This window comes from Puccinia triticina, chromosome 11A (assembly GCF_026914185.1).
Source record: "Puccinia triticina chromosome 11A, complete sequence".
In the NCBI taxonomy this organism is placed as follows: Eukaryota; Fungi; Basidiomycota; class Pucciniomycetes; order Pucciniales; family Pucciniaceae; genus Puccinia; species Puccinia triticina.
In genome coordinates, this window is record NC_070568.1 from 2,733,443 (window position 1) to 2,804,051 (window position 70,609).

The 70,609-nt window shown below is 46.0% G+C and overlaps 8 protein-coding genes across 8 annotated transcripts in view; 5 read left to right on the forward strand and 3 right to left on the reverse strand.

Moving 5' to 3' along the window:
* The window catches only part of PtA15_11A264 (uncharacterized protein), a gene marked incomplete at both ends in the record, with an annotated part of 7,634 nt that extends 7,291 nt beyond the window's left edge, over nucleotides 1-343 (forward strand). Inside the window, one exon of the mRNA XM_053161154.1 lies at nucleotides 238-343. Coding sequence (XP_053025129.1) covers nucleotides 238-343 — 106 coding nt within the window. The remainder of the gene's footprint in view (nucleotides 1-237) is intronic.
* A 269-nt stretch (nucleotides 344-612) lies between these two features.
* On the reverse strand, nucleotides 613-1,763 carry PtA15_11A265 (uncharacterized protein; the record flags this gene model as incomplete). The annotated part of the gene is made up of 4 exons (XM_053161155.1): nucleotides 613-1,343; nucleotides 1,425-1,454; nucleotides 1,528-1,606; nucleotides 1,671-1,763. 4 exons carry the CDS (start codon nucleotides 1,761-1,763, stop codon nucleotides 613-615), a joined length of 933 nt encoding a protein of 310 aa, XP_053025130.1.
* Nucleotides 1,764-37,435: 35,672 nt separating this feature from the next.
* On the reverse strand, nucleotides 37,436-38,119 carry PtA15_11A266 (uncharacterized protein; the record flags this gene model as incomplete). The annotated part of the gene is made up of 3 exons (XM_053161156.1): nucleotides 37,436-37,703; nucleotides 37,813-37,871; nucleotides 37,961-38,119. 3 exons carry the CDS (start codon nucleotides 38,117-38,119, stop codon nucleotides 37,436-37,438), a joined length of 486 nt encoding a protein of 161 aa, XP_053025131.1.
* A 718-nt stretch (nucleotides 38,120-38,837) lies between these two features.
* PtA15_11A267 (uncharacterized protein) lies at nucleotides 38,838-39,053 on the forward strand (the record flags this gene model as incomplete). The annotated part of the gene is made up of 1 exon (XM_053161157.1): nucleotides 38,838-39,053. The coding sequence occupies one exon, from the start codon at nucleotides 38,838-38,840 to the stop codon at nucleotides 39,051-39,053; it is 216 nt and encodes a 71-aa protein (XP_053025132.1).
* A 605-nt stretch (nucleotides 39,054-39,658) lies between these two features.
* Nucleotides 39,659-40,251, forward strand: PtA15_11A268 (uncharacterized protein; the record flags this gene model as incomplete). The annotated part of the gene is made up of 2 exons (XM_053161158.1): nucleotides 39,659-39,863; nucleotides 39,929-40,251. 2 exons carry the CDS (start codon nucleotides 39,659-39,661, stop codon nucleotides 40,249-40,251), a joined length of 528 nt encoding a protein of 175 aa, XP_053025133.1.
* An 8,446-nt stretch (nucleotides 40,252-48,697) lies between these two features.
* Nucleotides 48,698-49,923, reverse strand: PtA15_11A269 (uncharacterized protein; the record flags this gene model as incomplete). Its single annotated transcript, XM_053161159.1, has 4 exons — nucleotides 48,698-49,016; nucleotides 49,084-49,169; nucleotides 49,241-49,551; nucleotides 49,617-49,923. The coding sequence occupies 4 exons, from the start codon at nucleotides 49,921-49,923 to the stop codon at nucleotides 48,698-48,700; spliced, it is 1,023 nt and encodes a 340-aa protein (XP_053025134.1).
* A 47-nt stretch (nucleotides 49,924-49,970) lies between these two features.
* Nucleotides 49,971-51,490, forward strand: PtA15_11A270 (uncharacterized protein; the record flags this gene model as incomplete). Its single annotated transcript, XM_053161161.1, has 10 exons — nucleotides 49,971-50,028; nucleotides 50,094-50,114; nucleotides 50,172-50,235; nucleotides 50,293-50,491; nucleotides 50,555-50,812; nucleotides 50,874-50,939; nucleotides 51,008-51,041; nucleotides 51,103-51,140; nucleotides 51,202-51,308; nucleotides 51,367-51,490. 10 exons carry the CDS (start codon nucleotides 49,971-49,973, stop codon nucleotides 51,488-51,490), a joined length of 969 nt encoding a protein of 322 aa, XP_053025135.1.
* A 17,582-nt stretch (nucleotides 51,491-69,072) lies between these two features.
* On the forward strand, nucleotides 69,073-69,378 carry PtA15_11A271 (uncharacterized protein; the record flags this gene model as incomplete). Its single annotated transcript, XM_053161162.1, has 2 exons — nucleotides 69,073-69,109; nucleotides 69,206-69,378. The coding sequence occupies 2 exons, from the start codon at nucleotides 69,073-69,075 to the stop codon at nucleotides 69,376-69,378; spliced, it is 210 nt and encodes a 69-aa protein (XP_053025136.1).
* Between the last annotated feature and the right edge of the window lie 1,231 nt (nucleotides 69,379-70,609).

Genomic DNA, 70,609 nt, shown 5'->3' on the forward strand with positions numbered 1-70,609 from the left:
GCAAAAGAAAATGTGAAATTTACGAGCCATATAAAAATTTGCAAGTGATAAATTGCAAAGCGCCAAACATGGAGAAACAAAAAATAAAAAAGAGACCACGGATACCCAATAGCCAAACCCTGCCATCCCTAACCAAATTTAGCTTTACAAAGCCTTGACTCCCTGGAGGCTTTTTGTTTGCGACCTCCCACTTGTTCCGATCCAGATGTCGCACTGACACTCTCTTGGGGCTCACAGGCAGCACCCCTGGGCTTTGTTTGAGCCATGGAAACCTCAGTGGCCTCCAAAGATGCCCCATCAAGTACCTTCTTATCTGCCGCCGCCTCGATTTGCTGATCTTTGACTGTTGATACAGCTGGCCTCAACGGTTGCTTGGACTTTCTTGAAGTGGAGTACCCGGTCCACTTTGTCCAGCGTGGTCGAGATGATTGAGTGGTCATCGTGGAAGAGCTTGGACAACATCGGCGTGACTTTGAAGTCGTCCCTCAACCCTAGGGAGCGCAGTAGCCGGGTATGCCGGATCCGGGAGATCGTGGTCCCATTGGCTTTGGTCGATTGGCCATCCTCGTACTCAATCAAGACCTGGAACCCGGAATTGCAGTTGTATCCTTGCTATTCGTTCTGGCATATCTGATGGATCCTCAGCACTCCGCTACGGAACTGGACGTCCGAGCGCGCGCCCTGGAGCCACCATGGCCATCGTCTATTCTTCGAGGTAGCTTGGACAGCCTCCCAGGGTACTGAGATCGGGGCAAAGACGATTTTATTCGCTAGTGCCCGTAAGACCAGACGCACCTTTCGCCGCATCTGGACCTGGGCATTCTGGTTCTGGGCAACAGATGTGCGCAGGTCAGCGGGGGTGGAGATACAGACGGGATCCGCGGGCCGTTGGTCATACTTGAAGACCACCGTAAACGGGAACGGGACAACATCGGCGCGGCCAAAGAAGGTGGTCACGCCGACAAGATCGGCCGCATTATGCGGCTTCCAGAAACAGTTGGGCCCGGTGAACTTGCTCCGGATAACGCTCTGTATTGCGAGCGCTTTTGGGTCTGCCCGGTGGCCCGCTTGGCCTGCAGCTCGGCCGTACCTCTCTGCACCAAGCCCCTCGAATAGTCGCACATTCTCAACCAGTCGTTCCCCATGAGTTCCGTCAAAATTGACCAGACAAGGCGCTCCCGGAACCTCTTCCCACCATCGCAAGCGCTTCCCTTTGGCCATCCGGTACTCGGGCATGCCCAAAATCCTAAACCCATTGGAGTAAGATATCGTCACAAGAACAGAACACACATTGAGACTCACAGCACACAAAGACTCTCGTCCCAAACTCGCCGGATCACTTCCTTCCGGAAATCAAAATTGGCCGAAAACAAGCTCTTGTCAATCTGGAGGTCTCGGTTAAAGGAGCTGATGAGTCGCTGTACCCTCTTGGAATGGATGTTGAGTAGATAAATCTGGAAGAACACATAGAGAAATAGTCAGTCAGTGGATGGTGTCAGCAATGTGCTCGATGTTTGGAGTGCGCACAAGCGTCGTCCAGATCAGAAGTGTTGATCCAAACAGCAGTTCCTGGAAATGGATGATTGCCGAGCCCGCGCCGACGACGCTGCACAATAGAAGGAGGCGATGGTCAGCAAAAAGCCAGATGTGATATGGGCGAGGCTGCAGACCTGAGCAAAAGACAGAACTTGGTGTTTGTCGAGACACAGCTCGCCATTTGCATAGACATTTGGATGGAACATTTTCAAGAGGAATTTCACCATCGGGGCTGGTGGTGATCAAATCAATCAGAGAATTTGAGTGTTTGCAGTTACTCCACTATTGCGATTGGGATGAGGGAGTTATGAAGGCAGACGGCAATAGAAGGCGGAAGGACATACTTTCAAGTGGGTGGAAATCCAACGTGATCAAGGCGTTGAGGCGTGTAAATTTTGTGTGTCATGGTGAGTTGGAATACTTTTCCGGGCAAATACAGCATTGTAAAATAAAGGCTTGTAACCTGTATCCTGTAAAAATACATTTTGGGGTTCGGATGAAGAAATTCCAAAGGATGTGTCACAAGGTTTGTGAAAAATGCAGTGTAATATTATGTAAATGCTATCTACATAGTATATTTGCATAGTATGTTTTACAATGAATAATTTACAAGGGCCAAAACAAGTCCGAAAGCACCGGAAAAATACACATTACCGCATACATCCCATAAAATCCCAATGCATCCCTTTCACAAGGATTATGCCTTGTGAAATAAGTTTTGTAAAATTCACGGACCCGGTTGTTTACGGCAGCTGAGGCGGTAGCAGAGGTGGAAGCTTCTGGAGTTTGACGAGTACCGGCCATGGCAATCTTTTCTTAGTTGCGCTTGAGATCAAAGGTTGAAACAGCCAAGACTGTAAATCTGTTAAGTTTGACACAACTAAGATATTTATTTCTTTTGTTAGAACTAATGCGGATTGCATAATAAAGATAAAGGAAATAACAAAACAAGGATAACTAATGTACCTAAGAGCAGATTTGCTTGGGTACTAGTGAATGAAGAAACTGGCTGCTGTGCAGCTGCGGAATTGAATGATCTGCTGGTGAAGACTGTAGTCTTCATCAGTGAAAGCGCTCCCTTATAGCGGAGAGCAAGGTAAGATTTCTCTTACTTTAGCTTGATGAGCCTGAAGCAATAGTATTGCCAATACGTGCTGCGAGAGTACCGAAGCTGCTAATGTCAATTTCTGGTAGCATATTTGACTTATCAGTTCAGTACCTGGGCGGCTAAGGGCGCAACAGTGATGGACTTACCTCTGTTTGCGGAGTTACAGATCCTATCACAAAGGCTGGAACCTAAACGGTCTGGTTGGGCGTTGGGTGGAAGTGTGCTGTAACATTAGACAGAAAGTCTAGTCAGCTACACTTCTCCTACCTGTGGCAATCCCAATCAGCAAGCTTACCTTGTAGGTTGCTTGGCGTGTTTGGGTTGCTTGGGCTCTGCGTTGGGTGATGATGTGGCTAAAAGGAAAGGGGCAGAGGAATTAGCTTTTGCTTGTTCCATCCACCTGGGAGCTACATGCATATTGCATGTGCCTGAGAGTCGCGCCGGCTTACCTTGGTCCCTGGTAGGGTTAGGTTTAATAGCCTTGCGCTTCCATTGATTTGGGGTTGACCCTGAATCCTGACATTTTTGAACTGGAATCAGGTCATCACAACACCTCGAGGGGGGGATATCTAAGATGTAGATACAGGTTTCTCAAAATCCATCCCACTTTCAATATGATTAAAGAAATTATACTCGGGGTGGGGGGTAAATGTTGAGCAAGAAATGAGGACAGAAAACACAGCCTTGAAGACCAGCTTGCACAAAGCTGCAGTGTGGATATGGCAGGATTTGCTTTTATGTTACTATTTATGCACTATATTAGACAATCAAGAGACTCAAAGGAAAAGGAAGACACACTCTGATACCTCATCCTTTGCATTAAGATGTATGTTTTTTGGGTGCATCTTTTTTTGAGAGTGTGTGTCAAAGAGACAGAGAGGTGTCATAGACATTGGGTAACCAAGATTAAAGGAAAAAAAAACAATAGTGTTTTTGTGTGTGCTTGTGTGTTTAAAGGAAATAGAACAACAATGATGATTCGAGACAAGAATAGTAACAACAACAAGGATACAAAAAAACCTGATATTCAGGGAGCAGCAACAAGAGAAGATACAATTCCCAACCCAGACAGAGAGAGAGAACAAAGAAGAGGATTAATTGTGAAAAGTTGGATGCTGATTTTCAAGATTGTGGAGGTTATGGTCGAGCTGGATATGGTTGGAGTCAAAGCCGAGAGGAGAAGCGAGGGAGCTAGACCTTCCGCTAAACCTGCGCATTTTGCCAAGGGCTTTCTTGGAGCATTTGACGGGAGTGATGATGCTGTCGTTGAAAGGGTTGTTGTTGCTGTTGTTGTTTGTATGGGGATTGATGGCATGAGGAGCAGGAGGAGGAGGGGCTGGTCGTGGGAATTTGGGGGCTGGAGAACAGGAGGAGGAAGACTGGACGTAGAACTCATCATCAGCGGATGAGTGCAAGTTCCTGTGGGGAACACAGTAGCCAATGGGTTGTTGTTGGACAGGGTCGGCGCGCAGCCTGGGCGACTTGAAGAAAAAAGGGGTTCGCATGCTTTCTTCCGCTCAATGGCCAGGGTATGTACCTGCGCCGTATCATGGCAGCAAGTCTTGAATGAATTCTTCTTGCTCTATTGGTGTGTCCAATTCCGCGCATGTACTTGGAAGGCTGTATGCATGTTGTGTGGTGCACGACGCGAAGTTGAGTCACGAGTGACCAATGGCCAACACGACTTGCAAGTCGGATGGATACAAATGAAATTTGGAAGAATTTGGACGGAACTTGGCTGCTTTTGACAACCAGAAATTCTGTTCCCAATGGCAAAAAGCGCCGGCGCTATTGGAAGGAAGACCCTGATGCTATCCAGACAGACTGGAAGACGGCGGTCTCACAAAGAGTCCTTGTTCCTTCTGTGGCGTTCTCCCTTCACACCCAGGCGTGACTTGGAGGCGCATCAATCTCCAAAAATTTGAACCCATGACAAGTGGAGGGTGCGTTGGGTATTTAAATGAGTGGAAAATAGAGGTTTCCCCCCCAGGGGATCCGGTTTCGTCCTACCCCCTCCCTGGAGCGCGCTAATGATCATTTGATTAGGCCCCCCTTGAAATTCAATTTGACCGGCCCACTTTTGCTTGTTGCTGTGGCACAAGCTGGAGGGTCAATCTGAGGTGGCCTACGGGGTATTTGGGGATTATTTTCAACTTGTTATGTGATTTTTACTAATGATTACAGGCAAAAACCATGATCTTATCTTCTGTGTTTCTGTGATTTTAATAAACTTGGATAAAATTAATATAATTAAATTTAAGAGGGGCCTGCTAAATCAGGGGTGTTGAATCCCTCAAAGGCATCGTGAAAAAGCAGAGGATTTAGGTACCTGAAACACACTGGGGCCTGTGAACAGGGGTGGTTTAAATCCCAGCAAAGAATGGCGTAGAATCTCAAGAGAAGGGGCTTAAACTTACTAGTAAAAAGCCCTTAGGGTCTTGAGGTTCTGCAGGATAGAAACTGGGCAGTTGGAAGCACTTGAAGAAGGTGATTCTGAATGCTGGATGGAAACTGTGCAGTTTCTGGCGAAAAAATGAGGCTAAAGATAACTACTAAGGGTCTTACCAGGCTGGAAACAGGCTATTGAGCACATGTTGAAGGCGGGTAAAATATAATAGTGTAAATAAGCATGGAGAATCTCCTTTTGGGCGGAGAAAGAGCCCTTTTTATAGCCAAGGCAGGCCTCCAGGGGCGCCCAGGGGACATGGGGACACTTTCTGAGGCAAATTGGCTGCGCAGGAGGGCGCTGATGGTCGTGGAACCTTGTGACTTGGATACAAGGGTTGCCAAGGACCAATTGCATAGGTTCTGCGTAATTTTATACCATCTTTACCACGTCATAGGGGCTGGTTGGGGGGTTGTGTGACACTTATTTCCGTGGAAATGTGCCACAGAATGCACTAGAACTGGATTCTGGGGAGTTGTACACGTGTAAGCAGTGATTAATACATGTCCTGGAGGCGCTCATTGAATGCTCCAGCTCATTTGACCCATTCTACATATTTACTACATGTGTAGGTCATGTGTGCTGAGGCGTAGGAGGAAGCTAGGGCGCCTTCTATGCTCTCCTGCACACGCTACAAGGGGTATTCTGGTCTGGTAAGACGTGTAAGGTGTCCATATTTGATGACGTGGTAATTATACCTCATCTAGCTGTAAATTACATGTGTGTGGTACGTGTAACACATGTAATATTCCTATTGGGGCGTGTTCTGGCCCATTCTTGGTTACTGGTAACCCAGGCGCTTTGGTTGCGGGCTGGTTTATGCATTATGCACATGTGTACACCACGCGTGGGGGCTTGAGCTCCAGGCAACAGGGGTCTTGAGCGTAACAAAGCCTGCGGCACCGCCAAGCCGTAGGTGCAAGTGGGGCTTACAACTAACAACAACATTCTTGCGTGAGAGAATCTCAAAAATAACCGTAGGGTACCTTTATTACAAATTATAAAATATTCAACTCACTCCCCAATATCCTTAATCTATTCAAGCTGAGCGCTGCCATCTTAGCTCCAATCCTACATAGGTAGCTTCTCACCATTTTCTTTTGTTATTTTTCTATCTTTTTCTAAAAACAGTGTCTTTTGAATCTCTTGTCGGCCCTTTAAGGTTTTCTCTTCTGCCTAATTAAATCCCAATTTGGCATTTGGTGATTGGAGATTAATGCCATACCCCTCTAATTGAGAAATGCACGTGAAAGAATGAATTATGTACATGACTGAGAGAGGGACCAAGCAAAACAATAAAGAGATTGATGAATAAAACAAAGAGATTGACAACAACAAACAACAGAGATCAACAAGCAAGAAAACACCAGAGGTTGACAAACAAAGATGCAGATTGTTTCAAGAAGCTTCTCAGTTGAGCTCCATCCTTGTTTGGCCCTCCATTATCGGCGTTGGAAAGCAATTGTATGATTTTCGTTTGTCAGGAAAGCTATGAGGAATGTCTTTGGAGTAAGATTCATTTTGGCAATCAGACAACATACAGCCTGAATTTTTGAAAGTTCTGTCCAATTCATCTTCTTGTGATTGAATTTTACCATTGCAAATTTGTGGTGTTTTTTGGATGATTGGGGTAGTTGATTTTGGATGATCAGAGGGGTTGTGTGTATGCGTTTGGTTGTATGTGACAGGTTTAGAGAGAGAGAGGATGGTTGAAAAAAAGAAGTGCGGTTGAGAGAAAAGTCCAAACGGTTGGAAAAAAGAGGGTGACTTTGAAAAAAAGAAACACAGGAAAAAGCCATGGCCTTGTGAGTAAGCCGCCAAGAATCTGAAAGTTTGTCTATTTTTTTTGCGCATGAGGGGGATGGATTGCCAAGAATTTGAGTAGACAGTTTAGTTAAGAGAAATACAAGCTTCAAATCATGAAGACCAAAAAAGAACTGGTCAAAAAGTGCGGTCTGCAGGTGGTGATGACATTGGCCACCACCCAAATTTGCAGATTCTCTCAGGCCAACATGTGCTTTTTAGTCGGAAGTCCTCTCCCTGCGGGAGAGATCTTGATGCTATGCATCTCTCCCAGGCCAAATGGGGGCGCCCCCCCCCCCCCTGGCCACAGCAGGGACAAGGGCTTATGTTAAGTTTGCAGGGCTCTACTGTTGTCAGGTGCGCCTGGCTACAGAGCACGCGGTGTGAGAACTCCTTTGGGATGGGTTGGCAGTACTTTGAGGGGGAAATAACAATATGATATTCCAGCTAAGTAATACTACTGTTACGGGTGGTTTGAAAGACCTGCCCCTCTGTTATACTACAGAATTCTGACAACAAATTTATTTATTGTTGTGGCGTGACTTTTATGACGGAGAAAACTTGTATGTAGTAGTCTCTATCAGACCTAGATCAGTTTTAACAAGTACAAGATGCGTATACAACCTCTATATGGCAAGATGGGCAAAGAATATAATCAAGTGAGAATATGTTTTGTTGGGTTTTTAATGGTTTCAGCAGAGGGAAGTGATGATAAAGTGTGGTATGAGATTTCTATGTTAATGTATGATGACTGTGTCTTCCGTGATGATGGCAAAATGATGACTGGTGACCACTGAGCTGGGGTGCCTGGGTGATGCTGGAAAAATGGTGGGAGGAGGGCCTCCTTATATATTCTTTTCTGAGTTATTTTTGCTGGTGAGGGCTGCACTCGAGGCATTTCTGCTGGTGGTGACCCTGTGGATTGCACTGCCTTCTGCAAGGGGTGCATAACTTAAACTGATGTTCCGCATGACAATGTGTGATTTGTACTTTTTAAGGCAAAGGCCGCATAGGTTGGTTGCACTGCCAAAGTGGAGGCTTTCTGACCGCATGCATCAATGTAAGGTCCGCGCAAATCTGTTGAGTTGTTAAGTGGAGGCCTAGTCAATGCAGTCTTCAACGCGCAGGTTGCGTGAGGTGATCTGTAGCTAATAGTGGAGGCCTGCCTAACTAGTAAATCTAACTATACTCTTCTGTATATGCATGCCTTTTATGATTTATATGACTTTCCACCTGGGTATGGCCTGTACTAAACCTATAATTGTAACTAACTTCTATACTAAAAGAGCTAGCTGGGTAGTTGAAGTGAGTGACTAGGGTTAAGTTTGTATGTAGAATCTATTTCTCTAGTAATATTCTATCATATGCAAGTATTTTAGGCTGTGAGTTGAGGTTTTGGCAGTTTTTTTGCGCGCAACAGATCTGGATCACCACATCCCCCCCCAAATTAATGCTGTCCACAGCATTCCTAAGCAAGCAACAAAACTGTTGAGTCCTTCCCGCTAAGAAATTTCTAGTCCACTGATGTTGTTGTAAGTCCTTGACAATTTTGTACAAGTTTCCGTGCCTTCTTTCCTGTTCCTTGTGTTTTTCCAATTGGCTATTTGTGTTGCATTGAGTCAACTCCAAATTGGTATTGTATCTTCTGATCTAAACATCCTTTCTTTATCTCAAAATCTAGTATATGTATGTCCTATGTAAACCTATTCCCCCCTGCCACTCCCAAATCAAAGGATCCTAACGCCCTTTGAGTATACTCTGTACTCCTGTCGTTGACCCAAAGAAAAGGGATGTGGTTGATGATTCCCGACAAAAGTATAATGTACATCCCCCAGTTGATGAGTTAAACCCGTTTGATTAACTTCCCTCCAACTGGCTTCCCGTATTCCTATGTATTTCTAAATAACTCTTTCCTTCCGTCACATCGTACTCCTTTTAAGGCCTAACTATACTTCTATTTTCTCTACTAAAAGAAAGGGTGATGTTGTCCAATATTACACCCGTTTAAAATTCTTCCCTATTTTTCCACGTCCTTCCATTTGATAATACACTTAGTCCAGAAAATCAAGCTAGGATAGTCTGTATAAAACACAATTTCCTTCTTCTTCATCCATTTTCTAAAATTTCCTATCCAGTCCTGAACTCGCTTTGTTCGCCAAAATCTTCTCCATATTCCTCACTATTGCTAGTACTAGAACTACTACCTGTATCTTTGTTTTTACCCTCCTCATCCAATTCATCCTCATTACTCGTGCTGCTAATACTGCCGGTATGTTCATGTGTGCCTTCTTCATCCTCTTCCTTGTCTTCTTCTGTAATAGGTGCTGCCCGGACATAATAACACTGGATATGGTTGGCAGCGTACCGGCGACTTAGCCTGGTTCCATCCAGTTCTTCCAGTTTGTATGGACCATTGTTAATTTGGTGTATTACCCTATATGGACCATTCCACCTGTTCTTGAAAAGTAGGCCCCATTGATTTTCCAATGATTTGTTATAAACTAACACCAAATCTCCTGGCTTTAAAGGTGCTCTCATGCGATGAGCCAATCTCCAGTCCCAGTACTTCACAGATTGCTTTCTAGCTTGGTACAACCTTTCCGTTGCTTCAATAATGTTCTCTTCTCTTTGTGCCAGTTGTTCTGCTCTTGCTGCTAACAAATCACTAGTTGTTCTGACTTTGTCCCATTCTACCGTTAAGTAACTCCTTAGTTCTATATCAATAGGCAAGACCGCTGGCTGTCCAAACTGGAGTTCAAATGGCGTGAAGCCGGTTGTCCTCTTTGTTGATATTTGATCCGCCAAGGTGACCAGGGGCAAATACTCTTTCCACTTGCTTCCATTTTCCCCGCATAATTTAATAAGTGCATCTTTAATCTCTTTGTGCCCCCTTTCAATCATTCCTTGAGCCTCCAGGTAATAGGGTGTTACTGTTCTTAGTTTTGTTCCTACTTTCTTCATTGCGCTTTGAAGTTCCTTTTTAAATTCAGTGCCTCCATCTACAGTCACCTCTTTTGGAACTCCATACCAACAAATCCATTCTGAGACAAACCAGTTGGCTATAGTTTTTGATTTTAGATTAGTCAATCCTGTAGTCTCTGCTCATCCCAAAAAGTCATCCCTGGCGATTATGATATATTTCCATTTTCCTGCTTTAACATGTACTGCATCCATGCTGACCCGCTCAAACAAGGTTGATGTGGATGTTGCTTGACCAATTTCCTTGGGAATATTTTTGCTTCTCTTTTGACATGGCTCACACGATTGAACCCAATTTCGTATCATCTTCTTCATCTTTTCCCACCAAAATCGTAATTTTATCCGTTTATATGTTTCCGCAATCCCTCTATGACCAAGTTCCTTGTGTAATGCTCTCATCACCCGTTGTTGATTTTTAGGATTTGATATCACGACTTGTGCATGCGGTAATGCTCTTTTCTTTAATTGATTCTCTTCAAGAAAGTAGTTATGTGACCGCCGCTTAATTTTCTGAAACTCCTGGTCTGAACAGTTTGAGGGTCGTCGTAAGTCCTGCAGATATAAAGCTATCTTCTCCAGATACCGCACTGACTGTTGTCTACATCTGCAACTTTTATAAACAACACATTTAGAGGCTTAACACCCAGTCCTGGGTGTGGTTTAACCCATTCTTCATCCTCGTCAAAATCTTTCCCTTCCTCTTCATCATCCAATGGGCATCTTGACAGACTGTCAGGCATTGTGAAAGTTTTTCCCGGCTTGTGGACTAAATCAAAAGAAAAGAGTTGAATGAATGCTACCCATCTTGTCATTGGTGCGCAGTGCAAGCTTGGTGTGTTGATCATTTCTATTAATGCTTTTGCGTCCACTTGTAACTCAAAATGTTGCCCCCATAATGTTTATTGAAGGTTCTTTAGGATTTTGGTTACTCCACATAATTCCAGTTTTGATTGAGCATATCCTGATTCTGTCCTTGAAAATCCCACCAATTTGTATAACACGGGTCGATCTTTGCTGTCTTTGTCTTTTTGCATAAGCACTGCCCCAGCTGCAACGTAGCTTGAGTCTACCATCAGAGTGATTTTTCCCGCATCCTTCTCATAGTTTAGTTTGTGCAATACTATTTCTTCTCCAATTATTTCTTTTAAACGTTGGAAGGTTTCTTCACATTCTTTTGTCCATTCATATTCTACATCCAGTCGTGTCAACCTCCTCAGTGGTGCTGCCAGCGCAGAAAAATTTTGGATGAACATCCTAACGTAAACAAATATTCCCAGAAAGCTTCGGACGTCCTTCTTATTTACCGGCCTTGGCCAACTTTGGATTTTGTTAACCTTCTTCTTCGCCACCAGTCGGCCATCATGTGACACCACATGACCAACTATATCTAAAGCAGGTACACAGCAAGCAAATTTTTCTCCAGAAATTGTGAGACCAGCTTTCTCGATACGAAACAAGACCCTTTCCAAAGTGACTGCGTATTCCCATACAAACTTCCTAATTCCTGGATTCTCCGCAATTGTTTCATTATTGTACGTGGATTGTGGCCCCTTGATCCCTCCATTGTCAATAAATATACCCACATTCTCCGGTATCTCTTCTTGTAATATCCATGTCATTTGAGCTTGGTAAACAGCAACTGAATTAGTAGTGCCTTGGGGTAATCGTGTCAACTGGAGCCTCCCTAGTACTGTTTCAAAAGTAGTAAGAGGTCTTGACACTGGTGCGAGTTATCTTTCATCATATCCTCTCATGATATCCCCCAGTCCATAACACGCTCTCCCAGAAAAGGATTCAACAAATTCCTCAATTTTTGGAGGTAATCCTGCGTCCTTAATAGTCACCTTATTCAATGGCTGAAGGTCGTGTACAATCCGGAGTTTTCCATTGGATTTTGTAACACAAAAGACTGGACTTGAGTAACTTGATGTTGACTGCTTGTAAAGGCCTGTCGCAATTCTTTTCCTGACTAGATTTACAAACTCTGGTAGGATAGGTTTAGGTACTGGGATGGGCTTTTTCTGCCAGGGTTCATGCGCTACCACCGGTATTTGATATGGCTGCCCATAGCTATGTTTCAGGATACTCTGTTCCTCCTTGCAAAAAGCTATTGATTTTTCTCGTATAACAATGATGAGTTTGAATAATTTAATTTCCTCTTCCATGAGCCATTTAGCTGGGCCAAAGTCTACCACTTTCAATCTTTCTTCTGTGATTCGTGCCGTGGGGGCAAATTCTGGTGGGTGTGGTGTCAGCGGTGTTTTGTAAGGATCCCTTGAAAGCGGAGGTCTTTGTAATGGGGGGTTGATATCTTGGGGCATAGGCTGATTTACTGGCCTAATTTTCTTGTCTATTGTTTTATATTTGGCAGCGTGCGCTGATAATTCTGCCATGGTGTGTATGGTATATCAATTTTTGATGAAAGTTTTTGTAGTTATAGTCTTGATTCAGCTGAAAGGCTGGTTTGCAGTTTTTGGTCATACAGTACCATAAAAAAATCCCAACCCCATGGTCTTCTTCTTTTTCTTTTCCTGCTTTCATAAAAAAAAAAGCTACAACCTAACTTGCCCCGCGCGCCCGGGTCGCTCTTGTTTGCAGCTTTCACAGAGATGAGATGTCAAGCGAGCTGCGTCAGCCCGTCGAGCGCCCGCTGCGTAAGCCCGCTCCGGTCTCCTCAAGCTGCTCCAATCTCTTTCCACCACTGTGCCCTACATGCCACTCCCTCCGCCGGCCAAAACTGCGAAGCCGAGGCTCTCTAGTACTTGCATCGCTTCCAGCTTTCCGTTGCTGTTTTTGGTAGGTGTTGACGCTGTGCTCGCCTTGTTTCTCATGTTACTAATGTTACTTTCCTTTGTTCTTTCTCAGGCTCCGATTGGTTTAGCTAATGTCGATTGTATTCTTGCATGTCATATGAATTAACGGCCTCAATAATCATGCGACTTCTCCAGTTCCTCGGTGAGTTCCTCCTGGTTCTGCTGCTACTCGGCAGAGCTACATGCTGATGTCTTGATTCTGAACCACCATACGACATGGCACAAACGGTTAACGGCCCCTCCACTCGTCCTTCTACCTCATTTGAACCGTTCCCTTTCTCGAATTCACTTGGTCCTGTACCGTCACGCCTTCTGGGCCCAAACGGTCGGCTCCACCGCATGTTGATTCAACCCATCCTCCTGTGCAACTGCGCCTCCGACTTCCGCTACCAGTGTGCCCAACCCGACTAGCTGTTGCCACTCCCTGCTGTCCAGCTGGACATAAAAAGGCAAACCCTGGTCTGCTAGTCTTTCTTTCTCCATCCTGCTATCGCTCCATAAGATGGCTGACTATCCTGAACAATATATCATCTCATCTGATGACTCCGCGTCGACCGTCTCTCTTGACGCTCCTCATGTCGCGGACACTCCATCCCCAGTATCTGATGATGATGATCCATATTCTTACCATAACATTTTTATGGCCTTGTCCGACGAGGCCAGTGACGAAGATATCCGCTCTGATGATGATGATCAAGGTTTGTTATGATCTTATCTTTGTACCTGTTGTGTTAGTTGTTGAGTTTTGCATTTCCATACTCAGACCTCGATGTCCTGGCCGCCCCTGCCGCGATTAACAATCACTTCGAAAATCTTGACTCGGACATGATAAACTCTAGTGACCAGGATGCCAAAGAATCTGATAGCGGCGCTTCCAAACAATCTGACATCCCGGGTAGGTTTCCTATCTTAGACTATCCCCTGATATGCATGCGTTGCTTATCTATAATCTGCTATATCCCTTCTTTAATTTGACATCAGTTCCTCCCCTCAACGAGACGCGCGACTCCTCCCCGGATGTCCAACCTTATCAAACTTATCCGGGGTCTCCCCGCGGGTTCCCGCGTTATAATTATGCATATTTCACTGTAGAGACGCTGGTAGATCCCCGCCTCCGTTACAACCCTTTTCGTTTATTTCCGCGACATCAGCTTCCCACCTTCCCCCCGGCGAGACCCCCCATGTTACCTCGCCAAATGTTTGAGGCTTCCTTCCGTGATTTAACTATATGCCTTGAAAATCTTTTAACTCGCACTGCCCAAGGACATACCGTCTATAATGAACTCAACTCTGTCGAGTTCATTCTGAACGCTGCAAATGACTGGTATTATGTATACCAAGCATTTGAGTTTTTTTTTTTTTTTTTTCAAGTGGAATGTTGACTTTGGTTTTACCTTTTCTTTTACTTCTTTTATAGACATGGTGTTGATAATTAAAAAAACTTGTTCCACATCCTGCTAGAAATCTTGTAGAAGCAAAAAAAAAAAAAAAAACTATCAGCTCTTTCTACATATAAATGTTAGTGTTTAGCAAAAAAAAAAAAAAAAAAAAAAAACCCTGCCAGCATTGTACTGGTCTTATACCTTCCCAATTTTTGGTTCATTGATTAACTTATATAGAACAGAACGTCAAAAAAAAATATAATTGCGGATCACTTCTTAATGTACAGTGACGTTAGTATACAAGTGATGTCCCATACCTTTGGGAGCTAAAAAAATTCTGGTATAGTAATCCTGAAAAAGTTGAAAGAGATATAAGAAATGAATGGTTAGGTGAATTTGGGTGCATTTTTCAGATGAAAACCCGCGCTCTGCCATACAAGACATTAACTTGGTATCAAGAACTCTTTAGCACATGCTTTTTATACCACTTCTTTGCGCCCCCACCATACAACTTGTATCGGATAGCCAAGCTGACCGCCCCGTATCTTGATCTCCAGGGACCAAACATCAAGTATTGTGCTCCACCTTTTGATGTCAAAATTTGCAGGAAATCAAAAGGATCTAACCCGCCTCCGGGCAATTCCTTCAACCAGGCAGGTAGTCTGTTAAAGACCCTTTGCTGCCCGTACCACGTGAAAACCTCCTTGAATCAGGGGTTTATCCGTGTTTCTGCTATATAACCGCCCCAAGCGTCCTCTTCCGGGTCCAGATTTGTTCCCCACTCCACTGAGTTAATCTGATGATAAGTGTTCCAAGAGTTTTCATCCAGCTGTGCTGCTCCAAGCTCCAATGCCCAATTCACTGGTTCTGGTAATGTTATGTTCCACATATCCCCGTCCATTATTTCAAAGGGGAGCGATGACTGATATTGCTCCATTCAACTTTGCATAGATACCTCCTCATTTTTGGGTTCCTCTGCCTCCCAGTTTGATACTTGTAACGCACAAACTTGTCTTAACTTGGGCGGCTCCTTGTACCATCCGGGCGCGTTTGGTAAACATATGGGGATGCAAAGTCTTTGTTGTTCTGAGTCCATAAAACTTAAGATTTCGCCCTTTTGGTTGGAGAGCTCCAGTCTGATGTTATGATCCGCTAGAAAAGGCCTTCCTAACACGGTATGCACCAAACCTTTGACAATAAAGAAGTTTGCCAAGTGCACATATCCTGGAAATACAGTTACAGGTATATTCTCCGCAATCCCAATGATTGGTGTGAAATGCCCTCTTATTCCTCGTAATCGCATAAATACTTCCGTAGTTAAAAGACCTAGCTGGTCTGCAAGATGGTCAGGAATGATATTCATCTCTGCACCAGTATCAATTGAAGTTCTGATTTTCCGGTTGTTAATAGACATGTCCACCATGCCGACGGGACAAGCATACGTGAGCCTTGAGTCTTTTTCATCCCCTTCCATTTCCAAACTTGTGGAACCATTAAATTTGACATTGTTTACCCCCTTCTCTGCTGGGTCCTGGTCTGCTTGACCTTCACTAAGCATTTTGAGAAAGTGAGGGGCAATCTTCAAAATCTCCTCCAGTGTAAGCGTGTACGTCTGACGAAAGAATTTGTTTCAGATCAACCTGTCCATTTGTAGTTCTGGTTGCTCTCTTGGGTTTTCTGGCCGGAGGTTCTTTGTCTTTGCCAATGGTTCTGTGACTTGTTTAGACCTCACAGGGATAATGACACTCTCATCCTCATTTTCCTCCAGCCATGATCCAGGAAAGCTTTTCCGCCTACTGGGTTCTTTTTGAGCTTCTTGCGTTTTGGATTTGGGTTGACTTTCCCTCTCTGCATCCTTGTTTTTGACAGGCTGGCTTCCAGAAGTCCCATTCTTTTCCTGTAGTCGCTGTGATTTCCGAAGGCCAAATCCTAAATTATTCTCCAGATCGTCCTCCCCCACATTAAACTGTGGTGGAAACCATGATCCCCATTCTTTGACTTCCGCTATTGCTGAGGTTGATACCTTCTCTCCCTTACCTGTCTCTGAAGAAGGTTTCTTCTGTTCTTCCTCGAACCGCCTGACCAAATCCCTCACTGAGGAGTCTTTATCCATTATTATTGGCTGGTTGTTGGGATAGTAGTATGTTCCTTGGTATTTGTATACATTCCGTACTTTCAGGTCTTGCGGAAGGTATTCACACTGAGTTACCAAGTGTTTTTCTTTACAATAAAAACACTCTAAAGGACCCAATCTTGCCCTCCCTTCGGGAAGTCCTGGTGATGATGGTCTGCCAAAATGTGGAGGAGCTTGCCGCTTCTGATTGTCCAATGCTATGGTTAACTTTGTAATCTTATCCTCCAGTTCTTCTCTGGAGGAGGGGGGCTCCTGTATTTTTACCGTCTTTCTTGCATTTTCTTTGGGAACCAATGCCTCATCGTCGCCGTCAAAATCCACAATAACCAGTGCTAGTTCCACATAGTGCTTAAGAGTCTTTAGATTTGGAACAATATTCCTCCCATCTTTTGTTGTATGCAGCTCCTTTGCGTGAGCTAACTCCTTTGTAACTTCCTTCTTTAGCTCAGTGGAAAGTGCCTTCCATAAGGGGTCCCCGCTTTCCAAGTTCAGGTTTCTATATTCCATCCTTGTAAAGTAGTCCATGATCTCTTCGTAAGTGCCAATGAATTTCTTATACTCTTGTCGGGTACTGATTCCGCCATTTGCTTGAGCCATCTGCACCAGTGTTGGTATTGCGTCCTCCTTATAGCGTCTTAATGGAGTAGCCCGACCCCATTTCCTGATCATTTCCTTCTTGAGGAGTTCCCAGTCACCACTCTCATGTCCTTCCATCTGTTCAATGGTTTTGCTGATTTTTTGGTTATGAATTATCAATGGTAGCTGGACTGCAACATCTATCCCTCCTGCCTTTTGTAGAAAAGCCACCTTCTCTACCCGCTTGATAAATAATTTGACCTCGGTACCATCGAATTGTAAGTTGGTCTTTTGAGTGTCCAGTACCACTCCTTTCTGCTCGTTTGGAAGACTGATATCTACTCTTTGTCTGGACTGCTCAATTGCTGGGGACTGAGCAACCAAATTCAAAACAGAGTTGAATCCTTCCCCAATGGTAGTGTCCAATCCTGGGGTTCCCCTAGTGTACGGTGTTGAAGTTGCAAATTGCAATGCTGTTGGTCTGTGTACCGGTGTCTCCGGTAAAGGTACATTTTGTGGGGCTCTGTCCTGTCCAAGAAGAGTCTGTACCAGATCTCTTAACTCAGCTACCGAATTTTCCATCCTCGAAATCTGCTCCCGTTGCTCTTGAATTATATTTGACTGATCCATAGTTGATTCTTTGTGATTAGACATGTTGATACTCTGCTTCTGATCCTGTTCAATCTTCTCCACGACCTCCTCGAGTGATTTGATTTTCTTGTTCCGTGAGACTGCCGTTGAACCAAATCCTTCTCTGTTTGCTTTCTGTGTTCCTTCTGTCGCCAATGGCGGACTGGTCGCAATGCTGCTCGCTTGAATGTGCCAAAGGGGAATCTTCCTGATTCTGATCCCCGATTTGAGTTGTTTCCGTTCGGGTTTTTTTAATCTGTTTCTGATCTTTCTGAAGGTTGTCGGCCACTGTTGGGACACCAGATGTGAGAACTCCTTTGGGATGGGTTGGCAGTCCTTTGAGGGGGAAATAACAATATGATATTCCAGCTAAGTAATACTACTGTTACGGGTGGTTTGAAAGACCTGCCCCTCTGTTATACTACAGAATTCTGACAACAAATTTATTTATTGTTGTGGCGTGACTTTTATGACGGAGAAAACTTGTATGTAGTAGTCTCTATCAGACCTAGATCAGTTTTAACAAGTACAAGATGCGTATACAACCTCTATATGGCAAGATGGGCAAAGAATATAATCAAGTGAGAATATTTTTTGTTGGGTTTTTAATGGTTTCAGCAGAGGGAAGTGATGATAAAGTGTGGTATGAGATTTCTATGTTAATGTATGATGACTGTGTCTTCCGTGATGATGGCAAAATGATGACTGGTGACCACTGAGCTGGGGTGCCTGGGTGATGCTGGAAAAATGGTGGGAGGAGGGCCTCCTTATATATTCTTTTCTGAGTTATTTTTGCTGGTGAGGGCTGCACTCGAGGCATTTCTGCTGGTGGTGACCCTGTGGATTGCACTGCCTTCTGCAAGGGGTGCATAACTTAAACTGATGTTCCGCATGACAATGTGTGATTTGTACTTTTTAAGGCAAAGGCCGCATAGGTTGGTTGCACTGCCAAAGTGGAGGCTTTCTGACCGCATGCATCAATGTAAGGTCCGCGCAACTCTGTTGAGTTGTTAAGTGGAGGCCTAGTCAATGCAGTCTCCAACGTGCAGGTTGCGTGAGGTGATCTGTAGCTAATAGTGGAGGCCTGCCTAACTAGTAAATGTGAGCCTGAGTCTCTATAGTGACAGCAGGACACAAGAAATGGGGGACAACAGTTTGATTTCTTGGGATAAAGAAAATACAACTGTAAGAGAAAAAGAGAGAGAGAGAGAAAGAAACCAAGCAGGCTAAGATAGAAGAGAAGTACTAGGTTATTCTAGTGGGAATGCACGTCCACTGGCAATGCTACTCTTCAGAAGAGTGCTGCTAATCTGTGCTAGAAGTGCTACAGCTTCCTCTCAGGAGGGTATCTGGATTAGATAAGTTTAATCCAGCCACAGTTTTTTAGACTTCTCTCTGGACAGTCAAGGTTCTTAATGGGAAACCTGAGGGACAGCCCTGCAACCTAGATTTTGAAGCAAAGGCCAAGTGATTATAAGGGACAGCCCTGTGATCAAGATAGAGGCAAAGGCCTGTAGAATTGAAGGGACAGCCCTGTGATCAAGATAGAGGCAAAGGCCTGTAGAATTGGAGGGACAGCCCTGTGATCAAGGAGGAGGCAAAGCAAGAAGAAAAGGCAGATCAAGCAAGACACAGAGTTGTACCTCTGAGATAATCAAGGTTCAGTGAAAGAGGTTACTTACTGTCAATATCCTAGGCGCCTGTGACGGTAGGTATACTGGGAGTAGAGTAGGCTCTTTGGTGGTGATCCTGGGGTTATCTGGGTGGTGGTTCTGGTGTGCTGAAGTCTGTGGATCCTCCAGCTGCATGGGGGATCCTGACTTCGAAAATTTTCAAAGTTGGATGACATAATCACACATGTACATGTGGTTGGGAGTGCTCAGGCGCGACTACACGGCTCTGCTGCGCATGTGTGTCACAAACCACAAACTCTATGAAGGAGTAGAGATATTGTAAAGTGATCAGTGAACGCTAGGGTCAAAATTGCATGAAGAATCAGAATCTGAAGCCAAAACAACCTTATGTTGTAAGGTTAAAAAGATATGAGCACATTTAGGTATAAAATGGAGATAAAAGGCAGTTTTAGGTCAACTGTGTTGACTCTAAGGCTGACATTCCCTACCACCAAAGAGGTTTGATTTCCATAAGAAATAAAACCAAGAAGGTAGAAACTTTCACACTCCTGGGCCTCCTTACAGGATGTATGCATCTTCACTTGAGATGTTCAGCAGAAATTATCCCAAGTCTGGGGCTGATGGGTCTCTGCTTGGGTTTCACATTCAACTGCATGTGTTCCAAAGTTGAAGTCAATCAGGGGATCATAATTGGAAAGATTCTCCTGTTCCATGGCTAGGCTCATGTGGTTGTTTCTATGATTGTCTTCTTCATCATCCAACTCAGATTCTTCCTTTTGATTGGAGTCTACTTCTTTGTCTTTCTTATTCTTGGAGTCATCATCAGAATACGTACCTACATTATGTAACTCACTTCTTGTTCTGGGACATTCTCTAGAAAAGTGACCTGTTTGTTTGCAAAAATGGCAAATGAGTTTTTCTTTTTCTGGATCTGGGACAGGGTTCCTTCTTGCAAAAGAGTCAATTGGATTTTTAGCTTTATCAACTGCTGAGGTGTTTTTCCAATTGTTTCTATTTGGATTGGTATAGTTGTTGGCTACAGGTTTATTGCTTTTCATAACTCTGTCTATGACTTCCTCAACAATTATAACCATGTCTTCAAAGTTCATCTCAGTAGCATCTTTCTTGTATCTGCTCTTAACAGCATGCTCAAGGTTGCCAGGACACTGTTTCAAGATCTTCTCACAGATGAGATAATCACTGAGTTCAGGCTGATAAGCTCTGAGCCTTTCTCTTTGGGTTCCAAACCATTTGTGGACTTTTCTACCATCATAATCAAAGTGGTCATTCTCAAATTCTTCTTGCATTCTCCATTTCCAGTTTTCAGTACCAAACTTATTTCTAATGGCATTTTTCCACCATGCCCAAGATTTGTTCCCATATTTATCTCTGAGTCCAAGGTACCAATTTCTAGCAGTGTCAGTAAGAAGAATGGTCAACCTGCTGATTATCATGCTGTCCAACATTAAGTAATCTCTGACAAAAATATCTGTGTTCTTAATCCATAACTCATGGTTGTATGGCAATTCTCCTGAGAACTTCTCCCAGTCACTATTCTTTGGTATGCCTTTCCACAACTCTTTCCTCATGTCAGAATCAATTGATCCATGATCAATATAAGGGAATTCATCATTGGTAATTAGATTATCATCATTGCTAGCTGACTTGGAGGAATTGACTCTAGCAGATTTGTGGGGGTCAGGTAGAGGAGTATTGTCCATGGCATGTGGAGGTTTGTGAGAATCATATTGGGAAGGATTTCTCTGATTGCTTTGATTGTGATTACTCTCACTCTGCACATTAAGTAATGGGTTATTATAATTAAGATGAGGAGGACAATCCCTATTAGCAGGTGCAATGAAACTTTCTAACTTGGTATTGGTTTGATATACCACAGAAGAAATATCACTAAATCTTCTCATACTTTGCTCAAACCTGTTATGACCATTAGCTTGAAGATCACTCATTTTGTTTTCTAAAGAAGAAAGCTTGTGATGCATTTTGTCTTCCATATCATCTAAGTTCTTACTAAGTGTGTCCATGTTGGAGTGGCATTGGGCTTCATTGACTAGAATAAGGTCTTTTACTCCTTCCAGTTTCTCTTGGACACCTTCCAGCTTCTCCTCAATGAGTTTTCTCAATTGTTCTAACTCATTTGTGTTCCCAGGTGGTCTTTCTTTGGCACAGTCTCCCACTTGGTTCAGAAATTGATCAAGCAATTGGGGCATAAATTCCTCTCTAAAGAAGTCTATGATTGAAAAATTCAGTACTTCTTTGAAGTTATGGACGCAAGATTCTAACAAGTTACCTGGGATGGTTTCAAAATTTTCAGATAACTCAGACAGGAATTTAGAGAAGAGTACTTTTAATTTTCCTTCTAGCAACAAGGGGCCATTATTGGATAAGTTATCATTCAAGGTATTTAGAAATAATTCTCTACTAGAGGGCCTACAGGGATTTTCTAGGTCTAAACTTAAACCAATGGGAGAGGCTGAACTTAATGAGGAGTGCTTCTGCCTCTGCCTCTCTTGTTGTCCCTCCCTGTAGTTTGAGTGAGTCTCATATAGAAATCCCCTACATTGAGGATTTGATTGGTGTCCGCCATGGGAAGATTCCTGTTTCTCCCGGATCCTCTCAAGCCGCGCGAAGGGGCTTGGGTCTGTCTGCCCGCGTGCAGCACTTCGGCGTGCGGATAAGAAGGTTGATGTTGTTGGTAGTTCGCGTCCTGGCGCTTGTAGGGATGTTGTCGCGACGCTAGGTTCGCATCGAGCTGTGTAGAAGCTGGATGGCATCTTGCTATTTGCTGTTGCAGCGGCGGCGGGAGCGCGCGCTGAAGCGGCCGGTCGGAGGAGTGGGTAGGATCCCGGTAATCTACTCAGTACGCTCGGTGTTAAAAATCCGGCGGCTCTGGCGTCGGTGTAGCCATCAAGGGCGGGTGGCTGGGGTGCGGAGCTATAGCTAGGCTGGGATGGGTCTGAGCTATTTGCTCTGGTTTGTTTGGCGGCTTGGTGCCGGTGGTCCTGTAGAAGAGGGACCTGTCTAAGCTTTCCAGCTTGTCCCGAGGGAGCCATTGCTGGCAGAGTCGACTGACTTCGTCCCTCCTGACTATCTATACTATCTTGTCTTGGGCCGTTGCGGCCTAGGACAGGAGCATTCACATGGACTGGATGTTCAGTGATTCCCGGGCTCTGATGAAGAGGTTGAACTGGACGTTGAAAAGGTGGACTAGACTCGTCACCTCCTACTCCTCTCGAATGACTTCCATCGACCCGGAAGAACTCTCCATGCGTGGGGCCGGAGCGAGCGGAAGGAGGGATGGGCTTGGGGAGGCTTTTGTTTGTAAGCTTTTGTGAGGGGTGGCTGTAGAACTGGTCACGAATAAACGGCTGAGCAGCTCCTTGTAGCTTGCTCTTGGGCAGTTCTCCGCTGCACTCGCCGTCTCTTGCTCCACCTGACGAGGGATGGGAGTGAATTGATTCGACTCCATGGCCATGGACGTGGCTCTCGAGTTGTACAGGGCTAATGAGATTACCGTTTCTTGCGGGAGGGGTTTCCCTTCCGCAAAGACCAATAGATCCTTGTTGACCATAAGCAAGGCTGTCTCTACATCTTCGAAGCCTCTCTTCGGCGGCAGGGCTAAGTTTGTAACGGAGGTGTTGCTTGGTTGAGATATCTCGGCCATCTCTGAGGAGCGGAGGCATATCAATCAGCTCAGATGTTTTCTTCCTCTGCGCTGTCCTGCGGCGTTTGACAACTTTTTGCGGTCTATATCGGCAATTATAGATAAGAAGCCGAGGAATCTTTCGAGCGTATTTAGATTTTTTTATCTCTTCTTGTTTCGAAGATATAGACAATGCAATGGGGAATAAGTCCGACAAAAGGGTAAATAGCGGTGCGGAGGAGTCGCAATTCTGCACTTTCACAAGTACACAGGGTGTAAATTTTTTTTTTTCAAGGGTTCAGTTAGGAAATTTATCAATGTAAAAGCAATTTTGGATGATTTTAGAAGAATTTTAGCGTTAGTAGGATATGTAGAAAAATTTTTTAAGGTGATTTTTTCGAATTTTAAGAGTTTTTAGTTTGATTTAGTCAGGATGATCAGTCCTTTGGCTTTATAGCAGTCTAGAATTATGAAAAGGTGAGTAATTTTCCCGATGAGGCCCCCAATTGTGAGCCTGAGTCTCTATAGTGACAGCAGGACACAAGAAATGGGGGACAACAGTTTGATTTCTTGGGATAAAGAAAATACAACTGTAAGAGAAAAAGAGAGAGAGAGAGAAAGAAACCAAGCAGGCTAAGATAGAAGAGAAGTACTAGGTTATTCTAGTGGGAATGCACGTCCACTGGCAATGCTACTCTTCAGAAGAGTGCTGCTAATCTGTGCTAGAAGTGCTACAGCTTCCTCTCAGGAGGGTATCTGGATTAGATAAGTTTAATCCAGCCACAGTTTTTTAGACTTCTCTCTGGACAGTCAAGGTTCTTAATGGGAAACCTGAGGGACAGCCCTGCAACCTAGATTTTGAAGCAAAGGCCAAGTGATTATAAGGGACAGCCCTGTGATCAAGATAGAGGCAAAGGCCTGTAGAATTGAAGGGACAGCCCTGTGATCAAGATAGAGGCAAAGGCCTGTAGAATTGGAGGGACAGCCCTGTGATCAAGGAGGAGGCAAAGCAAGAAGAAAAGGCAGATCAAGCAAGACACAGAGTTGTACCTCTGAGATAATCAAGGTTCAGTGAAAGAGGTTACTTACTGTCAATATCCTAGGCGCCTGTGACGGTAGGTATACTGGGAGTAGAGTAGGCTCTTTGGTGGTGATCCTGGGGTTATCTGGGTGGTGGTTCTGGTGTGCTGAAGTCTGTGGATCCTCCAGCTGCATGGGGGATCCTGACTTCGAAAATTTTCAAAGTTGGATGACATAATCACACATGTACATGTGGTTGGGAGTGCTCAGGCGCGACTACACGGCTCTGCTGCGCATGTGTGTCACAAACCACAAACTCTATGAAGGAGTAGAGATATTGTAAAGTGATCAGTGAACGCTAGGGTCAAAATTGCATGAAGAATCAGAATCTGAAGCCAAAACAACCTTATGTTGTAAGGTTAAAAAGATATGAGCACATTTAGGTATAAAATGGAGATAAAAGGCAGTTTTAGGTCAACTGTGTTGACTCTAAGGCTGACAGTAAATCTAACTATACTCTTCTGTATATGCATGCCTTTTATGATTTATATGACTTTCCACCTGGGTATGGCCTGTACTAAACCTATAATTGTAACTAACTTCTATACTAAAAGAGCTAGCTGGGTAGTTGAAGTGAGTGACTAGGGTTAAGTTTGTATGTAAAATCTATTTCTCTAGTAATATTCTATCATATGCAAGTATTTTAGGCTGTGAGTTGAGGTTTTGGCAGTTTTGTTGCGCGCAAAAGATCTGGATCACCACAGCGGGCTTGGATGCGCCACACAAGAATATTACTATCTTCTAAACTATACACAAAATCTCAGTTTTGTCACTGAAACTGGGGTAAAAGCATATGTGCTTATGTATATAAGCATACAGGTGCATTCACACGGGATGTGGTGCACCTGTTAAACTTTGAAGTCAATTTACACAAGGAAGGAATGACAATTAAGGGTACCTTCAAGTGAGGTACCCTAGGTTGAATTGGGCTTAGATTCAGAATATGGAATAATATTCCAGGTTTTTATATGTGTATTATAAGTAATAGCAGTAATAATGTCTCTTTCTTATGTAATGATATTTCATGTTTGCTTTTGATATTATGTCACGGTGGCTCTGACATAGTAGCCAGCTGACAAATTGCAACTGGGACCCAAACAATCTTTGGGTTTGAATCTCATTTCACTCCCTCTTCCTTTTTTTGTACTTTTTCAGCTGTCCAATCTCATGAAATTTAACGTACATGTCAATTAAATATGTGATGTGATTCAAAAAAAGTTAAAACTAGGCGGCATCGAGCTCGCCAGGGCGCCGCCAGCCAAAGGTGCCATCCTTTGGGCGCTCAGCTGTGTAGCCAAGCTACATGTGCCGGGCTACTTTGTATGCCTATTCAGATTTCATACAAGATGAGTAGGAGCCATTGAGCCCTGTATTATACAGGGTACTCAACGGCCCCCATTACGTGCCGGGGCTAGTCCCAATGTTAGTGTGCTGATCAGTTCAGTTGTCTTTTGTTCTCTTCTCAGCCAAAGAGGTGTTTCTTTTTTAGTCAGTTGGCACGTCTCTTTAGTGCACTCTTGTTCACTTGTATGACATGTTTTGTTGTGTTGTTGTGCTCTCGGCTCCTATATGTAGGAGTCTCTCTTGTAAAGACTTTGTCCCCTTTTCTCTCTCTTGTCAGTCATCCAGAAATCTATTTTGATTTCCTAGGCATATTCTTGAGTCCTGTACGCACACCAGTACAGTGGTAGAAGAGTTAAAAATTTCAAAAACTTTTTACAAAAACCAACCATCCCAAGATTCTATCCCCTTTTGCAAAGCACACAACGGTGTACCCCTAAAAAAAATTCTCTTCTTTTTGTTCTTCATACTCGTGACCAAGTAGGACCATCAGCAAGCTTGTTAAATCTTTATTCAACCTACCCCTCATATTCACCAATTAGAGTTAGTTTGAGATCTCTTCTTTGCCGTTTAAAGTCTGAATCTGTCACCTACCTATCAGCAAGAGCGTAAAGACCGCGGGTTATTGTCTTGAGTCTGAGAGTCTTGGCCAAGTCAGTTTCTTGAGGAAACTTGACCTCTGGTGCAGCCTAGGCAGAGCAGAGTCCTCTGCGGATTGACGTTGCTGGAGAAGCATCAGCAGAGGTCAGCTTACTGACTATCTCTTGCATTTTTTGTCTGTATAGTCACCATGGGCTTACTTTGTTCAGGCCGCAACTCGCCCACTGGGAAGGAAACCTTGGGAGGAGGCTCAAACGCAGCCTTCCCGCCGCCGGCGAATGGCCTGAAATATACAAAGCAGGAGATTGAAGCTATGGGCAAAGATCAATGTCAGTGGTTGAATTGTCATGCAGAGCTAGTGGACTATAGTACTTACGATCTTGTGGATGATGACGCTGTAGGTTCATCATTGGCTTCTTCAGCCCGAGATGACGAAAACATGAGACTGAGTCTTACCAATGCGTTTGAACAGATGCTGATCAACAGCAAACCAAGTGTGGGGGGCTCTAAAACAGCGGCTGATCCCCCTGCTGTGACCTCCAAGAGCGGGGTTAAGCCAACGGACCCTCTGGTTGCTTCACCTAAGGGCTCCAGATGATCTGCAACAGTCAAGCCAATCAAACCTGATGTGGTCGCACCCCCCAAGAAAAAACACTTTGAGTTGGAGGCCGGCAAGATCCTGCGAGGATGGCAGGATAAGTAATTGCCAAAGTTTGGCGCCACGGTCAATGAGAATCCAACGCAGTGGTTGGGAATGATGGTGATGGTCCTCAAGTACCAAAAGGCTCACCTGGCTATCTGGCATTTGTGCGCCGTTCAGCGCCTCACGGGGCAAGCTTGGCAAGACTTTTACAACCCGGCGCTCTCGTCGCGACCAGAGGACTGGGCTGGTTTCAAGGCCTGGTTAATCAAGTTGTCCCCGATTGGTATCACTAACATTTTGGTGGCAAGAGAGCTTGAGAAGCTCAAGCAGGAGCCGAACGAGACGGCCCAGGTCTTCCACAAGCGCTTTTGGGTTTGGCAAACCAAAGCAAAGTCAACCGAGTTTGGCTACAACGAGATCTCCTCCTTTGTCCGAGGTCTCACTCCCGGTCTCAGTGCAAAGGTGCAAGAGATCATGGCCGCGGCGGCCATCGACGGGAAGCCCATGAAGATGGATCGTGTGTTGCTCACCGCGGTGGGACACAACAACTTGTATCAACAAGCCAAGGCGGTTTTGTCAATGTTGAACGGTTCCGGCAAGCGTCGGGCCAATGGTGAGGCAGGGAGAGCCGGCAAGAAGAAAGTGACGAAGTGCCACAATTGTAAGCAGGCCGGCAACATCGCGGCGAAGTTTCCCGACCCAAATACAGACACCCAGAAAGCCTGGGAAGCCGCCAAACATGAAAAATGTAAGAAAAAAAAGTGTAGTTGGTGAGGAAAAGTCTCTCCCACCGACTGTTGTTTGTAGTTCTTCTCTCATGTTGCTTAATTTAGTGATAAGTGTGTCAAACTCACCAGAGCCTCGAAGGGAACAGTTCCCCCTTGAGATTAGTCCCAGTTAAGCTGGTCCTCAAGAGGAGAACCACAGTGAGTTGCTTCGGACGAGTGCCAAGCATGTGAGTGCACCTGTAAGTTTTGTTGATCACCCAGGCATGGGGACAACCAAGTCGGATGAGCCTTTAGCTAACACCACCAACGTCGTAAGTGATTTTATATGTGGCGAGGGTTGTCATTTGGCGCAGACCGTCGACAATGTACCTACAAGTGTGAAGGCTGAGTTCCATCACCAGGTTGAGGGCCATTTGGCCAGGGTCCTCATCAACACCGGCGCTGGCTTGTTGTATTTTGCAGAAAATTTTGTTTTGGACCATGCGTTGCTGATCTACCGTTTGCCTACATCCTTCAAGGTTACCGGAGCCTTTCGGGATTGGATCTCGGACAACCGGTTAGCTATAGTACTTTTTAGTTTGGAAAGTTTAACTTTCGCAGTGGAGTGTAGGGTAGCGCTGTTGGCGAGCTACGACGTAATACTTGGCCGGGATTGGATAGCCACAAGCGTTATTGCGACGGACTGGGATTTGAACCTATGGCACCTGAAAGGTCATAACGGTGAAACTGTTCAGTTTAGCTTAGCTTCCTCATCATTGTGCTGTATGCTCACTCACGAGTTAGTGGTGATGTTGGACGTCAATGAGGTGTTGCTTCCAAGAAGCATTTGCAGACACAAGTTCTACAAGGGAGCCCGTAAGTCTTTTTTCTGTTTTATGGAATCTGAGGGTGTTGCAGGACCGAGGGAACCAATTGCAGTGGGCCTACCCACTGAGTTTGGACCGGATGTCAACCTTTGAGATGAAATGACAGCTCTAGTAAGTTGATTCCAATCACTTTTTGGCCCTATCAACAGGGTTTTGAGGAAGGAGTGGGTGATCAAACACTTAGTCAATACCGGGGAAGCGTCGCCAGTCCGTCAGCCCATGTGAAAACTTTTGCCAGCTTTGCTGGGAACATTGATAGAATATTTGGCGGTGTAGGACTCCAGGGATGGATGGGTAATCGAAGTTCCTTTGAGGGGGAAATAAATTGTATGATAGGTTGAAAGGCTATTACAATCTACGGGTGGTTTTAAAGACCTGCCCCTCTAATAGTACTATGCAAATAACCAAGAGTCTTGTAATCAATATTTAAGAAAATGTGGCAGATTCCAAGATAGCTCTTACTTTTATATAGTAATCTCTATCAGACCTAAATATCTAATTCAATGTGTTTTTAGACCGGTTATAACTAAGGATAACGTGGTTTGTCATGGTGAAGTTCCTCTACTGTTGTTGATGTTATTGTTAATCAACAAACTAAAGGATGTATTTCTGGTAAGCGATTCTGACAGGGAAATACATGTGATGAAAAGATAATGAAGTGAGAAAAGAATGTACCTAAAGGCAAAGAGGACAATATAAATAGACACGAAAAAAAAGGACACAGGACACAGGAGGACAACAAACTAGGAACGGAAAAAGAAAAAGGTCAATGATGTTGGCCAGGATGAGTCCGATGTAATTGATGAGCCGTTAAGAACCTACAAGCCGTACGAGCGCAAATGGAGATCGGCGGATTGTCGAAAAGAAGGGATAGCCGAGGAGAAAGACTTGAGCGGACGCAATGGAAGGGATAGCCGAGAGAAATACTTGAGCGGACAGGAGATAGCGCAATGCGATAACGCAGGAGATAAAGTGATGATGATGTCGACCAATGATGATGTCGAAAGTGGAGGAACAGCTTATATAAGAAAGAATAAGCTTTATGATAATAGGCAGAATGTGATGCTGCAGGTTCCCCGAGGGAAGGAAGCAATGGTGACGGAAAGAAGGGTTTATATATTTGAAGGTCGAAGGTGGAGAGGTTTGAGCGGAGAATCTTGCTGGAGTATTTTAAGAGATCCGAGCATCGAGTGTGATGTCATTGAGGAACGAGCTTATCGATGATGTAATCAGAAGAAGTGAGACCGCTAGAGTCCTAGAGGGATGTCACAGGAATATCAACAGTTATAATTTGTATTATTACTTCTACTACTACTACTACTAATATGCTAATAAGGAGAATGGTTTGTTGGTTGGTTGGTTGGTTGGTTGTTGGTTGGTTGTTGGTTGGTTGCTGGTTGGTTGGTTGGTTGTTGATTGTGGGCTCTACTATTGCACTAACACTCTACTGACTGACTGACTCTACGCTACTCAAGACTACTACTGCTAAACTACCATATTTGACCAGACCTCTATAGGTTGATGGTGAAAAAGAGGAATTATGGGGGGGAGAAGAGCTCCTTTTATATTGAAGAGTGAGGGATTTTAGCTCCAGGGGAATGTGTTTGAGGGAATTTAGCTGCAGGGGATCTCAGTTGCACAGCATATGTACACCTGTACTGCACAGCCACACAAACAATGAGGGAATTATGCTGCAGTGACACTATTTGTACACCTTATCTGCCTGCATATATTGCACTGCCTGATGTCATGTGTTGCTATGTACCCAAGCCACCTTCCATATCCTTCAGAATGTGTTGCTATGTAACCAAGCCACCTTTCATGCACTCTGCACCCAACTAGAATACTCCTCCTTTCCGGGATTTGGGGGTCAAAGCCTCTTTCTGGTCCTCATTCCTTCCTCCTCCCTTGTCCTCATATCCAAGTTGTGTATTCTTCCGTCCAATCCGTTGTGGCTACCAAAGAGTGTATGTATGTAAATGTTGTAACTGTTGTGTAAGATTATCTCCTCCTCTTGTAATGGGTTCCACCTGTATGTAACTGTACTATCATAATACCTTTTCATATTTCCTTTTTGGCATTGAAACAGGCACAGCACACCACAGCGGGGTTGCAGGAAGCCGGTTTCATTTGTCTGTTGACGTCTGCATGGTCCTCCCCCATAGTTATGGTAAAGCATTCCACATTGGGAAAAGTTAGATTGTGTGTTGACTTTCAAAAAGTTAACTCACTTACTAAGAAGGATTGGCATCCGCTGCTGATCAAACAAGAGTGTTTTGACGCTCTTTGTGGGGCTTGGTTCTTTTCAAAGATTGACCTACAGCAGGGCTTCCATCAGATGCGGATAGCCAAGTTGGACGTCCCTAAAACAGCTTTTGGGACAAAGTATGGTCACTTTGAATGGTTAGTAATGCCGTTTGGGTTAGTTAACACCCCGGCTACCTTTCAAAGAATGATGACTCACATTCTTAGGGAGTTCATCAATGTGTTTGTCCAAGTCTACTTGGATGACATATTGATCTACTCAAAGTTGGAGGAAGAGCACGTTGTAAAGCTCAAAAGTGTTCCTGAGAACCTTTTGCTGAGTGCGGAAAGGGATGAATGAGGTTACCTCTGCCTTTCCTGGGTCACTAGACACTAAAACAAGCCCCCCAATCTATGATTGGAAGGTTTATGTAGTGATAGTGGAGGTGTATCAAAAGATAGCCTACATCGAACAAGTGGCTTAGGGGATATGGGTGATGTAACCAGTGCTGAGTGAGTCGTAAGTTGATATGGTCCGTGTGTTGCCGCAAAGGGGGTTGTGGAACACCCTGACAGAGGGTTTAATGATGAGTGATTGATGTAATAGAGTTGTGATATGTATGTAATTCTTATGTAATAAGGGTAAAACCACAATATAGTGGGGGCTAATACTGTAGAGTGAGAAAGTGTTGTACTGTTATGAGGTAAGCTGAGTGCAAGTAGTTTGCTGAGAGAAATTACAACTGGGGGGAGGAGAGCCTCCTTAAATAGAAAAAGGTGAGGGATTTTAGCTCCAGGGGAACCAGGGAATGAGGGATTTTAGCTGCCCTGAGCTGTAAAATGAGGGATTTTGGCTGGTGGTACAGCCTAGATGAGGAATTTAGCCCGATTGACAGGTCACATGATGTAATGATGAGGGAATTTAGCTGGTGAGAAAAAGGAGGTGAGAGGTTCAAGTTTGGCCTATGATGTCATTGATGTATGATGTCATTGGGTCACCTGATCATCTGTACTGCCCCTGTCTGTCACCTGCTGTCAAATGATGTCATACGAGTGAATTTAGCTAGCCTGAGCTGTCAACTGATGTCATGTGCAAGCTGCATGAGGGGTTTTTGCTAGCTTGACACCTGCATGAACTACAGCCCCTATTACACTAGTCTGCATGCACCTGCATAAGCCTGCATAAGCCTGCATAAGCCTGCATCTAGTGTGCATGACACTGCATGGAACTGCATGACACTGCATGACACGTGCATAACACAATGTAATGAGTGCAGCTGATGAGGTAAAGCATATGTAAAGGGTAGACAAGTGTCAGAGCGGACCATGTAAAGGATTACATGGTCCTGGTCATGTAACGGATTACATGACCTGAGTATGGTGTTTGTGTGTGTGAAACTGGCTGATGGTGTCTTGAAGGGGTTGTATCTTCTGATCCAGAGGGGTGTTGTGAGCCTGAGTCTCTATAGTGACAGCAGGACACAAGAAATGGGGGGGCAATAGTTGGATTTCTTGGGAATAAAGACAATACAACTATAAGAGAAAGAGAGAAAGAGAGAAAGAGAAAACAGAGCAAGATCAAGATGAAGAGAAGTACTAGGTTATTCTGGTGGGAATGCACGTCCACTGGCAATGCTACTCTTCAGAAGAGTGCTGCTAATCTGTGCTAAGAAGTGCTACAGCTTCCTCTCAGGAGGGTATCTGGATTAGATAAGTTTAATCCAGCCACAATTTTTTAGCTTCCTTCTGGATAGTCAAGGTTCTTAAAGGGAAACCTAAGGGACAGCCCTTTAACCCAGATTTGAGGCAAAGGCCAGTAGAATTGGAGGGACAGCCCTGTGATCAAGATGGAGGCAAAGGCCTGTAGATATGGAGGGACAGCCCTGTGATCAAGAAGAAGGTAGAACCAGCAGAAAGAGCAGATCAAGCAAGATACAGATTTGTACCTCTGAGATAAACAAGGTTCAGTGAAAGAGGTTACTTACTGTCAATATCCTAGGCGCCTGTGACGGTAGGTATACTGGGAGTGTTGTAAGCTCTTTGGTGGTGATCCTGGGGTTATCTGGGTGGTGGTTCTGGTGTGCTGAAGTCTGTGGATCCGCCTCAGGCAAGGGGGATCCTGACTACAAAAATTTTCACAGTTTGCTTATGTAATTTACATATGTACATGTGGTTTGGCGCGCCTGGTAGCGCTGACACTTCACAACTGCGCATGCGCGCCACAACTCAATAACTCAGGGAAGGAGTATAGTTACAAAGAGTTGGTAAGTTGTAACTAGGGTTAAAATTACGTGAGGAAACAGAATATGAAGTCAAAACAAGGTTATCTCTTAAGATGAAAAGGATATAAAGTAATTTATATGTAACAAAGGTAGAACAGGCAGCTTTTAGGTCAGCTGTGATGACTCTAAGGCTGACAGGTGTAAGGTGTGTTGTCCATGGTGTCCTGTGTAGTTTTGGACGTAGAATCCAATGGTGTCGCCGTATTGGTTGATTTGTGAGTGTACATATGAGAAAATGGAAAATTTTGAAATGGGCTAGATGGGTAACCATAAAGCATACCACAACGTTGAGCACGTCTGCAAAGTCTTTGAATTCCTCCATTGGGAGGAACTGAGGTGCAGCGGGGCAAAGTGTTTGTTTGGCCTTTGTGAAATCCAGTACGTAGGACACGTTATTGGGTACAATTTGATTTGGCCAATGGAGTCAAAGTTGGAGTGTGTCCGGGACTGGCCGCGACCCCAGATGGTCTTTGATGTCAGGTCTTTTCTTGGACTGTGCGGGTTCTATTGTTTTTGTGTTAGGAACTTCGCCAATATGGCCGCGCTGTTACATGACCTAACAGCAGGTGGAGTAACTAAGCGTCAAACGGTGCTTTGGCTTCCGGTTCAGGAAGTAGCATTTGTGGAGTTGAAAAAGGCACTTACCAGTGCGCCAGTCCTGCTGATGCCGGATATACTCAAGAGGTTTGTCATGGAAACCAATGCCTCGATTTCGCGGTCGGCGCGATTTTTCTGCAAGATGGCGACGACTTGGCTCTTCACCCGGTGGCTTTTGAATTGTGTAAGTTGAATAAAGCACAGGTAAATTATCCGGCGCAGGAAAGGGAGTTATTAGCAACAATTCACGCATGGAGAAAGTGGCATGTGTATTTGGATGGTGCCGTCGAGACAACAATTATATACACAGATCATGCTTTGTTGGCTTACTTCTCTACACAGCTTCTCCCAACAAAACGCCTACTCTGGTGGATTGAGGAATTCGCCGAGATGGAAATCAAGATTTGGTACAAGAAGGGCTCCGAGAATGTTTTACCAGATGCGCTGTCGCGTAGGAGTGACTTAGCCCTATTAGCAGAGGTAACAAATCAGCTCCATGAGACTGATTGGCCTCTAATTATTCAATATCTGTTAGAGGGATGGGACTTACCTGAGGGAATTCCCAACCACCTAGTGACTCGAGTGAAAGAAAACATTGAGCTTTTTGAATATGAACCGGTCAACAAAGCCCTGATCTATCTTGGTCGTCGCGGGTTGAACTTGAAGGAGTGGTCGCCGTTTGTTGCGTTTGCTTATAGATTTGACGCGCGGTTCACGACGAACTGGGCCATAGGGGCCGGGACTGCACTCTGCAGATCCTGCGGGGACAGGGGTGGTGGTCGAAGAGGTATGATGATGTGCAAAGTTATGTATGTACCTGCGCTTCTTGTCAGATACAAGAACAGCCGCATCCAAAGCAAGAAATAGGGTTACAGAGACCCCTGCCAGCGGTGGGCCCCTTTGAGAGGTGGTCCTCCAACCTCATCCAGATGCCAGAGAGCAAGCCTAGTGGGTACAAGTGGATCATCACGGCAATAGACTACTGTACCTCTTGGCCAGTGGCTGTCCGGCTGAAAGAAGCATTGGCAGCCGAGTTGGCGCAGGCCATTTTTGACCATGCAGTAACGCCCTATGGGGCACCCAAGGAGTTCTTGACAGACAGAGGTTCAAATTACCTGTCCACCGGGTTTGTTAAGTTCCTTGCAGCGGCAGGAATGAAGCAGGTTTGTACGTCTGGGTACCATCCGCAGACAAACGGCAAGAGTGAGCGCTTCAATGGAATATTGGAAGCAGATCTGTTCAGAATGAAAACCTCTGGCGACCCCTCCAAGTGGGAGGCGTGTTTGCCGGCGGCATTTTTTTCTGCCAGGATTTGTGTCAGTGATAGAAGTGGGTTCTTGCCGTTTGAGCTACTCTACGGCGTCAAACCCCGATTGCCTAAGGATTGTCGTTGAATGATCGCAGCTGACCCGGTTTTCCCAGGTCAAGAAGAACTTCAGTCTTGGATAGCCAAGTTGAATAAGACCCAGTTGACCGCGACGGGCAATACTGCGCTTTGAAAGCAGAAGAACAAAGGGGCCTTTGATGGAAGGACCGTCTTTGCATGGGATTTAGAAGGTTTAGTAGTTGGGCAGTATGTGAAACTGCGCAACAAAAAACACACAAAAGGTTCTCCCCGCTGGTTTGGGCCTTTCTCAATAGATAAGATCCTCAAAAATAATGTCTACATTATTGTAGACTACAAGGGTGTGGAATACCCTAGACCGGTTAACAGGAATAGTCTCAAACCGGTGGCACTGCGATCTTTAATAGTCAATGACATGTGGGCGCCTCCTCCCGCAGTAGTTCAGCGGGAGAAGCTAGCAGACGCTCGAGTAGCAAAGGATTTGCTCAAGAAGGTGAAGGCTATAGCCAAAGCCAAGCCAAGCCTTTCAGGGTCAGGCAAAGCGGTGGATACCGAGTCTCATTGGTTGCCGGCCGCAGGGCCACCGCAACACCAGGCAGGCGGCTCAAGCTTTGCTTGGGACCGCCCCGGGCAGGGTCCGGGACGGCCCCTGTCTAGAGGGGGGGATGTTGCAGCCGGGCTACTTTGTAGCCCTGTTCAGATGTCACACAAGATGAGTAGGAGCCATTGAGCCCTGTATTATACAGGGTACTCAACGGCCACTCATTACGTGCCGGGGCTAGGCCCGGTGTCAGTGTGCCAAGCAGTTCAGTTGTCTTTTGTTCTCTTCTCAGCCAAAGAGTTGTTTCTTTTTTAGTCAGTAGGCACGTCTCTTTAGTGCACTCTTGTTCACTTGTATGACGTGTTTTGTTGTTGTTGTGCTCTCACTCCTATATGTAGGAGCCTCTCTTGTAGGGATTTGTCCCCTTTTCTCTCTCTTCTCAGTCATCCAGGAATCCATTTTGATTTCCTAGGCATATTCTTGAGTCCTGTACATAAGCGCACCGGTACAGCTGGCGCCCCTGGGTGCGCACCTTTTGAAAAGGTGGTGCCAAAAACCCTAATCATAACTTCAGCACATTGGTTATCCACAAGTAGAGAGTTGAGATTATGATTATTAGGGGGGTTCACGTAAGGCTGATTTCACAAATCAGCCACCAAAACCAGCAGATACAGCTTTTGAAAATCCTGAGAAAGCAAAAAGGTTTGGCTGGGCAGCTCCCCTTTGGAAGCAATCTGCAAGGCATAAACCTTACTCACAGGTGCATGAGCAGACAAAATCAGCATTTCTTTTTTTGCAACGTGAACCCCCCTATTACATAATTGTCAATTGAGCTGATGAAAGTAAGAAACTTTACCAATGCAGATTTCTACTTTAAATCTTCTTTCTGATCCCCGTTCATCTCATTCATGATCTCATCACAGATCAATGGTTTACAGTACTTTGTCATTCAGGCACTCTCAGATGTAAGAGTTTTATCTTGTGCTTGGAACTGTAGAAGACCCTCATATGAGTAAAAGTGAAAGGGGCAAATTTAAACAATTGGCAGCATTTCAGATCACAACATTGCAAAGTGAGTTTGTAATTTTGATATATCCATTTCAATTTCATAGGCCAATGAATTGAAGCCGCAAGTGCTGGTGTTAGGCATGGCTATCGGGTGGGCCTGGGCCACCCGCGGGCCAGCCCGAGTCAGGCCGCAATATTATTGGGTGGGTTGGGCCGGGCAAATTTTCCTCAAATAGTCGCCCGGCCCAAACCCGTTTAGCTGCCAGGCAGCCCACCGGCCGCCCAGGGGCTCCAGCAAAAAAATTGAAAAGACAGTTTTTTTGATAATTGAGCATGTCTTGTAGTTTTTTGAGCCTATCAAATACTCCCTCCACTATTATAGAGGGAGTCGCCAGTCATAAACAAAAGAAACCAAAGAAAAAAATAACCCTTTCAGTTCTTTCTTGGCCTTCATCCAATCTTGAGTGCGAATCAACGCCTCAATCGGGTCTTTGCTCAAGTGCATCCAGAAATCGTCAAGAACTTGTCCACCTGTAGAGAAAGCGGTCTTGGATGTGACTGAGGTCATGGAAATCATGAGTAAAGTCCTGGCAACCTTGGATAATGATGGAAATTGTGAGGCGTTCAATTTCCACCAGCCAAGTAGATCAAATTCGGAATTGTCAGCGAGGATCAGGTTTTGTTCTTCAAAATACAAATCCAACTCGGCTGCTGGTGCGTTATGTGACAATGAATCCATTGACCCAGCCATGTAGGTGATATTGTTTTGCTCGGCATCAGAAGCTGCCATTTCAACCGAAGGGTGGCCAGCCGCCGAATGATGTTCGTGAATCGGGAATCCGGGATCGTCGACTTCGATGGTGACCAGTTCTGCCCGGCCAGTCAGTAGTTACTAACTACCACCGGGGGGCCTCCCGGGGCAGGATGGGAAGCCCACCGGGCAGCCCGCGCCCGCCCGGCTTATGCTGCGGGTCTGACGGGCCGGGCCCACATTGAAAATTTCCCCAAAAAGGCGGCCCGCGCCCCGCCCAAACCCGGGCGGGCTCGGGCGTCCTGTCGGCAAGCCCACCCGATAGCCATGCCTCAGAAACAGCGGGCTGTCAGTCGCTTATTTCGGCGCACGTTTTTGGCTCGTCGGGAGCTTGGATCTCTGGGGATGAGATGTGTGTCTCTCGGCTGTCGAGCCAGCCGCATAAGGTTCCCTTCAGCCGTCCGGGCATACCTCATTCCCAGCTGTTGTCCCAGAGGACAGATGGGGGCGGCGGGACGCGTGATGGCCGGCAGTTCTGTCCCGGGCGCAGCGAATCAAGGGAGCAACAATGGTCCGACCGCGCCCGCGTCTTGATCCCCTCCCGATGCGGCCTTAGGGCAGGACGGCGGGAAACGCACGAGGCCAGTGCGTCGTTGGCTCTTCTGCAGACAGCCAGGGCCTGGGGGCACCGATGGATGATGAGGTGACTATCGCGAATGTGCACAGCCGGGCGCGGCGGAGCTCCGAGTAAGGCGATTATTTGCGGTACTGCCATTCTCGATCGCACGCTTGAGGTGTGCACATACCCTGAAGGAAAGAACGCCGCCTTTGCACAGTCGCTGGCGGATTCGAGGACCCCCCATCAGGTCAAAGAGGCGGATTTGCTGGGCGGAGCAGCCTGGGTGGTCTGCCGCGCCATTAGCCTGGGAGCTGCGGTAATCTTCGGGTCTTGGATCGATGTCAGCGAGACGGGTACTGGAGGATGGTAAGAGTGAAAATCAGGGTCAGTTCTAGGGTATGCTGCTTTTACCACTCTTGCAAGATTTGTTTCCGATTGTTTCGTGTCGAGGTGTGTTGGAAAAACATGACGGTGACGGATAGGATTGCCGTGGGCGGTCTGCCACAGCAAGGATCCTTCGCTCCCTAGACAGCTCCGATTGGGCCAACCATGAGCGGCAAAAGACGTGTGCAGCATGCCGATGGAAATAGCCGCACAAGTCTGCCTAGTTTACATGTGCCTGCGTCGCGCTACTTGCGGCAGGATAACCCGAACGATCCCCGCTTGCAAACGAGATGCTCATTGCTTTTTCCCCCACGGTAGACCTCGAATACAGGCATCTTCGAGATCTGCCATGGCGCGAGTCTTGAGCATTCCGGTCGGAAGCTGGCATCGTTTCGGTTCACCGCCGTAGTAGCGCAACAGAGGCACGCACAAACAACGCAAACTTGTGCTGCTATTTCCATCCGCGCACGTCTTTGTCTTTTGTCGCCCACAGATGGCCCAACAAGAGAGGTCTAGCAAGCAACGTAGTCCGCTTGCTGCCGACCGATGATTGTTGAATGTTCAGGTTCTTGATCAGGATTGGGGTGACGTTTTCATCGTGTCCGACGTGATCTGAGAGGTATTAGTCTTGCTGAAAAACATCCAGGGCCGAGACGGGTGACCTCGAAAACGGTTTGCGGGTCCCAATGTTGATGGAAAGGTGTGAGAGTCTCGGTGATACGCAACCCCTGCTAATCTGTGATAGATGGTTGGCACAAGTGATCACAACAGCCGCTACGATGATGAAGGGGAAGTTCACACCTGCCTCCAAGCGGTATGCATGCGGTTCAACCTGAGCGGCAGATGCGGCGAGGATCAATCGAGTAACGGAGAGAGATGGCTTACCTGGTATGATAGAAAGAAAAAATAACAGAGAAGTGTCAGCGATCAGATCCGAGACGTAGAGGTCCACGAATAGACAATCAAGATGTGCAAGCCCAACAGACGACTGACCGGGATGGTGGCGGTTCTTACGAGTGGGGAAATCACAGCCGGCAGCCGCTCAGCCGGCATGCTTCGAAGTTTTGCGTCCGGGGTGTAGGTTCGGTCCTGATTTGCCCTCCGCGATGAGCCTCAGTCCCCGGACATCCCCGGACCGAGTCGCGCTCGAGTTCGGATCAGACCCGCTGCCTCTCCTAGCCTCTCCTTCAGCACTGCAACTTCCAGTCCGTCATTGGCATGGTGAGACGACCGAAGCCCACGACAACATGGGAAGAGGGCCAACAACGGCTGGTGTACCAAAGATCCGGGCGCGCAACCGAGAGCTCAACTGGGAGGACTAGATGACAAGAGTGGTTGTGAAGAAACTCGAAGAATTCAAAAAACTTGAACGGTTGAACCAGCTGAAGATCCCTGAACTACATGCTGCTTACGTGTTGCTTCAGCGTAAGACCAAGATCTGGACATCAGCTAATCGCTTTGAAAATTTTTCAAAATACTTTTGCGAGTGTGACAAGCCCCCACTTAAGTATCGTCACGTGGATTTGGTCGACATCGAAAGTGAGTTGGACCACAACATGTCTGCCTTATCTCAATCAGATCCACAATTGTCTGTGTATTCGTACCTGCCGTCTGACAATCTATACTTCCGAATACGTATTTAGCCCAGCAGATGTTCGTGCATTCCCAATAATGTCCATTTACTTGCACGCGGGTACATAGGAAGCGCTGCCTTCGCTCCTCAAACGGCCTTCTCGATTCCTCTTCTCAGCTCTTATACCCGGTTGTGGAAGCACTGCGACGTTGGTAATCTACCATGTGGAACGCGCGTATGGCTTGAGGCCAGGTCTTGCGCGTTTCGGACACCAGATGGAAACGTATGCGAATTGTGGCCGTTTTGCATGTCATGTGTTGAGGTAGTCTTTTTATCGAGGGGTGCTTGCGCTTCATGTTCCAACCCAAGCAACGAAGACTTTCGCCGAGCTTACCGACATCAATCGAAATCTACGGGGCCCTCTTGAGTCGATCGAATGAGATTCCCCATGTCCCACCGAAACTGTCCAAAGAACAAGCATTAGGGGTTGCTTCTTGTGGGGTCTGCACGGATCGCGCTACTCAAGAAAACCGAGACCCTATCCCCAATAAGATCAATCGTTTGTTGATCATCTGCCCCGAGGGTCGCATTCATCACTGCTTCCCTCGTATGGTCAGCACATAGTACATCCCTCTGGTTACTCTGTCACGATCCTTCAACCCGAAGAAAAGAAACGATCCCAACACCTCACCCTCCTAAGCTTGAACACCGTCTTCAAACCTTCCTTCCGACAACGCCGTGGATTGAGTTGCGTGATAGCTTGCTACTTCTGTTCATCTCATCAGGCGATTGTCCCCACCGTGAATCCAACGTCCCACAAGTCTTCTATCCAATATGCTTTCTTGCCGCCTTCCAAACCTCAGGTTGTGATCTCGTTGGCAAGCTCCCGCCGAGCCCATCGTCTGACCGGCTGTCCCTGCTGCAAGAAAACTCGATTACCAAAATAGACTGTCCGTGGACTCCACGTGCATTGATTATCCTGTAAAGGTCAACAAATTCGGCACGGTGGTTGGAGAGGCTCACTGCAAACAACCAAGTAAAAGTATTTTTTTTGTTTAAATCGCTCTTCCAAATTTTATTCGCTGCAATGGGTAAGTTAATATGCCATTTCACTTCTCATTCATATTGTCTACAATGCTAATAATGTAAGAGGGACCATCTTAAGGATGAAATTACATGCGAGCATAGGAGCTTTGTCAAGTTTGTGCTTGCCCTGCATCCCGGGCTTAACTCAAGACTTCCCCCCGTCCTCCGCGGATGTCGGGCGCGGCGCCCTCCTCGGACGGACTGCATACAAAAGTCCGCCAGCATCTCCTTGGCGCATTAATTCACATGCCTACATTGCACATATCACGATCATTCCAGCTGGCTGTGAGTCGGACTTGGGCCAGGGCATGTATGTGAGCAATGTTATCCAAATTTCTAGGCCACTTCCGCGGACAAGAGATTGTAAATGAATGACTACAAGTCTTTGGCCATGAGTGTCTTCCGGGGGTGGAAGCGAGAAAGTGTGTCCTGAGCAGATGGAGCACTGGCAACTCTCAGACTCCCACCCTCTGGTGAGATCTTCCATCTGCCGACTGGCCGTCCCCTTCTCTCGCACTTGGATGTAGAACAAGCCCACGATATCAGAGTCACACTGGGTGAAGCCTCCGGTGTGCCTCATATTTGGTGTAATCGGAAGCTTCAGCAAGTGGACTTGCTTGAGTGGGTTGGATCGACCGCTCACCAACGGCTGCAGCGATTGAAGGTATAAATGGGGCTTGTTGTGCATTCGAATCACTCCCCTCATCATCCAATCCACCGCAACAACCCTCGACCAGCCTCACTAATCAACTCCAGACATACCCACTCCCATTCAATAAACCACCTCATTCGTACAAATCCAGCATGGTATCCCTAGCCTACCTGATCACCCTTCTCTCTGTGCTTGTCACCGTTTCCCGTGCGGAAGAAGTCAGCGGGACGAAAGACAAAGACCTGCATGCCCGATGGCTGGGCAGCAGCCTGATGTGGGGCGGCTTCACCTCGTGGGGCGGGATGGGGCTCAACATGCTTGGATATCCTTGGCTCAGCAGCTTGGCCTTATCGATGGGCGGCGCTTGCTTCGGAGGAGGGGTCTTTCCAATGAGCATGGCTCTGGGCATGGGCGGCTTCTTTGCAAAGGCCTCCGACCAGGAATCCCTCTCCGTCAGCCGCCGGGCTATCCACCTCGATGCCGACCAACTCTTGCGTCGGAACTCTGCCGACAGCGTCACCTGCCGCAACAGCAAAGGTGTTGCTGAAGTATTCTCCAAATCGCAATGCTTGAAGTACTCTTCTTCCGACTGTTCTGAACCCCAGTTGCATTATCAACTGACCAGATTATCTCTCCTCCGCCTTTCTGTTTGACAGGGCAGCTCAGACTTTACGCGAGAAGAACTTGCACTCTGCTTCCAGTGGTGGCTGCGAAGTAAGTTCCCTGTCAGATTGCCATGTGCGCTGAAGACAGTCCCCTTAACAGTTCCATTTCCTTTTTCCAGTTGTCTCTCCACAATTCCAAGGACAAAGTGGTTGCAAAAGAAATGTAAGCAGCCTCACCTTCCATCCACCCTTGTCCAAGACAGCTAACCGTCTCCATTTCACTGGACGTAGCCCGGATCAAATCCTCCAGAAAGCTGTCCACAGTATCTTGGACACTTGCGGGGAGAAGAACACCCATCCCAAGGACACAAAGCCCGCACACATCGACGACAAACAGGTTGTCATCCTCCTATTGAAACACTGATTCCGCTACTCCGACTTTAATTAAGCCCTTAGCGGCCTCATATCTCTGCAAAAAAAAATGTATCAGCTTGTGGATAGTTTGTTTTGCATTCCTCTTGTATCTATAATCCTGCCAATGTCTTTCTCGTAATCAATGTTTTCTCATTCTCAATGTAAGCCATGAAGCTCTCCGTAGTCATTACAGCAATACTTGAGTGCCAAACGAGTCCTTTTATGAGATTTACCTATTCTTCCAAGGCTTCCACTCAGTCGTTGACTTGTAGTTATCCTACTTCCAATGACTTGTCCGGGATTCTGTTGGCGACTTGTAGTTATCCTACTTCCAATGACTTATCGGGGATTCTGTCCGCAACCAAAATCTGACAATTTTTTTGAAACTATGATGGCCATGGGGGAAAAACATCCTTTCAACCGGGAGGGAGTCCTCCCAGTCAAGACAGTTGTATATAACTGTCGACCGGGTATGTGGCCTCGTCTGTTGGAGGGAGGAATGCCTCCCGCTTGAAAGGGTGCCTGTATGTATTTAGGTGCTACTGCTGTCCCAGCTGAGCAGCTCAACACTAACTGTGCACAAAGTTGTGGTGGCTGGTGTGGCTAAGCAGAGTCTGAACATACTGCTTTGCCTGAGCCAATCCATAAAAATACATGTACTCAACCAGGAATAAAGCTGGACAAACTCAGGTATGTGGCATTGTATCAGCCTGGATCTGGCATGTCAACTGACACCAGTTTCTTGAGTTTTTTTCATAGTGCTGCATGTTGGTTCTCTGCTGAGCCAAGGAAGGAAAGAGAACGGGCTATCTACAGGTATGTGACAGGGCAGTTGTCCATTGGTGACACCTTGTGAGCCCCAGAGGAGGAGGGGGGTTTACAGGTGTCTCCACTTGATTACTGTATAGAAAATTCATTAATTTTAGGGTTTCTCTACTTGATGGACAGTACAAACCTGTCAGTGTAGAATCCCAATGTGCACAAACCATGGAGTGGATTTAAACTCCACTCAATTAACAGTGTGGCCACCATTGAGTGGATCAAAGTTCAGCCTCAGTTGAACATAACATCAAATTATTTGAAACCAGCATGAAAAATGCTTGAACAGCTGATATCAGACAGGGTTCCACAAATAACATACAGCCTGGTCAAACTCTCTAGAGAGTGCCACATATTCCCCCCTGGTGATTTATTCCTTGGATTCCTAAGTATTAACACCTTGTGTTGATCTGGATGTGCCTTCATTGAGCAAGCCTCTCAGCTACAGTTATACTGCTACATAGAGTGAAACCTTTTACAGGTCTTATGACATCACCCTTGGCTCATCCTTGCCATATTACACCATACTATTCATATTACCAACCTCATTTAACCCAGTTAGTTACATAAAGGCTGACAGCCTATGTACATATGCCCACTGATGTAAGAGAAAATCTAATTCATGTCCTCTTAAATTGGTAGGGCCCTCCTACCCTTCAGCCCAGTAAAGAAGGAGGCAGAAGTTGCAGGAGCTTGGGTGGCTTTTGCTCCTGGGTGTGTGGTGGTGTAGCCAACGTGGACTCTAGTGACTATTAAGATGAAGCAAATTTAAAAGTACTCATATATAAACATAGAGAACTGTGGATAAGGAAATAATTGCCATGAGAGAGATAGGAAATATTACTATTCAATATTGAGAAACATAATCAGGAGCAGATAAAAAAAGTTGTGAAAATCCTACAAAGAATGAATTAATATTTAAATAAAAAATCTTTGGCCATTTTTTTCACTGATATATGGAAATCATAACAATTCAGATTGTTGTGACACCTGATCATGAATATTTTGTTGAATTTATCAGGTGTTCCACAGGGTGCCATGCAAAAACTTCATTATTATGCCTGGGATATATTTCTGCCAAACATGAACTTCCTTTTTTTCCTCTGACTCTGAACCACTAACTAAGGCCTCCAATTTTTGTTTAAACTTTGGTAAATCTGCAATGAGTTTGTCTAGATTCTTCATAAGAGCATCAATGTACCATGTTTCCTTTCTAATCAATTTGAGCCTCTTGATTTCTTCAGCTTTCAATTTTTCATAGACACCAAGATTTTTCAACATTGTTTTCCAGAGGACCATTCCTATCTCATTTTGGTAATTTGCAGGTACTTCATGAGATTTTCCCTTTGTCATGAACTTTGATGCATAATGAGCATAATATAGTAGAATGCCTCTCCATTCATCATCATTTTGATACAGGTAGTACAATTGAAATCCAGACTCAAAGTTGGCAGTATCTTCATTGTGTTCTCTGAATTCTGGTTCATTCATGTAATCTGATCCAATCCTCTGGTGAATAAAACATAGTGCAGAAAACCTGAATTGAAAAACTTTTTCAAACTCATCTTTCTTGTATCCATGAGGTACACGTGTGTCAACATACATCTTCCTCATTTTCATCAAATCATCTTTTATTTCTAGGAAAAATCGTTTTTTTGTGGCTGTGTTTGGGTTTTCAGTATATAATTCTCCCCCAATAAATCTTGTCACTTTACGCATAAATTGAATATGTTCAAGCATGGGCTTTGAGAATGAATTTAAAATGGGACCATCCTTCCAACATTCAATAATTGCTTCATCTCCATAACCAAGCATTGCCAAATCAAGCAACACATAATCTTGCTGTTTTTTTTCAAGCACTGCATCACCATTTTTTTTCATTCCAAAATGAATCCATTAATCAAACAGTCAATTATTATCATATTAAATTGTCATCCCAAAAAAGATAAAAACTGAAATTCACAAACATTTATATGTATTGTAGATATGCTGCATATGAAGGTGATGTTTGATTTGGTCTTCATTTATGGGATACAAATAGTATTCATTCCAGAGCTGTGTTTGTTTTATACCTACATCATATATGGCACTCACTAACCACCTCAAACCTTCTTCAGATGAAAATTCGTTTTTCAGGTTCTCCAAATCATCATTATTGGCAAGTTTGTACCTGCGGATGAAATTTATGGTTTCTAGTATACAATTATTTCCAGCTACCTTCAGATGATGGATGGGATTTGGATAATTCAAGTGACTTGTCAGGATCTCATAAATTCTCCATATGGATTCTGTGTACTTTTCCTTCAAGTATCGAGGTCTTGGTAGCTGTACTTCTGGATCCCAGTGTGGTCCAAACAGAATTTCCATCTGCTCATGAAGGCGTTTCAGTTGGACAATTGCTTCCATTATTGCATCAGTGTGTGTGTTTTCAAATTTCTCTACATCAATTTTCCCATAGTCCTTCTCCAGCTGGCCAACAGACTTAATCATTGAATACCAATCCCTATGTTTTGAATCTAGAACACCCAGAAGATTAATTCAACTCTCAATCAAACATTTACCAGTCTATCTGATTTGACTTACCACTCTCTGAGACCTCACAGTTAATGCCCCCCATCCACTCTTCAGGGAATTTCTCAGGAAATTCCTCTCCATTGAATTGGCCATTCTCTGGTAGCTGGTCAACAGATGTCATTGCTGAGCTAAAATCAACTTCCCTTGAGTCTAGAACAGTTAAAGTTAGCTCTCCATGAAAGCTCCATATATATATATTATTATGACCAGCCTCACCTATGCCTGACGGCTCATTGTGACTTCCCCCTGCTGAAGCTGAAAGGAATGTAACATTTTGGAAATCAATCCAAGGAAATTGTCAGCTCCATAATCCTAGGAAATTCCCATATTTTGGCTAGATCCTGGAAAACCTACACGCCTCTGAATCTAGTGTGTCCTTCAATTTGTTCCAAATATTACCAAGAAGCGACGACTGGCACATCCAGCCTTGAATTAGAATGGCCAAAAAGAAGCTGAATTTCTTCAAGGAGCTCATCTCTGGAATGCTATCTTGATGATGGTACTAAATAGAAGCAATTATAACAATTCTTGGGCGCCCAATCTACAAAATGATTTTTGTAATCTGTGAATGAATTGGCACAGTAGATGCTGAGAGTTGTTGGATTTAACTATGATTTTTCAAGTGCAAGTGTGAAAATCAAAGCAGGATTTATGCTCATAAATCCTGTACCAAGCCTTAAAATTATACACAATGTCACATCAAGATTGAAACCAGCTGTGTACAGACAACACATACTGCTTGGAGAGCATAGACTTATGGGCTACAGGTCTCCGTCCACACCGGCGGAGATCTTATCAAGGAGAACCTGGTAAAAACGGAAAGTTGCAGTCAGGAAAGGCCATGTGGGTATTGGACCCCTAGGTTTGTTTAATTTATTTAAAGCTAATCACCTGAAAATAAGGACCAAATTGCTGTTGGCACAAGCCACCTGGGTATTGGACTCTTACACTTGGAGGAGAGAAGAGGATTCAGTACCGGCAGGAGAAATAAAAGGCCTGAAACAAGCACCTCACATACATGATGGATGAGATAATGAGACACAACAGCAAAGTAGAAAAAACAGGTTTGTCATCTTGTACTAGCCCCAGCTCAAACACAAAGTCTCTACAAATATTGGTTAGAGCGACATAATTGAAGCAATTCCCTTGCTTTGGAGGGCCCTGGTACAGCCGCTAAATCAATTAATTACTTCTATTAGGGAGCTGTCCCACAGGACCCTCCAAAGAGATACTTACATCAAACCTGCAGCCTAAGACTGAGAAATATGAAAATGCTTTTTTTCAATCCTTTTTAATGGCCCAATTTCTCCTTTGGCAGCCAATTTTCGGAGTAAAACATGTATACAAGATGTTGGAGAACCTTCCTGCAAGGCTTCACCAGGTTTCCACCCTTACTCAAACAAAAGGATTAGAAACATATATATCCAAAGTTTCTTTATATATATCTTTCCCGTTTGAGAGGACTTCTTATTCTTCTGCATATTGTTTTATATGATTCTGGGCTTTGGCCCTCCGTCGCTCCAATCCTTCCAGCAAAAAACCCATTTCCTTGATTCTTGTGGCCTTGAGAAGCCCACAACATCCTGTTGGATAAGTAATCCCGGTCTGCTGTGGAAGAACTATGCATACCAATGAATTCTAAAGCTGAGTCTGAGGCAGCGTCAACCTTGAGTGATTCCCCAGACTTGAGAAGAACCACGATCTCCAACCGCCATCGAATTCCAACGCCCTTAATTCACTGCCAATCATACCCTAACTGGACAACTCTAGATCCGCTTCAACCGCTCAACGTAGACTCAGGAGAATCAGGAGGAGCACGGCTGTAACTCAAGTGGAGGTATTGCCACTCTCCGACCCCACTCTCATTTTTCCATTCAGTCTTTTATTCTCATGTGAATGTTTATTGATTATGACTCTCCTTTCAGGCTTGTTGGTATTGTCCATCTCCTATTAAGATTTCCATTTTTTATTTTTGTGTTGTAGCCAGGTCTAGATCATCAGAAGGTACTTCATGATCTCACTCTTTTATATCATTGAGTATCTCGCTTACTTTCTTTTTCTCTTATTGGTTAAGTTCTTTACTACTATTAGCTTTTGATACTTGCTGCAACAAAGTACTTGACTCAAGATTCTCACAAATCCTTTTTGTGACTTACATTGGGCGTTCTTCCTCCCGTATTATGTACACAACTGGAACTGTACACAAGGAAAAACCTCGCAATGTTACAAAGATGCTTGTAGATCAAGGAAATGGGTTGAGAATGCAGGAAAATAAAAGAGACACAAAGGCTATGAAGGCGTGGTTCATTGTTACCATAGGTAACGTGACCGTACTCCTGCGAGGTTTAAGCCCAAACAGACGGATCGTGAAAGGCAGAAATAGCACGGTGTAAGGATCAAACGTCTCCTAAAACTTATCGGCTGAACTATGTACGCTGATAGTCGGCGGATACAGATCGACGACGCTCGACCAAAAGAGCTCTCGTTCGCCTTCTTCAAAACTTGACCATTTTTCATTTACATAAGTAGAAAGCGGCCGCACGACTGCTCCTAGTGGGGGAATAAGCTTTACAGGATCTTTTTCCATAATTTGTCAGTTAGAACCTAAAAAAAAAATCCCAGTTCTTTGGATTCTTTCATTTTTGCCTTCCGGATGTTGGCCCGGTTCCCGAAAGGCCCCATGCCGCCTGTGGACGCTGAGCGTTGCCTCATCCTTCCCTACCTTTTCCGGCTACACGTGGTCCGTTCAAAGTTATTGATTTCCAGGGTTCCTTGAGCCGTACGCCCTGTGCGGATTGGCCTGCCCAGGGAAAACAGGATGGGTTTGCAGAGGACCCAGGCGCTCCAGGCTCTAAGAAGCCTTGCCCACTCCAGCTCCAGCACCCACCATCATCATGAGGAGGCCAGACACATGTGCAGCCACGACGGCAGCTATCTCGGCCCTCCAGGGCTCCAGCAGCGGCTCCAGCACAGGCGTTTGCGGTGTGACGGACGACCGGAAAAAAGCGCATATCCAGCCCCAAAAGGCCCCGCCTCCCAGGCATGTGCGGCATACTGCATCAGTGCCTCCTTCGGACCATGAGGAGGGACGTCGCTCAGCTACGAAGCGGGCCGCCGAGCACTGCTTTACGGGGCCTTGCACGCCCTATTCTCATGTACACACGCAATTAGCAGCAGATGATAATGTACAAAAACACACACGACACAACGGGCGCGCGCGAGAGAGGAGAGAGCGGCGGCGGGTTACTTGATCTTGAGGATGTGGCAGAGCAGGGAGTCGAAGCCCTCGGCGCGGGCGAGGCGGACGAGCTGGGCCATCGAGGCGACCTCGACGACGGCGTCGGTGCGCAGGATGGGCAGGGGCGGGGCGTCTGGCTCGGCGGGGCTGTTCGGATGAGGGCCGAGATGGATGCGGCGCTGGGCCTCGCTCTCGGCGGCGGGGGCGAGCTCGTAGGCCTCGAAGTGGCGCTGCTGGATGGCGCTCCAGCGCAGCGCCTTGAGCCGGCCGGCGTACGCCTCGACGGCCGGTCTGGGCCCGTCGATCACCAGCACCCCGGGGTACCTGGATCCACACAATCTCACGTTATCTGGTGCTGCTTTTTGGGGAGGGATGAGGAGAGGAGGCTTGCCCGGGCTTGGCCCAGCCCCGGACGCCCAGCTCGCGCGCCCAGCCGGCGATGCTCTTGCGCTTGCCGGGCGCCTGGATGTGGTGCATCTGTCGATCAGGGCCATCAGGGGGGAGGTAGATCAGCACGCAGATCCAGGAGCGAGGAGGCGGAGACATACCCAGAAGACGGTCCAGGCCATGGCGATCGGCGGCTCCTGACGGGCACTGGTCGGCTCGGCGACTTCCAGGGGGGGAGTGGGGGCAGACGTGGTGGGCACGAAGGCGGCGGCCAGGGCGCCGAGCTTGGCCAGCAAGACGTCCACACAGGCCTCGCCTGGCGCCAGGCCGGCCGGGCCGTCGAGCCAGGCGCGGAAGCCGGCCTGGAAGCGGGCGGTGTCCGACGGGGCGAGGTCTGCGACCCTGTGCAGCCGGACGCTGGGGACGGCGTCGGCGGGGTAGGTGGGCCCGATCGTCACCCGGACATCCACCGCTTCGGCGCACCCAACAGCACGGTCAGCGGGGTGGGCGACGGAGAGGGCTGGGGGAGACACGCACGGCGTTCCTGGCCGTCGCCGAACAGCAGGGCGAGCGCGATCTCGAAGGTCGTCTGCCGGTCAGGGGAAGCTTGCGCGGATGGAGAGCCCCTGGGGAGGATGGGCTGGTCGTCTGGGGTGGGCCCCTCGATCCATGCGAGCCGGTCGGGGTACATGGCCTCGAGCAGGGCGAGCTCCTGGCGGGCCTCCTGGGAGACCATCTTCGTGGCTGTGGGCGTGCTGTGGTGCTGTGTCCGCCGCCTCCTGAGCTCTGCCCCGATCAGCGCCTGACTAAGCGTCCCCGCCTGCACAGCACGCCGCGCCTTCATAAGCCAGCCACTCTCTCCAACCGCCCACCCACCCAACAGCAGCAAAGATGCCCTTCGGACTCTTCGAAAGCCGCTGGTCGATCGACCAGATCCCTGACCTCGCCGGTAAGCCACCCACCCCTGCCCACTGCCAGCCTGCCGGACTGACCCGCTCGGCGCTGTTCCTGCAGGCAAAGTCGCCATCGTCACCGGTCAGCCCCCGTCCCCCTCCTCTGCTCCCCCCACGCACTGACCCCGCTGTGCTCCAGGCGGGAACTCCGGGCTGGGCTTCATCACCTGTCTCGAGCTGGCGCGCAAGAACGCCCGCGTATAGTTGCGTGTCTCGCTCTTCGTCCTGCATGCCGAGATCGCTGACGGAGGGGGCTGCAGCATGGCCTCCCGCAGCCGCGCCAAGGCCGAGGACGCCATCCAGAAGATCACCGCCGAGCTGGCCGCCGCCGGGGCCGCCCCGCCCGCCGTCGAGTTCCTCGAGTTCGACCTCGCCACGATCGCCGCGGGAAAGGCGGCCGCGGCGGCGTTTCTGGCAAAGGAGGACCGGCTCGACATGCTGATCAACAACGCGGGCATCGTGAGTCGCCCCCCTCCCCGAGGTCCAGATCCATGCGGGGGCTGATGAGGGAGAGAGAGACAGATGGCGACGCCGTACGCGCTCAGCGCCGACGGCATCGAGCTGCAGGCCTGCAACGCCACCGGCCATTACGCGCTCACCATCCCCCTGCTGCCCGTGCTCCGGAAGACCGCCGAAGCCCCCGGCAGCGCCGTCCGGATCGTCAACCTCGCCAGCATCGCCCATCGCGCCGCCGCCTCCAAGCCCGACTTCTCCTCCCTCGAGGCCCTCAACCGCTCCTACTCGTCCACCTGGATCCGCTACGGGAACAGCAAGCTCGCCGTGCGTCTTCCTCCCCTACCTCCTCCCTCACCCACCCGCGCCTGACCGCCCCTGTGCACAGAACATCCTGTTCAACAGCGAGCTCCAGAGACGCCTCGAGGGGACCAACATCCACTGTCTGGCCGTCGTGCGTCCCCCCCCCCCCCCCTCTCTCTCCACCCCCTGCCGCGCACACTCACACCTCTCTGGCCACAGCACCCGGGCGTCGTCGACACGGACTTGTTCAGAGGTAGGCCCTCTCCCCGTCCCCTCGTCCCCTCCGGCCCCTGACTGTCGGGCGCGTGTTGCAGGCCTCGGCGAGTCCTTTCCGCTCCTGCGCCCGCTCCTAGTTGAGTCCCTTCCACCGCCCCGAGCCGGACGAGCAGCTGCTGATCCGCCCCGCCCCGCAGAGCCTCAAGTCGCTCTTCAGGGGCACCATCCTCATCAGTCCCCAGCAAGGCGCCCTGACCCAGCTGTACGCCGCGACGTCGCCCGACGTGGCCCGGCTCGACCTCAAGTTAAGCCCCCCCTCCTCCCTCTCCTCACACCCAAAAACTGATCAGTAGTGGGTGCAGGGGCAAGTACTTGGTGCCGTACGCCAAGGTCGAGACGCCTAGTCTGCTCGCCCAGGACCCCGACCACACTCTCGCGCTCCAGTTCTGGACCCTCTGCGAGTCGCTCTACGCCGCTAAGATCTGACCCTCTCTTCGGAGGGCCTCGTTGGGCGGCCTGCGGGCGGGGCTCGGCCGCGTTGGAGGAGCGGGCCGGTGGCTCTCGCAGAGGCTTCGGCCCCTGCGGACGGCTCCGGCGCGCAAGTTGCCCCGCCTACGACCCATCTTCCCCAAATCATTGTTTCGCATCCCCCGGACCCGTTCAAAGTCTGTGTCGCCTGCCTGGCCTCCTGTCCATCCATCCCTCATCCATCCCCCTCAGCTCCGCCCGCCACCCCTCCAAAACCCCATCTCCGAACCCCGAATTGCCTGTTTTTGTGCCCGTGCGCCTGTATCTTTCTTGTACCACAATACACACACAGTATAGAAGCCCCTGCAAGTGTTCGATCTTGGTGTGTGCGAGGATGGGCGCTTGGGGCGGGGGTGCCACACATTTCTGGGTCCAAGACCGCTTGCGTTCACGTGGGCTATCCATGAAGGCATCTTGCCGGGCTCGCATACGGGTCATGGCCAGCCCGGGCTGAGCCACACTGTGATCACCCTCCTCAACCACGCAGAATCCTGCTGTCCGTCCAACGCATGCATCTCATTCGATTCCCTGCCAGATTATAACGTGTCTCTTCACCCCGTCGCCCACTGCTAGAGGACAAGTTGAGGTTTTTGACGAGGTGTGGGATGCTTGTATAGACCTATGGACCCCCAATCCCTGCACTGTAGAGGTGGGATCGGGTTGTGCATGCGAGGGCAGCTCTATACTGGAGCTTACGGCCATTTGCTCTAGAATCCCGGATCCAATCCCGATCCCGGAATCCTTGTATGTATTATGTAAATATATGTTGTATCCCCTCAGACTCGGACGAGTCGGACTACCACCCAGCCCACACCCGCGACGCTCCAAATCCAAACCCAGAGCCTGTGACATCCTGGATCCCTGTGTGCGACACCCCTCAACAATTGACACCGGAGTTTTTCATGTCCTCTGAATAGATCGGAGGTCAATCAGCATTTCAAGACCAAGTCCTTCATCTCACTCATTTTTTTTTCCCTTTGCACATAATTATTAAGCTTGTTACGTTGCACTCTCATTTTTCACATGTTTCACATGTTTTTGTGAGGAAATTATATTATTTGTTAATATTGGTCCATAATACAAAACAAAAACAGAACAAGGCGTAAAAGGAGTAAAAGAGAAAGATCAGATGAGATGGCTGCTTCTGGGATTGTCCATAAGCAACACTGGGTCGCTACACTATTTCAGCGCTACGTGTTAGCGTAGCGGCAAAAAGCGCCCATCTGTTTTGCATAGTGTTAGCGCGCTGTTAGCGCCGCTACGCTGCGCTAATTTTCAGCGGCGCTAACAGCGCGCCAATTCTTTGTTAGCGTTAGCGCGCCGCTACAGTCGCTACGCTACGCTTCTTTTGCGCCCTGCATGTGTAGCGTTAGCGCAATTGCGCACATCTGTGCTAACGCTACGCTATCAGATAAAATAGCTGCGCACCGCGTGCGCGTAGCGCATATGCGTGCAATTGCACTAACGCTACACTAAAAATAGTGCATTTGCGCTGCGCTACGCTACGCTAACCGCTATGGTTAGCATAGCAACCCAGTGTTGCCATAAGCTCATGGTCATGGCCAGCCATTTCAATCATGTGTGTTTCAGTTGAATCTTCCAATGCACCTGATTCACCATCTGAGTCTTGATCATTGAGTACTTCTTCTTCCAAGATCAGATCAAGATCTGATGAGATGTGCTTGTTATAGATATTTGACTCAAGGAATTCAATCAGGACAAACCACATGTCCGGTAGCAATTTGTGCCTCACTAATCACTTGGCTAGCATGCTGTTTATGGTTCCGGCCCATCTGATAAGTAGAGCTTTGTGCTGATTTTGATCCACTTCCAGTAAACGCTTGCCACTTAGCAAAGTCATGGCGCTGTGACCATCTTTGCCCAACACATTGTTCATAGCATCTTTCAGCTTGGTACTTAAGGGTCCTGAGATTATGATTGTGTTGGTCAATTCAATTAAGATCATGTAATAAATGAGCAGGAAATTTACCTTGAACACATTCATTGATACAGGATTTTAGCTGATCTCTATGAGCCATCCCCCACAAGACAGTCATTTGCAACTTAATATTCAATTGAGTAAGCTCCTCTTTTGAACGGTCTAACACCAACACAGCATGAATTCTGTTTTGTACAGTAGGATCAAGAGCCCATGGGTCCTTTGATACGCAAATGTAGCTATTGTTCCAAAAAGAGTCATTGAGAGGGATCTTTGTAAATTGTGCATAGTCAATTGGGGTTTTTTCAGGCAGATTGAGCTGTTTGGGGCAGTGGTGCTATTTATGGTTGGTATGCCGGGCCAAGAATGTGTTCAACACAGTAATAACTGCTTTTTTACGGCAATTGAGGGCATCAAAGATCTTCTCCTTCAGTATGGTCCCCAGCCGTTCTCCACAAGCTTTTGAATCACACAAAGGTTGCATTTCTCCCTGTATCTCAACAGCAGCTTTTTAAAGTGCATTTTTAGCACTCCAAAGCAGCCAGTCTCCGCTGTTTTTCCTATGCACAGAAAATGCAGGTCAATATTGTTTTAGCCCAAGGGGATACACATGCTCAACCTTGCCACAGTAGTGGTATATTCAGCATCCAGGATCCAATCCTGGATGCCAAGTTGTCATTCATTACCATTTCAGAGTCACTCAAGCCTGCTGTGTCACAACAAATGTCAGTTGAAACCTTTCATTCCACAATAAGACAAAGGCAGATAAGAAGCATATCACTAACTGTTCTCCGTCTCAGCAGCTGCAAAGTGAGAGCCTAATTTCTGGGCCTCTGCATCTTGCGCAGCCTGAAGTGATTGGATATTGTGCAACGGGTTGATCATTCACATCAAATCTGAGTGAGCCCCCATTTGCAAACCCAAGGAAAAAGTCTCACTACACAAAAATAAATGTCAAAAGGTGAAGGAGAAGTTAGTAAATGAAGTGTTTTTTGGTTGATTTTTGGTTAACGCACACAAGCCCTTCAATGTTTCACCTCGCTCAAAGAACTGAGCTTGCCCCTCCTGCTTGTAATCTCTTTGTGGTTTTGATTGAACTGGAATTCTTTCTGAGCCTGGCATTGCTCTCAAAAGAAAGCCTTGTTAAAGTTTGCACCACGTATGTGTGGGTTTGGCTTTTGCAGAAAATCATCTAGGCCCTGTTTGTCTGCTGTGTTATATGTCATAAATGGTTGAATTTATGACACCAAGACCCAAAGTTTGCCCCCCGTTACCACCAAAACTTTGAAACCGCAGGGGGTAGCGCATCATAAATTTGACCATTTATGTTGTATAACGCGGCAGCCAAACGGGGCCCTAGTTTACTTTGGGCTTTTTTTTGGAAAATGAAAGCATCACAAGTTTTCCTTTCCAAAGTCAAACCTACAGAATGAATTAACTTATGGTATGATGTACCGTATAATTGATTTGAAGGGTAATAAAATACACACACAGTTTTTCTATTCCAAGAAAATTGTGGAATACATTGTGATGATTGAGTGCCACAAGTAAATGATTAAGTGTTGCTTGTTTCAGCGGAACCACAAGGCAAGAGTTGTAGGACCAAAGTGTTGAGAGTCAAGTCCGTCCCTCGACTTGAGCTACTGCCACTCAAAACAAAACATGTCATGCAAATATCACTGGACACGCTTTGTCTCCTGGTTTTCCTCTAGACTCTCAAATTTTCCTTGGCTCATCTCACAATCCTGGTCAAAAACGTTCAAATCTGTCTTGCTCATCCTTGTTTCCAACTCAAGTCCTTGCTCATCAAACTCGACCGGAAGATTTCTCATCACCAAATCCAACAAACTTTGACTCTTTTAAATACTTGACATCTCTCACTCATTCTTTCTTTCCTCTGGGGAACACGCTTGACTCATCTCTTAAAAATATCATTGATAGTCTCAAAACATCTTCAAGCTTCCTGACTATCCGTTCCTCCAGAAGACAACATTTCCAATCAGTCTTCAAATTCTTCAAAGCCTCAAGACTTCCTCACTCAACTCTTTCTTCAGTCTCTGCTCTTTCTTCCTCATCATTATATCATCTCATCTTTTTGTTGTGCTCTTCTATGTTGTGTTTGCCTTCAGTTTGATTCTTAACACAAACATGCTCCATTCTCTCACCATTGGTTAGGCCCTATCCTTCATTGTACCGGGGGTTAAACTTGAGTTGACAGGGCCAGTCATGAACATACAAATGAAAGACTGCTGTGGCAAACTTCATCCTAGGAAGATGCTCAGTCAACAGTTTCCGAGATTCAAAGAATTTTCCCATTGTACAGCCAATATTGTATAGGACTTTCAATTGGATATTTGGATCCAGATCAGATAGTAGCAGACACTTCAGTATGGACATTGGCAGGCCACATCCTTTGCCCAATTTGTGGATGTTGCAAAATTAAAACACAGAATCATGTCAACAGCAGCATACAAACAAACCCATCTCATTGCATCCCTTCCACATGCTCGCATAGTGGCAATCATTGGCAGCCTTGTGCTGCTCCGCACATCTATCTTTCTAGATATACCAATTTTCACAAGCTGGTCAGGTTCTTTGTTGTCTCTGCGCGATGTACATGTGGCAGAGAAATGATACCACTGGTGATATCTCAAGTAAGCCATGGAGTAGAGACCACTGCCACAATGTACCCGGCAGGGTATCTGTGTTTATTTTGCGGTTGAGTTTTATGCCTGCTTAACAGCAGGCAAAAAGATGGGAGAATTTCAGGCAAAGATCCAAGACTCACTTCTCCCATATATTAGGGGGTTTTCTCTTGGAGAGAGTTTTCCCGCAGAGTTGTTTTTGGTACAAAGCCTGTCTACATTGTTGTTCAACAACAATTGAGGCCTTTCCATCAAAACTTAACACCTTTTACTTCCTTTCTTTGTATCCTCAATAAACCAACACCTCTCTATCCTGTCGCGCTTGCCTACTCGGCTCCCTTGCCTCAATCATCTTTTGGGTCCTTTTGAGCCACCGACCAGGTATTGGTAAGCCCGTCCAGATTCCTTTTTTCCTCTCTCCTCTCTCCGACGTAAGGATCTTATAGATCCCTGCTAGGCCCCTCTTACCCAAGACGTGTGGCTACTCCTCCCGCATTGATGGTTGAGTAGAGAAAGACTTTGGTCTACTGTTTAGATATTCCGCGCTTCACCAGCGCTAGTCCATTCAATACTCAGTATCTTGTCATTCAGAGTACGGTCACTTTAGAGATTCCCTGACAAGCCTCTTGGTGACTGATGAAGACTCTCCTCCTGGGGCAGAGATGAAACAAGGGGCCGCTGATAAAGCAGCAAAGATATAGGGGGTAGTGCTACACCTACACTACCGCTAGCGCCTCCTATTTTGTGCACCGATGCAGCTCTCCCTACCACTAGCGCCTCCTTTGTTGCGCGCCTATGCGGCTCTAAAAGGTGGGTGAGAGGTCCGCAAAAGAAGGCAGTGCGCGTCGATGAAAATGGTAAATGGCAATAGCGCGATGAGGAGGGAAGAAGCTGACAAGAGTGGGGAAGCTTCTGACTAGGGGGAAGCAGGGGCCCGGGGGAGAGTCAGGTTGTAGTCAACCCGAGTCTTCTCAAGACTGCTGCATGTCTCTCGGGCGTCCCGGGCCCAACCAGCACTGCTTCGCCCGCGATATTGCCTGGCTCCCTCTGCTCGCGCGTGCTTGGACCTAGTTGACCTCGCCTAGCGGTCCGGTCACCTTCCAGGAACCACCTTGGTCTGTTTTTGGGTGTTAGCAAGCACGGAGTGATTTAATTTTAGTCCCCGCTGTGCAGACCCAAACTTCCGAATGGGATGAGGGGAACCGGTTTCAATGTCGGGACGCGCACCAACGCGACCGACCCGGGCACAATGTGGAGGCAGACGCAGGGTCGTTCAGTCGGATTTTCCTACTGTCGGATTACGGATTACGTGTAATCCGACAGTACGAGCTGCGGGTATGTACATGTTTGTTTATTCACATAGGTGTATATACATATGTTGAATTTGGAGTGTTACCGGTGTAGAGAACCCAAAATCTGAGGGCGCTCGCCTGGGCGAGGCGGACATCAAGGATTCCGGGATCAGGATTGGATCCGGGATTCACAGCAAGCGACAGTATAGAGCTGTCCTCGCATGCATACCTCCTCCCACCTCTACAGTGTAGGGATTGGGGGACCATAGGTCCTTGTATAGGGGCGACACCAAGCAGGCTTCGCAGGCTTCCAAGCAGGTTTCGCAGGCTTCCAAGCAGGTTTCGCAGGCTTCCAAGCAGGTTTCGCAGGCTTCCAAGCAGGTTTCGCAGGCTTCCAAGCAGGTTTCGCAGGCTTCCAAGCAGGCTTTGCAGGCTTGTCTTACCCATGAAGGTCCATAAATGGAGCCAAATCGTTGCGGGGAGGGCCGCTTGGATGGCCGCCAACAACAGCTGTTTGTGGTGCAGTCCAGCAGCGTGTTCTGCATGCGGCTGAAGCAAGCGCGCATTGGAACCAACACATTCTGTCTACGGTGTGCCTTTTTGGTCTGGGCTGGGCTTTCCTCGGGCGCCAAGGTTCTGGCCCATTCTACCTTGTTGGGCAGGCGCAAGTAATCCCTGCCGTTCAAGGTGGCCGCATGCAGACCATTACCAGATGGGGACTATGGCGTTCGAGGCACAGCACCGCCACCTTTTGGAGAAACCTTTTCTCCAGCCCAGGCAGGGCCAGAGAAAAGGTTTATCTGGGGTAAGGAAAGAGCGGTGGATTATCAGAGAGGATTTTATTACTCCCTAGGATTGGGGGGAAAATCCTCAAATGGGTGTGGGGACTTTATTTTTGGTATAGAGGCTTTCTCGAGCAAATTTATTTCTGGCCTTATTCAAGCCCTAAAGAGGCAACTCAGTCAGGGTATAAGAGGAAACATGGGGCAAGGGAGCCCCCAGGTGATGCATTTTCAACTTGAACAGATGTGAATTGCTACAGGCTGACTTCTCACATCCAAACAAACCTCATCAAAAAGCACTGAAATATTGAAATGGAGTCATTTTGGCAAGGCAATCATCAACGGAGAAATAAATAGGGAAAAAATTGTGAAGAACAAACAATAAAGTGGATCAAAAACACTTGAATATACGTAATTGAGAAAGATATTTTCACAAATTATTCAAAGGATGATTTTTCCTCAGGATCAAGAAACAAGGACTCAGATTCTTGTTTTAATCTTGGTAAATCTTCACTAAACTTGTCCAGATCTTCCATGATATGTCGGTACATTATGTTCTTTGAATATTCTTCCAGCCTTTCACCTTGTTCGATTTTTAATATCTCATAAGCATCAAGATTTTCAATTATCTTTTTCCAAAGGACCATTCCTATTGTTTTGCGGACATTTTTGGGTACCTCATGGGATTTTCCCCGGGTCATGAACTTTGATGCATAATGAGAGTAATACAACATAATGTTTTTCATTTCAGTGTGCTTTTGAAGAATGAAGGGCAATTGAAATCTTGGTTCAAAATCAGCAGTATCTTCATTGTATACCTGAAATTTGGGTTCATTCATGTAATCTGAGCCAATTCTCTCATGAATGAACCTCAAAGCAGCAGCTCTGTAACGAAAAACATCTGTAAATTCCTCCTGGTTGTATCCAGGAGGAAGATGTGGGTCAAAATAAAACTTCCTCATTTCCATCAGTTCATCTTTGACTTCAAGAAAGAACTCTTTTCTTGTGGCCTTTCTTGGGCTTTCATTTTCTAATTCTTCCTCGATAAATTTCCTCACTTTCCGCATGAAGTGGATGTGCTCAATCAAGGGTTTGGAAAGCGGCTTTGTAATCGGCCCATCATGCCGACATTCATCACTTTCCTCAATTCCATATCTGTTGATGGCCAAATTAAACAGCAGAAAATCTTGCTGCTTCTTTTCAAGGGCTACATCAGAATTGTTTCATTTTCAAAATAAATCAGATTAAAATTAAATTAGTTAGCTCAAATAGCCACTCAAAGAACAAGGCAATTGTGATTCACTGACATTTGTAGGTATTGTAAATATGCTTCATGTGAAGATCATATCTCATCTGTTCTTCCCCAGTTGGATGGGAATGAAATTCATTCCACAGCTCTGTGTTTGTTCTAAAAACACCATCAATCGCTCGTATCAACCACATCAAACCCTTTTTACTTGAAAAAGCCCTCTGGAGGTTTATCAAAACATGATCTTCTGCTAGGTTATATCTGCGGATGAAATTGAAGGTTTCTAATATACAGTTATTTCCAGCTACCCGCAAATGATGGATTGGTTTTGGATAATTCAAGACCCTCCTGAGGATCTTCAAAATTCTCCATACTGAATTTCTGTAGTCCTGCAATTGGTTTCTTGATAATCGGACTTCCCATTCAGGCCCAAACAGTTGCCCCATCTGTTCATGGAGGCTCCTCAACTCTGTGATTGTTTCCATGATTACGCGAGGGTATTTAGGCTGAAATGCCTCTACATTGCAAACCTGATAGTCCTTTTTCAGTTGGTTTACAGAATTAATCATCAAGTCCCAATCCCTTTGTTTTGAATCTAAAATACTCACCAAAATTCAGCTTTCAAGAAAACATTTACCAAACTATTTTGAAAAGACTGACCACTCTCTGAAAGGTTACTGTGAGTTCCCTCAATCCAATATACAGGGATTTCCTTGGGTAAATGTTCCACATTGACTCCTAAATGGCTGTTCTCCAGAATTTCAACAGATGACATCTCTGAGTCACAATCCATTTTTCTTGGGTCTACAAGCCCAAGGGTAATTCAGCTTTGGTTGAAAAATCCATCAGAATATAAATCATGATCAGACCCACATAGCACTGAAAGTTCATGTTGAATTTCTCCCATGGAAGCTGAAAAGAGTATAATGATTTCAATTCATTTGAGGAAAATGTTAGATCCACATGGGTATTCTTATATCTTTTTTAAATCTTGGAAACCTACAGGCCTCTGCGTCTAATTTTGGCTCTGAAAGCTCACTGTGATGGCTTGTGATACAAGCTATAGGGTTTTCCTTGGTAGACTGCTTGACATTGACTCCCAAATGGTCCTTGTCCAGAAGCTCAACAGACACCATACCCGAGTCACATCCACTTTTTCTTGGGTCTAGAACACCAAGGTAAATTCAGATCTGCAGGAAAGAATGATCAGAAAATTGGTCAGGATCAGACCCACCTGTTTCTGACAGTCCGTCTTGAATTCCCCCCATTGAAGCTGAAAACAGTAAAAATATTTTCATGTTGATTTGAGGCAAAACTCTATGGACATTCTCATTTTTTTTAATAAAATATTGAATACTTACAGGCCTCCCCATCTATTTCTGCCTTAACTTTCCTCAAAGGTTTGTCATACAACATGGACTGACAAATCCAGCCTTGAAGGAGAATGGCAAAGATGAAGCCAATTTGTTTTGAGTAGAGCATCTCTGGCAAGCTACCCTGTTGATGGGACTAAACAGTTAGAACCAATTGTTTTTTATCTGGGAAGCCAAGGTAGAAAAATAACTGATTCACAATTTGTGAGTACTACAGCAAACCCGAGCTCCTAGGGCAGATGCAGAAAGCTAGGTGATGGAGCTACTTGAAATTTCCAAACCGGAAGCATGCCAGTTGGAGCAGGTTTTATGCTTGCAAATCTTATCTCAAGACTTGTCAACATCCCATACTCGACCGCGAGGTGATATTGACAGTTGACACTGCCTGCGCTTGTACATATTCCTCGGAGACCGACGAGTTATCAAGTTCCGCCCTATCCAGTGGCCTTCTGCGGGTGCGGACCGTCCAGAAAAATTGGTCAGCCTTGCTCGCGCAGCTAAATGGAAGCAGTACTTGAAGCGCGGCTGGGCAAAACAAGCTTCAGATCTGCAAGGGCAAATTAGACTGACGTAGTGCTGCGCAAGGTTGGTCACGTGTCTGACTGCGAGCTTAACAAAGCCTCCCAGTGAGGCAGCCCCGCAGGGTCTCTGTCTCACAGAGAGGCTTACCTGCAAAAACCTGTATCTGGCCCGAGAGCCCCAGGAATATCAGCCTTCACTTTTTTCCCTTTTTGTAAATCAACCGTCAGCCTGCTGAGGCTGCCCTTCTGTACCTAAGACCTGCTTGGTAGTGGAGGGCTTCCCATGCAATCTGGGACCCACACAGATTTTGGTTTAGACCCAAAAAGTCTAGATTTTTGCAGGGAAATCTCACTTCTGGGAGGCCTGTAGATCTCAATGGGAAGTCATCCAGTGCACTAGAGATCGCCCGTGGGTACCCGTTTGGCGGTACCCGCCCACGGGTGCCGTGTACAGGTCCGTGTATTACAATTTTGGGGAGATTGCCGCGGGTACCCGTCCAGGTACCCCCCCCCCCCCCCCAAAAGGTCGTCCCCAATTGCTCCTGGAGGGCCCCGCCACCGGCTCAAGTCCTCCAACTGGGTAGTTGAAAAGCCCACAGAAGCCACCTCCGACCTCCATATCACCAACAAACCCACGCTCTGAAGATGAAACAAACACAAAAGAGAGCATGCCCAACCTTGAGTACACCCTCCTCCTCACCTTCAAAATCCTCAGACGCTAGGAGCCAATTGATACCACCCAATGCCGCTGATACCAATATCGTTGAGCTTGGCAATGGCATAGACGCACCCCCTAGCGCACAGTCATCAGCCCCTTGGACCAGTTGGGATCCCACTGATGAGGAGGAACTTGGTAAGTTTTCTTTAAACTAATTCATCTCAATTGATTACCTATCTGACAAATTTTCTGAAAGTTCGAGCTCAGAAAATTGCCGCCAACGCGGTCAGCGCAGCCTATTCCAGCTATGAAAAGCCAGAACTCTCAGTGCAACTTGACAAAAAAGGACGTTGTATCACTGCAAAAAAAACTTGGACAACTGCTTGCAGTTGACATGCAGGATACTCAAGCCAAGCTGCCATTGTAACTCCACATGAATGCACAAGTGTCTAAGTTGGCACAGTCACTGTGCAAGGTGCACAGTGACTGTGCATTGAAGCTTGGGTTGAGTCAAACCTTGAGTAAGGCTGGTGTAATACCACAAGCTTCCTCAGAGTTACCACATGTCAACTGCTCACAGTTGACACAGTTTTTTTTGCAGTGTATGATCACATATCCCTGCAAGATGTTAGCCAAGATCATCATTCCTTCCTTTTTTCATTGACCATTTTTTTGATCGCTGACATTGATTCTCAAATCAGGTGTAGCTTGAAGATACACAGGCAAACTTACGATTCTTCATGCAGTAACTTGTTGAAACATGCTGCGGCATGTCTCAAAAAACAGCGCAAATCAACCAGCCAACAAAATCTGGCCAGTCTTGGCATTAGTGGCACAGGCAATATTGACCCACGAGAGGTGAAAAAAATTATCTTTATCTCTCTGAAAAGCGCTGGCTGTGGAATGTCAATTCAACTCCATATCTATTAACCAGGTACAGCAACTCTGCGCAGTTTGGTGTGCTGAGGCAGCGCAACCCTTTTCAGCCTTGCTAGACGAGTCACAAAAGGCTATTATCCATCCCACGGTTGTTAAACACATGCCTTTGGCAAAGGTAGTTTCAGCATCCATTCATATGCTCTATACTGCGGTTCAAGAAAATTACCGACAGATTTTAAATGTGGAGAATTTTCTCTCAACTTCATTTCCAATATTTTATGCTCTAACGCTCACTGAATATCAACAATCTTTAATCTAAGTTTAATAAAACCTGTAACTCATGGATGTTTGGTTCAAGGGTTTCCCCTGTTTATTGAACCAAAAAACCCAGAGTTTATGGATTTATCCAACTCAGTAGGGCTGGCGCGGATCCCGCTAACCAGTACCCTAAGCCCCCATTGCCATTGACACTCCCCCTTGGCTTTAAAGTGCCCAGGTGGGGGAGCATAGGGTGAATCCCCCTTGAAATTGCAGCCCTCTTTATATTCTTTTTGACTGGAATTTCTTCCTTCCGGTCGAAGGGATTTACAGCCTCTTTGACTGGAAGGCATCCCTTCCGGTCAAAGGGGTGGTACATCCTCTTCGACTGGAAGGAAGAAATTCCAGTCAAAGAGGCTGTAAAACCCCTTCGACCAGAAGGGATTCCTTCCAGTCGAAGAGGCTGTACAACCCCTTCGACCGGAAGGGATTCCTTCCAGTCAAAGAGGCTGTAAAACCTCTTCGACCGGAAGGGATTCCTTCCAGTCGAAGAGGCTATACAACCCCTTCGACCGGAAGGGATTCCTTCCCGTCGAAGAGGCTATACAACCCCTTCGACCGGAAGGGATTCCTTCCAGTCGAAGAGGCTATACAACCCCTTCGACCGGAAGGGATTCCTTCCAGTCGAAGAGGCTATACAACCCCTTTGACCGGAAGGGATTCCTTCCAGTCAATGAGGCTATACAACCCCTTCGACCGGAAAGGATTCCTTCCTGCCAAGGAGAGTGCAAAGTCTTAGGGAGGCGAGCAACCAGGATGCTCACATGACAGGGACCTCAGCGGGCGGCTGCATGACGGGTGCAATCCGGTGCCGCCAACAGCTGGCGGTACCGGAGGACACCACCTCAACTTTAACGCCTCAGTGGCAACCCTCTGAGGCGTCCGACTGATGCCGTGACCGGCACCCGCTGTCTGACTGTCTGACAGACTAAACAAGGGTGTAACAGCTGCGCTACGCGCTTTTTTCTGTATCTCCAAAAATATATGGCAAGATGACATAAGTACAGAAATAGTTTTGGATATTCTGGATCCTCCCACTCCCAACATCCATGAATCAGAAAGGCTTTTTTCAATTTTCTTGAAGTGGTAGTCCTTTGGTGTCATTTGGGTGCTATCTTCAGCGCAGCTGTTTTGAGCTTTCAAATTCACCTGCTTCATGGATTTAAAGCCACATATTCCCAGAGCTGAGAATACAAAGATACGCTTTTGATTCCTGGGAGCATGAGAATTCTGAATATCCAAAATAATCTATGTACTTCTGATATCTTGCCATCTATTTTTAGAGATACAAGCTGTTACACCCTTTGGCGGCGGGACCCACAACTGTGGTTCACCTGCTGACACCTCCTAAGGTTTGGGCTGACCGCGGTGTATCATGGTGACACCACCGTGACTCCTGGTCACGCCGGCGTTATGGATGGTGCAAGTACTTGTAATGGCTCATCAACTTGGCCTGAAAAATAGGATCAGCCATAGCCTGACAATAGCAGTGCTCAGAAAGCTTCCAATAAACACCTTGGAGAGGTACTGTCCACCAAACATGCCAAGGCAGCTGGGGCTAGAATTGATGGATGAGTGAGGGCCAGGATTAAATTTTGAGCAATTTGGGAAGGATGATGGTGTCAAATATGCATGAAAATTGGACTACATGCTGACTATCATCAGTTTTTTCAATTTTTCAGCAGTGGGTTACTCAGGATTTGATTACAATCAACTTGATTGAAGTTTACTGGGATTATCCAATGGGCCCAAGTTGTAGATGTGGATGAATCTGATCCAAAGAGCTTACACGCAGCCAATAATACTTTTGTGAGACAGTCAGGCTTGAGTTTCCGGGGAAACTGGCTATTTGAAGTAGTCATGTGTTGATGTATCTTCAAATAAAGAGAGTAAAAGATATTTGTTATTTTTGTCTCTTCTGGCAGTCTAGGGAACAATAGAGTTTGAGGAGTACAGTTTAAATCTCAGGCTTCTTGAGTTTCACTTATGTTCAAAAATGATTATGACTTCTGGTTTCTTACTTTAAAACATTTTTCCCATTAAAATGATTGTTAGTTTACAAGTTCCTTGCAAGATGTCTTAAGCCTGTGTGCCTTGCAGAAAGAAGCACTGTTACTATGCCACCTTAAAATTTGACAATGCCAGGAAGCCAAATTTTTGGGTCCACACAAGGTGTTTCTACACAAAAACCAGGAATTTCAGCGCAAATTACAATTCAATAGGAATTTTTGAGATAATTTTTTTTAATCCTGTTCCTTAATGATAAGCCTGAGACAAGCAGCGGCGCAGCCGCCCTAAGAGTCTAGTGTTTTGAATCTTCAGAATCATGTAGGTGCCATGTACCTTGGGGCTGACGCCTGGCAGTCCCCCAAAGGACACAATATCCTTGGGATCGTTATTTACCAATTACTCAAGAAGAACGGTGCAAAATTTGATCTGGAGGCGATGCCTCTTGATTTTGTTTGGCTAGCAAAGAGTCACACGGGCGATTATCTTGCCAAAAAAATGCGTGCATGGTGGAAAAGTTTGATATTAAATCAAGTAGGCCAAAATGTCACAATGCTGATCTCGCTACAAACTTTACAAGCTGAAATGTTTTCTTGATCAGATTTGTGGCATTGTCACAGACAATTCCTCAAACAACTTTTCAATGGTTGGTAAAATGAAGAAGTTTAAATGGCCTCAATTTAAAGGTGATTCACAGTGGATCAGGTGTTTCGCACACATCCTGAATTTGATTGTCCGCTCAATTTTGAAAAACTTCAACAAAAATGAAACAAACCACAAGCTGGAGTCCGATTTGGGATCAGAAGAAGGTTCAGAAGATGAAGATGCCAATGTACAGATCCTTAGGCAAGTTGTACAAATATTTAATATAAATAAACATTATCTAAAGTGACTTTTTGCCTCTTTTGGAATCCAGATACGACCCAGAAATTTCCATCAGAGGCAACCAAGATCCTAGCAAAGAAGACCTTGCCAAAAGAGAAGATTTAGACCTATCCAACCAAGATGAAACATTGGAGCCGGAATTATCAATCAATGACATCCAGGATTTGAGTGATGAGGATGACGAAAATGATGCTTACACTTCAGTCTTGTGCAACAAAAGTTTGCAAAAGGTATTTCTTTCTCAATTATCCTCCTAACTTGATGCGTAATCTCATTTTTTATCTTCCCAGTTCCGAGCTATAGCTTGCAAGCTTTGTAAATCTCCCAATTCAAGGGCGGAGTTTGTTGAATTATGCGTTGAGATGAACTGCAATAAACCTCACAACATTGAGAGAGATGTTCAAACAAGATGGAACTCCACCTTTTCCCAGATTGAAGGAATAATTCAATGCAAGAAAGCAATGTGAGTAACATTTCACAGTTTTTTGTTAATCTAACCAAAAAATTCTCATAATTTTTTTGTGGCAGTATTGTCAGCCTTAGAGTCAACACAGTTGACCTAAAACTGCCTTTTATCTCCATTTTATACCTAAATGTGCTCATATATTTTTAACCTTAATACATAAGGTTGTTTTGACTTCAGATTCCGATTTCTCTTGCAATTTTGACTCTAGTGTTCACTGATCACTTTCCAATATCTCTACTCCTTCATAGAGTTTGTGGTTTGTGACACACGTGCGCAGCAGCGCCGTGTAGTCGCGCCTGAGTGCTCCAAACCACATGTACATGTGTGATTATGTCATCCAACTTTGAAAATTTTCGAAGTCAGGATCCCTCATGCAGCTGGAGGATCCACAGACTTCAGCACACCAGAACCACACCCCAGATAACCCAGGATCACCACCAAAGAGACTACCACGCTCCCAGTATACCTACCGTCACAGGCGCCTAGGATATTGACAGTAAGTAGACTCTTTTCACTGAACCTTGCTTATCCAGAGTGAAACTCTTTTTCTCTTGATTGCTTCCTCTTTTCTTCAACTCTTTCAATCTTAAAAGATCAAAAGGTTATCTCTGGTTAAGACCTACAAAACCAGAGCAGAGTAGTAACCCTACTTCTGAATCCCACCAACGTTTCCTTGTTGTGAGTGGAGGATGTTGCACTCTTTCTTGGCCTTGCACAGCTGGCATCCAACTTTTCCAGGTTGAGAATAGCCCAGATCAATTAATTAAGACTTAAAGTCCGGGCCTGATCTTCTCTTTTCTCTCTTTCTTTCTTCTCTCTCTGCTTGTATTTCTTTATCCCAAGAAATCCAACCAGATTCCCCCCATTTTTATTTGGCAAAAGGACCGAAAATATGGGTTGGCTCGGAGACATCACATTGACAAAGGTGGTATCCAATTGGCACATGACTTGGTTTCAATACTCCGGATCTTTTACAAACAGACCCTTCAGATATCTTCGACTGGATCGGCTTGACTAACTCACATAATCATCTTTATTGATGAGATCACAGAGCATCTTTCCAGTGTGATCAAAGGAGAGGGTGAAAAGTATCCACCTGCGCTTCGAAACAAATGCCAACTAGGCCTGCAGCTTACAAACAAATATTATACACTCACCGACTGCTCACCCTTGTATTGTATTGCCATGGGTGCCTTCCACAATCTCCTGAATATCTTCTTTCAATCAACTTCTGCTAACATCTAATCATTTGCAATCATTTTGACGATACTCCACCCGTCTTTCAAGGAAAAATATTTTGAGATTGCTGGATGGGAGAAAGAATGGATTGAAGAAGCTGTTTGGCTCACACGCGAAATGTTTGATTTGAATTACAAAATCAACTCTCCAACCTCCAGTCAACCAATTGAATCAAACAAAGTAAGATTTTTTTGGGCCCCTTCAATGCTTGCTTAGCTGACAACTGAATGTTTCAGCGAAAGACAGGACATCTTGCACAGCTTGTGTTGGCCGCCCAATCAGCCCAGTTCTCAAATGATCCGCTCAATCAATGGCTGTCATCTGGCCTGATTTTAGACAACGGGAACCCAATCAATGCGCTGAGATGGTGGGTTCAACAAAAGAGCGGTGGAAATACCCATGGTGGGCTAGCCCAAATGGCTCTTGATGTGCCGAGTTTCCCAGGTATGTAATCATGATTCACCATTGTTTTAGTTTGATTTGCTTATTTTTATTAAATCCAGCTACATCTGTCGATGTTGAGCGGGCTTTCTCCTTTGGACGCGATTACGTTTCAGAAAAGAGACACCATCTCAGCTCAATTTCAATCAGTAGGGGTATGACGGTCGCTTTTTACTTGAAAAACAACCTGATCCAACCCGGTTTGCTCAGAAAATGGAAGGATGGTATCCAGGAGGAAAAAGAACAAGGCTCAAAGACCAAAGGTAAAAAAAGTGTTGTAACTAGAGCTTGATTTGTTTTCAACAAATTTATACAACGGCAAGGAATTTCATAAAAGTGCCTGAAAAATCATAAAAATAGTGGAGGGTACCCATGATACCCGCTGCAGTTACCGCCGGTACCCGCAGAACGGGTGCCGGGTCCGTGTCTGGGTGTCTGATTTTGCCCAAAATTACCACGGGTACCCAGGTCTAATGGGCAATCTCTATTCCTGACAGAGTTTCTTCTTCCTTTCAAAACTTCTCCACGTCTATGAAGTGCTCAACACACTGTTCCCGCGCACCAAGAGTATACAGGTGGGTACAAAAAACTTGTGTCCTTTTTCTAGACTCTAAGCCCAGCATCTTGCCCGCTCATATGCTGAGCAGGCCAAAATATCCAGTCAGTGCCCAAGATCTTTTATCAGATCTGCTTCCTCTTGGTTGCTTGTACTCCTGCTTGTCTTACTACTCCCTCATCCTTATCTGACACTGGCTCTAAGAGGAAAAAAGCAGACAAGCCAAGATCCTTGGCGCAAGGATTAAGAGAGGAATCATTGCCATCCTGGTCCGCCTGAAAGTGTTGTGCATGGTTGCCAGCGACCGCAGGTTTGAGACGCATGCCCGTACCATGGTCTGTCCCATTTCTCTCTCTTGCTTTCTGGCCGTTTGCTGATGTGGATTGATTGTGCAGCATTTGGATCCAAATCTGTGACCCACAGCCAGTCGCTCCCAGACCCTGAACCAGCCCAAAGATGAGGAGCTTGATTTGCTTGGCTGGAAACGGACTGACAAGGACAAAGAGAAGGTCTTGCCTGATCTTCCCGCCATAACTGCCAGAGAGGAGTCGCTTGTCAAGTCCAAGCTGTGCACCCATGTTGATACCATTGAGTGAAAAGCCTTTAGGTCTGAAAGAGAAGTATTAAGCTTACCATGGTGTCTCCATCCTCAATGATGCTGATGTCACTGCCGCCACTCTCAATACCTGAAACCTCAGTGAATGGAAGAATTTCTATTGATCTGGTTCAACAATCAGCTGCCAATGTCCCAGTTAAAAGAGATAGTTAACCATAAGCTATTGCCAAACTTGAGTGTAGTTCCTTTCCTCACAATGATGAAATTAAAGCAAGACTGGAAAATGTGAACCAAGAAATTGCTGCCATGTGTGACAAATTACTGACTCTCACAGCCTCTTGGGAAGCTGCAGAATTCCAAGTTGCAAGGTGATAAGAACAGAGCTGTTCAAGAGAAAAAATATTCTTTGGGAACAAAAGCACATAAGCTAGACATGGAAGGGCAATACAAGGTGTCAATATAAGTTGATTAGCTTGAGCCTTGTGCTTTTTTGCTGCCTTCCATTACAGCTTCTGATCCATGACACCAAACCATTCTAGAATTAAAAGAGCAGTTATCTCTTCTAGCAGCTCACAAGAAAACACAAGAAGCCAAGCAACAGTCATCTGAGTTGGGAAATGATAATATTTCTGGTCCATTCAATAACACAATCTTTAAAAGTTAAAGTGAAAGCAACTGTCATTATGACAGCAAATAAGGTCCCTGCACCTCTTAACCAATTTTTTTTTCCAATCACACAACATTATCTGTGAGTTTTGGTGTTTGAGATAACAAAAACATAAGATAAGACATGAAACTTCAAAGAGAATTGTGTTGCTTATGTCAATTAAATAACTCTGACCTGCAGCAAAGTACCTCAGGTTAAGCTGAAGATGCATAAGAGATTATGCAATATCATCACATGAGTTGAGCTTGAGCCACGCGGCCCCTTTTGTGAATCCTCAGACTCAAGAAGAACTACGATCATCAATTCGCTTTTGCACCTGCTATCCCTTAATTCACTGTTGACCAATCCTTTCTGCCAACACTCTAGTATCCAATCATTCAACTCACACAGACAACACAGATTCAGGAGGAGCTCGGTTATAACTCAAGTGGAGGTATACTTGGTCTCCAACTTTCTCATTCATTCGCTGTTTGTCTGTGTGTGCTATTTTTATTGATCTTGTTTTTTTCCCATCCTAGGCTTGTTGTTATTTTTCTTCATTCTCCTATCAAAATCGCTGTGTCTAGTTTTTGAGTCTTAGTTAGGTCTAGAACATAGAAGGTAC